The sequence below is a fragment of the Haliotis asinina genome, chromosome 6 (genome assembly GCF_037392515.1).
Source record: "Haliotis asinina isolate JCU_RB_2024 chromosome 6, JCU_Hal_asi_v2, whole genome shotgun sequence".
Taxonomy (NCBI): Eukaryota; Metazoa; Mollusca; class Gastropoda; order Lepetellida; family Haliotidae; genus Haliotis; species Haliotis asinina.
The window spans coordinates 1,660,431-1,732,519 of NC_090285.1; the positions used below are offsets into that span (position 1 = coordinate 1,660,431).

General features: G+C 42.2%; 6 protein-coding genes across 7 annotated transcripts; 2 read left to right on the top strand and 4 right to left on the bottom strand.

Annotated features, from left to right (window-relative positions):
* Positions 1–3,103: 3,103 nt before the first annotated feature.
* Positions 3,104–5,119, top strand: LOC137286599 (uncharacterized). The gene is made up of 2 exons (XM_067818547.1): positions 3,104–3,203; positions 4,111–5,119. Exon 2 carries the CDS (start codon positions 4,119–4,121, stop codon positions 4,890–4,892), a length of 774 nt encoding a protein of 257 aa, XP_067674648.1. The 5' UTR covers positions 3,104–3,203; positions 4,111–4,118; the 3' UTR covers positions 4,893–5,119.
* Positions 5,120–6,233: 1,114 nt separating this feature from the next.
* On the bottom strand, positions 6,234–14,074 carry LOC137286413 (uncharacterized). Its single transcript, XM_067818266.1, has 5 exons — positions 13,896–14,074; positions 8,319–8,558; positions 7,321–7,460; positions 6,909–6,980; positions 6,234–6,358 (listed from the first exon to the last, which is right to left on the bottom strand). Exons 2-5 carry the CDS (start codon positions 8,549–8,551, stop codon positions 6,351–6,353), a joined length of 453 nt encoding a protein of 150 aa, XP_067674367.1. The 5' UTR covers positions 8,552–8,558; positions 13,896–14,074; the 3' UTR covers positions 6,234–6,350.
* Positions 14,075–15,936: 1,862 nt separating this feature from the next.
* LOC137287251 (uncharacterized) lies at positions 15,937–19,680 on the top strand. Of its 2 annotated transcripts, none has more exons than XM_067819479.1 (5): positions 15,937–16,110; positions 16,739–16,913; positions 17,664–17,803; positions 18,440–18,508; positions 19,601–19,680. In XM_067819479.1, the coding sequence occupies exons 2-5, from the start codon at positions 16,744–16,746 to the stop codon at positions 19,606–19,608; spliced, it is 387 nt and encodes a 128-aa protein (XP_067675580.1). In that variant the 5' UTR covers positions 15,937–16,110; positions 16,739–16,743; the 3' UTR covers positions 19,609–19,680. The 2 variants fall into 2 exon arrangements, with proteins under 2 accessions (XP_067675580.1, XP_067675582.1); XM_067819481.1 differs by lacking the exon at positions 15,937–16,110 and adding an exon at positions 16,132–16,223.
* A 3,053-nt stretch (positions 19,681–22,733) lies between these two features.
* Positions 22,734–24,895, bottom strand: LOC137286717 (uncharacterized). The gene is made up of 3 exons (XM_067818699.1): positions 24,708–24,895; positions 23,216–23,355; positions 22,734–22,882 (listed from the first exon to the last, which is right to left on the bottom strand). Exons 1-3 carry the CDS (start codon positions 24,890–24,892, stop codon positions 22,734–22,736), a joined length of 474 nt encoding a protein of 157 aa, XP_067674800.1. The 5' UTR covers positions 24,893–24,895.
* Positions 24,896–32,050: 7,155 nt separating this feature from the next.
* LOC137286718 (uncharacterized) lies at positions 32,051–33,367 on the bottom strand. Its single transcript, XM_067818700.1, has one exon. The coding sequence runs from the start codon at positions 33,359–33,361 to the stop codon at positions 32,051–32,053; it is 1,311 nt and encodes a 436-aa protein (XP_067674801.1). The 5' UTR covers positions 33,362–33,367.
* Positions 33,368–69,604: 36,237 nt separating this feature from the next.
* Positions 69,605–71,683, bottom strand: LOC137286213 (uncharacterized). The gene is made up of 4 exons (XM_067817932.1): positions 71,499–71,683; positions 70,660–70,799; positions 70,216–70,287; positions 69,605–69,661 (listed from the first exon to the last, which is right to left on the bottom strand). The coding sequence occupies exons 1-4, from the start codon at positions 71,681–71,683 to the stop codon at positions 69,654–69,656; spliced, it is 405 nt and encodes a 134-aa protein (XP_067674033.1). The 3' UTR covers positions 69,605–69,653.
* Between the last annotated feature and the right edge of the window lie 406 nt (positions 71,684–72,089).

Genomic DNA, 72,089 nt, shown 5'->3' on the forward strand with positions numbered 1-72,089 from the left:
CGTAACTTCCATACTGTAACATAGACGTGCGACAGTCGTAACTCCCATACTGTAACATAGACGTGCGACAGTCGTAACTCCCATACTGTAACATAGACGTACGACAGTCGTAACTCCCATACTGTAACATAGACGTACGACAGTCGTAACTCCCATACTGTAACATAGACGTACGACAGTCGTAACTCCCATACTGTAACATAGACGTACGACAGTCGTAACTCCATACTGTAACATAGACGCACGACAGTCGTAACTCCATACTGTAACATAGACGTACGACAGTCGTAACTCCCATACTGTAACATAGACGTACGACAGTCGTAACTCCCATACTGTAACATAGACGTACGACAGTCGTAACTACAGTCGTAACTCTCATACTGTAACATAGACGTACGACAGTCGTAGCTCCCATACTGTAACATAGACGTACGACAGTCGTAACTCTCATACTGTAACATAGACGTGCGACAGTCGTAACTCCCATACTGTAACATAGACGTACGACAATCGTAACTACAGTCGTAACTCTCATACTGTAACATAGACGTGCGACAGTCGTAACTCCCATACTGTAACATAGACGTACGACAGTCGTAACTTCCATACTGTAACATAGACGTGCGACAGTCGTAACTCCATACTGTAACATAGACGTACGACAGTCGTAACTCCATACTGTAACATAGACGTACGACAGTCGTAACTCCCATAGTGTAACATAGACGTGCGGCAGTCGTAACTCCATACTGTAACATAGACGTACGACAGTCGTAACTCCCATAGTGTAACATAGACGTGCGACAGTCGTAACTCCCATAGTGTAACATAGACGTGCGGCAGTCGTAACTCCCTTACTTTTACATAGACGTACGACAGTCGTAACTCCCATACTGTAACATAGACGTACGACAGTCGTAACTCCCATACTGTAACATAGACGTACGACAGTCGTAACTCCCATACTGTAACATAGACGTGCGGCAGTCGTAACTCCCATACTGTAACATAGACGTACGACAGTCGTAACTCCCATACTGTAACATAGACGTACGACAGTCGTAACTCCCATAGTGTAACATAGACGTACGACAGTCGTAACTCCCATACTGTAACATAGACGTGCGGCAGTCGTAACTCCCATAGTGTAACATAGACGTGCGACAGTCGTAACTCCCATACTGTAACATAGACGTACGACAGTCGTAACTCCCATACTGTAACATAGACGTACGACAGTCGTAACTCCCATACTGTAACATAGACGTACGACAGTCGTAACTCCCATACTGTAACATAGACGTACGACAGTCGTAACTCCCATACTGTAACATAGACGTGCGACAGTCGTAACTCCCATACTGTAACATAGACATACGACAGTCGTAACTCCCATACTGTAACATAGACGTGCGACAGTCGTAACTCCCATACTGTAACATAGACGTACGACCGCTACGATGCCTTTGTGGAACGAGGCGCAGGTCGGCTTAAACGACAAGAGCACGTCGACCCTCCAATCAACTTTTCACAATTCATGTACTCTAAACTATGGGTAAATGTGGCATAGGATCACATTTAACGACCTTCATCTCTGTATCAACAGTCATCACATGACATACATGTTGTCTAAACCACCAGCTCCCAAACTACTGCAGCTGCTGCTGTGACAATATCACGTTTACGGGATCGGTAGTAACACCGAACAATGAACACAGTCCGAACCGACTTTACATGACGAGAATGGAACCGTTGTACCCGCTGTATACTAGTCATAACATCCACTGTAATGTTTACACCATGTCATTTAGGAAGTGGTCAAATGCAAAATATGTCATGCTTGTGATTTCACTTCCTCAGTAAAGTACAAATTCTAGTCCTTTTTTTAAGTCGCAGTGGCTGAGCGGGTTAGGCGGCTGACTTTGTGTGCTGGCGATTAGGTGCCTGACTCTGAGGGTGCGGGTTCTAGAATTTGTACTTTACTCAGGAAGTGAAATCCCAAATATGACATATGTTGCACTTTTATATTCACGGTAGTTGCGGAGAAGTGAGACCTACATGAAAGCACTACTATTTCATACTATACTGAACATTAAAAGACACACTACTGTTTTTTTGTCAAGTTTTTAAATACAAGATATAAACATTAACCTTACTTTTATGAGATTGTATTTTTTCGAGACTTGCGTTTCTTTTGCCGTTCAGTACACTTCGGAATACGTTGTCAGTGACATAGAAGTCTTACTGTGTACCGTGACACCTTACATTGTACTGCAGTAATATTGTAATAATACACAACGGAATATGTATCGCAATATGGAGAATCTGCTATAATCAGGGTCTGGTGTATATAAGTACAGCAACTGCACTACCAGCGATCGTCTTCCCGACTCGCCCAAGGACCTTGTTTGTCTACACCTTATCTACACCCGCATGCTTCATCACAATATTGACATCTACAACAAGAGTCACTTTAGATTGATCTCAGTGACCACAATATTTCTAACTCAACTCATTAAGCGTGTGTCACCATTCATAACACGACACATACGGACTTATATCCCGCATTGCAATGTATGGATCAAACCCATTCACGCGAATCAAGCATATTGACGGCTTGAGTCGCTACAGCGTACAAAGCACACGTGTGTAGTGAATGTGTACTTTTCACTTGAACAATAAGCATATTACACATGTGTAGAACCGTTACGTAAATAAACATAAGTGTGAGTTTATTCAACTGTCTTACTGCACGGCCCATGTAACGCATGTGGGACGTGTTCCCGATAGTCACAGCGAGCTGTTATCGATTGTATTGGTTCACCTGAACGTGTGGCGACGCGTTGTAGGTATTGCTGGACAGTGATGTGGAGGCATTACCGTTGATGATGTCATAAGTCTTATAACGCACTTTATTTCAACCAACCACGTTTTGACACGCTACGATCATAACGTGTGGTTATTAATAAAAACGTGAATCCCCACGTGAGGTGAGGAATTACCCGCTTAAAATAAATTTGTCGAATATTCCAGGGCTGACATGGATTTATGTTTAAATTCTGAACATGGTATAAAGAGGGATATATTTCAGGAAATTATCAGTTCGTAGACTGAGCTTCACACGGTATTTGTCGGATTTCCAGCAATCACAGAGTACTGCTAGTTGGACTTCACTCCAGATAGGGCAACAAAGTTCTCTCGTGAGTATCACCTTCTTCTTTAGTGTGATATTTCGAAACGTAATTTAATTTTGAACTTGTTAAATTGTATGTCGACTACAGGTGATAATGATACCATGATATTTTTAATTACAAAGAATTTTCGAGGAATCATAAGCAGTGAAAGGTATTTCACAATTAATTAACAGGAAACCTGAAACATAGAGTTAACAGAGGAAGTATCAACCAGAAATATCAGGTCTAACTTATAACTATATGAATAGAGTTTCCCTTGTAATATTGTGTAAGCATGCGTGAAATGTTTCGTATATCGTGTAAGTCACTTGTTAAGAATCAAGTGAATACTTAGCTCCAATTGAATGAGTGTATTGAACTTATACTGTAGTAAATGTGCCGAGGTAAAACATGTAGGAAGTGTTAGCGATACCACGATGAGGTACTCATCCCGCGACCACGATGAGGTACTCATCCCGCGACCACGATGAGGTACTCATTCCCGCGACCACGAGGTACTTTGTATCAATAGGACTACATTGTCAGCTCGCTCATTGTCTGTGTTACCTGCATGTGTTACCTGCATGTGTTACCTGCATGTGTTACCTGTATGTGCTTACAGGTGTATATGGTTTGAATGAGGAAGTTACGAGAATTCATTCATAAGTTACTCAAGTAATAATGGATAATGATCTTGATGCTTGTGTATATGTGGTGAGTGTGTATATGTGGTGAGTGTGTATATGTGATGCGTGTGTATATGTGATGCGTGTGTATATGTGGTGCGTGTGTACATGTGGTGCGTGTGTATATGTGATGCGTGTGTATATGTGGTGCGTGTGTATGTGATGCGTGTGTGTGTGTGTGTGTGTGCCTGCATTCATGACAAGTACAGTGTTTGTGACTTTATTTATTTTGACCCTTTTCTTTTCAGAAATCAATATGGGAGTGATCGATTTGGATGGAGTTGTCAGGAAGTGGGTGGAGCACCGAGTGGGGGTCGGAAACGACAGCAACAAGGCGATGGATATCGACTGGCACAGAGTCCACTTCTCTACCGTCAGTTCCAGCTGTTACGAAAGTCCCCAATATCAGCAGCAACGCCAAGGGGCACGATGGTCCCAGAACACGCCGTCGGGCCGGTCTCAGGTTGTATTCACATCAAACTACGAGAACAACACAGGGCAGGTACAGAACCACACCTTTCAGATGGAGAGGTCCACCGACGCTGTGGTCAGGACAAGCCTCAGTAACGGCTTCTCCAAAGGCGGCGACGTCGGCATCAACGTTGACGTACCCGACACCATCTCAAAGGCGACTGCAAGCTTCGGCAACGACGTCCATATACAACGGCAAGACGACAACACGGTCAAACACGCTGTCAAGTGGTCTCTGAACTCCACGGTGAAGGCCCAGCCGTACTCCCGGACAACTGCCAAGCTTTGTGTCACCGAGACGGAGAGTGAGTTCAACTTCGACGCAGAGGTGCACATCAGGGGTACAGTTCTTGTCAAGATGACCAATGGCGGGGCTTCCCAAACTGTAACCCAGGGTGACATTGCCACCATTCTACAGGACGAGATTCAAAGGGGCAGATTCAACCCCGACCACATGGTGACCATTCAAGGACGAAAGGTCGCGTGGAAGGTTGCTGGGAAACTCAGATTTAAATACGGCATTTCCCAGGACACATCGGTGTCGAGTGAACCATTATAGCAGACGTGGACACATGGTCAAAGACGAGGGCTAGATGGTCAGAGTCAGACACCGGAAGGCGCTACAAACGTTTCAGATATTCCTCGTTTATGAACTTCTAAGGTTAAGAAACAGCTTTTCACGATAACATCTGAAACTTCTCATTCTCAAAATAGTTCACATTCCCAAGCATTCCTAACTTTGTCATGTCTAGATTACTTGAAATAAAATGCAATCGTTATATGACAGACGTAGTCTTTACATTTTGTGATTATCAGCTTGTTCAGGTAATAGTTAAGTTCAGCTGAAGGAAATAACGGCACACCCAGGACTGGTTGAAACAGCGTCATGCCACCGACAAGAAACGATAAACGGTTTAAAACATGGAATCGTTGATATTGCACACGTTGGCCAGGGAGGCCTCGACCGGAGTCATCAATTTCCAGTGCTCTTGACTCCTTATTGAGTGGGAGAATGAATTTAGTTTTACACCGTATTTAGCAATATTCCAGCAATATCACGGCGGGTCTTATTCAGTGATCCGAATGTTCCGGGTCAGCGTTACCCGTAAAGATACAGGTTACAACTGATGTTCCGTAGCCCATGCTTGTCGTAAAAGGTGACTAACGAATCGTTGGTTCATACAGGCCAGTTGCGCAGATCGATGCTCATGCTAATGATCACTGGATTGTCTGGTCCAGACTTCACTATTTATAGACGGCCGCCATATAACTCGAATATTGCTCAATGCGGCGTAAAACGGAACTCACTCCATTAGTAGCCAGAGGCTGTTCAACTAACCAGGTGAACGTCTCCGAGACTTGACTGTTTCAATGTACCATAACGGTCAGTAGCTGCTCACACTATCAACCACTGGTTTGCCTCACTCCTACCCTGTTATGTACCGACTAAGTTACTATAGCCCATAAACACCAACCAAACAAAATGTATTTTGCTTTTTGTATAACAGGCAAAAGCTAAAAGAGGTCACCTAAAGTGATTTTACGTTCTCCTCTTTTCATGTTTCCTCACCTTCAGCTAAACACCCGTTAAAAGAGCCGTAAATCTGGTTTGAGTAGATTAGTGAAAAAAGTCTTCGTTTCATATCTCTTCAACACATACACGAAACAGGGTCAAGTTACCCAAACGAATCTTTATATTCATATTTGATACTATCTAACACGCCATGACTGTGACAGCCTGCCAAACAGTCTGGCCATGGCAGAACCATGGGTTATCTGCGTGTACCCATTGAATTCAAAACCTTTTCCTTTCCCGTCTCTAGTGTGAATGCATATGCACGTGTGTAAAACTACCATCCAACAGAACCCGAGTTATATCCAACATCACATGCAACAAATATAAATGTTGAGTGAAAGTTTAATCAGTGCACACAACACGCCAATATCAATAAGAGGGAAAGTAGTTCATCGCACAGGTTCGACATTCGGTAGTCTCGTTCTGGATCCCGACATCAGATCACAGGGCTGAAACACACGAACAGTTCTGTGTATGAGGTGCGTATGATGATGTGGTCAGTAGAACATTCACATCAATGGAACTGAGTTACATGTCATTTAATGATCGTCTTTGACACAATGCATTGCTCAACAACACTCGCGCACACACAATCACAAAAACACAAATAGATATACCCTCGCGCACACGTAATCACACACACTTTTAGACGACGATATCGTATGGTATGTAATTACGACACGTTTCCACGTAATATTCCGTGAGAGATCTCTGGTAACATGCGTGTGTGGGTCCCCATCAAACGTTGCTTGTAATGGCTCTCTTGTAACCTATGCAGTCTTCAGTAACGAATGCCTGAAAGAGTTATCCTATAACCTAGGCTGTAAGAGGGGTGGTACTTAGGTTCCTACGCTTTCATGCTTTTGGCTGAGAGCAATGTGGAATATTGAAGAACACCTGTGGACAGACAGAACATTGTGTACTAGTATGTTGGAGGTATGGCTGTTCTCTGAACACTGTGGGGAGTGGGGGAAGCAGCAAAGTGTAAACAATAATTACCAGATTCTGGACCTTCGTCCTCGAACGTCAGCGCCGCATCAAAGAACTCGTCCACATCCACGTTGCCATCACCTTTCAACCATTACAGAAACGACAATCTGAGGACATGCATGAAGTCAATGAATCGGACCACAGTGATTGAGTAAAAGCTTTGGAATCTACCATTAAAATGTTGTATATGGTGATGTAACAAACATAAACCTTTGCTTATAGTCTATTAGTTAAAATGGTTGTCTACATCACAGAGCTACATTTGGCTCAACAATGTGACTTAGACAAGCGCCCTAACACCCAGTGAGACAGTCACACGTACGCACGCACGCACGCGCGCACGCACACCCACTGGGATAACCACTGTAACTTAAAGCAGTGTGCGACAGCTGTTACGAGCTTCATGAAGCCAGCAACTCACGCTTGGCATCGGCCATGTTCATGAAGTGGTCGAGTTGGGCGTCGCTGTGATCGACTCCGAAGTAGCTAGCGGCCTCGGACCTGTCCACCAATCCATCTGTGTTCGTGTCCAAAGCCCGAATCTCACGCCCAGTAAACTTTCTGTAGAAGTGAATATTTGCACTGAATGGACCTGAAAACGTTCACCTCGTTAGCTGGGTTTTGCCCGCTACTACTACACTGTACATTTTGTATACTCTTTTGTTTTGCGCATTTCCACAGGTATAGTGTTCACATGATTTCCTGCGGTAGTCAGCATTTTCGTGTAGAGTCCTGGAAAAGACATCACACACGCAATGGTTGTGTTTGTGACTGTTCGGGTATAAAATCAGAGAAAATCAGAGTAACCTTTTGATTAGCAACAGAAAAAAAGTTCTCGTCATGGCAAACTAGCTGTTAAAGTCAGCGAAACGGAGTTTCCTACTGACAATCAGTAATGACACCAGGTGTTCGGGAGAAGAGTAATATGTTGTCCTACCGGTAGCATCCGCTATTTACAGTATTTGCATGACAAAATTAAGCGTTTCAGTCCTCGTACATCAGTACGAGCTCCAGTCATCCGGTGGTGGCTTGTACACAAAACAAACAAGTGATCAATCGACTAGAAAGTCCACTGACAGTACGGTGAAATTGCTAATGTAAGTGTGGGTAAGTGATTTAAGTTTTAGCAAGATTCTAGCAGTATCACAGCGCGGGACACCAGAAATGGGCTTCACATTGTATCCATGTGGGGAATCGAAAACGAGTTTACGGCGTGACGAGCGAACACTTTTATCATTGTGCTATCTCACTGCGTCTTAATGAAGAGTAGCACATTTAGATAAAAAGAGACTTGAGTGGTGTCTGTTGAAAGTGATAATATTGAATAATGTTGTCAAATCATTATCTTTAACAGTGTACCATAATTAGTAGAACATTGAAACTAAGCGTTATTTCAGTAAATACGTTAACTGTAAATACCTGTACAGACCACACCCGATCTTTATTCCCGTGTGGTAAGGCCTGAAATAGGTTTTAGCTACAGTGCCCAAAACTGGCTTGATGAATGGTTTAATTGTTCGGAAAGGAACCCTGAAACGCCGTAAACTGAAGCGTGGAACTCGGACTCGTATCCCCCAACGTCTTCGCCATAACCCATCCGTTCCCATGACGACCAGGACAGCGGTCAAACATAGAAGAAACGCCAGCTTCATTCTTACTCTGGAAATAATGTCAAATCATGACAAATTCGGTAATGGAGACATGCGAATAATGTAGTTCATGAAGAGATTATTCAAGAGGTTTGAAAATTATGTCAAATAGTGAGAAATTCGGTAATGGGATTCGTCGACGAGGCCCGATTATTCGAGAGATATATTTTAACGAAACCATGTTCTGGTCGTGATTACACATGTTCTGGTCATGATTACACATGTTCTGGTCGTGATTACACATGTTCTGGTCGATGTATACACATGAGCATTGATTAAGCACCACCCATTTTCATGCTATAGGATTGTGTTTAACACAACACACTGGTCATTCATGATATGGAAACCAAACACATGATTTTAATTTTGTTAACTGTAGACTCTTCATTGAGTGCCTTCTGTAAAGATGAACCTGTATTCCATCGGTTATGTAAATGTGAACATGCAAAAAGATCATGGAATCACTTGTAGGATTGTTTGAATTATAATTTCGTTAACTGAACCATATAAAGTGTAAATCCATCAACCACCGGCATTTCTGATACTTTCGGTTGTAATTTATTGACGGTCATATGGGGGTACTAAAAATGTTATCAATAATCATGTCCAAAACTATGGTCAGTCAGATAATGTCTGTGGCCCAAAGTAGACAAAGTTCTCGCAGGCCAAGGTAATCTGTCAACTGCGTTGCTCTGCAAGTATGCGATAACAGCTCTGGAACGATGGCGCCTAAAATTATCGCCCATAAATACTGGCCGACTGGCGAGGGGGTGGTTATCGAAATGCGGCCTCCCGTACTTCCTGTTGGTATCTCTGACCATTGAGTGCCCTTTGAATGGTGGTAAGATTGAGCTTACAGTCATAGGAGATAGACGCCAACACCATTACAGACCCACCGTCAAAGGGTTCAGCTGCATGGATCATCCGCTGATGATAAGCATCATTGCCCCTTCTCCAAACTCGCCAGCGGACATCAGTAACACGAAGAAGAAAACGGCTATCGTAGGACCAGTGGATCCTGCGCCATGTAGTCAGATTGTTATTTTGCCGTTGATTACACCATGACAAACGCTGAGCCTTGTGTCTATCAGTGAGTAAGGTGCGTCTGATTGGACGACGTGCACGGAGTCCAGTGGACCTGAGGCAGCTAGTGATGGTGTTGGTTGAGAGACGAACACCCACTCTCAACTGTTGTCTGAGATCTTTGGCATTGGTCATGGGCCTGCGTCTCACTGGGCGAACTAGTGCACGTTCATCACGGGGAGTGGTCTTTGTCGGCCTTCCTGATCGTGATCGATCCTTGACGTAACAAGTGGTCGCATGTTTCCTTGCAAGGCGACTAATGACAGTGTGACTGATATTCAATCTGGACCCAATGCTGCGACCGGACAAACCATCTATGATCTGTCATCTGGTATTTTCAGAAAGCCTACGCATGTCCAAGTTCAATTTCAACACTGTTCACTTATTGATGCGTCGCTAAGAAAGCAATGAGTATACTTCATTTCATCTTTTATACCCCTCGGTCGCTTGTACCATGACAGAACGTTAGCATGAAAAGCATGCACGTGAATTTCATGCTAACTGCATGTGTATTTAGATATAACTGGTTGACTTGTTGTTCACTCAGTTTTGATCCCTTTTTGTTACAATCGACAATTATTTTTATGGTGCTTAATTAATTCTTAATTAATGTGTATATATTTACTAGAGTGATGCATGATGAACCCCAGTTACGTCTCGGAGAGGGGACCAATGGGTCTATAATACAGCGACATGAGTGCAGTTCTCGAGTCCTGCTGCCACACAACAGTCTCGAACTCAAACAGGTTGAAAGTAGTTATCTGTTGCAGTGACTCTGGTTACCTACATATTTTCAAGCCGTTACTGAGTATAAAAGGCATACTAAACTAAGTGAAGTAATAAAAGAAAAATTGTAAAAGCATTTATCAAATGCTACGGAGAAAACAGCAACAAAATAATCCATTATGTCTCATGGACATAAATGGCCACTGTTTTCTCAGGTGGATTCAGCTACAACGACACTAAGGTAACTCCTACTCTATGGCGATTCAGGAATCATAGCTTGTTTCGTAATTCAGCTGATCAGAGATAGACGACTATCAACCTAGGTCTAAGGAAGAGAGAGAGACGGTTCCGTGGCTGGAAGTAAGTCACGGGAGATATCTTATAGGGACCCCTACAAGAATTCTACCCGTCACATGTTCAGACTCGCTGCTGTGAATGTAGCCACTACTGTTCTAAACTACACTAAACACCAAAGAAACGTCACCAAGATATGTTAGGATGTATTAGCTTGCAAGAAAACATTACAACACAGCTTAATCCATATCACGAAAACAGATTCTCAAATGCATGCATATCAAGGTGAAAGGCGTCTTTTTCAGAGGAATTGTAGAGGAATTTCAAACATACCGAAATAAACCAATAACAGTGATTTGGAGCCCAACCGAAAGGTTGAAATAAAGTGTTGTTTTGAGCCAAAGATAAGTTTCAACAATTAACACAAGAAACAACTCTTGTAGAGTGTGTAAAATTAGGGTCATCCCTATTGAAAAAAAGTGTTTTTTGATGTTGTGCAAAAGTGTTCAGGAACATCTAAAACTATCTTTGTTAACATTTTGACTTGCAAAGTAACATTTTTCAAATTTCTGTTTACACATAGCAACAGCAATCGCCAAAACGAAGCAATGTCCTGGTAGTATTTGCATCCATTTCTCGTGTAGAATGTTTCTATAGAGCTCAGAGAATAAAGCTGTGTATCTTTATGGCGAGACCATGTAAACCAGCGGCCAAAAGAAACGTCACCAAAATAGAAACGACTATAGATTGTCAAAATAATTTGAAAATAGCTAAAACACATATCTCGATCACTGCATGTCTATTCCCTGTGAACATTTGCACTTTTGTGAGAAAAAAACCGAATTTGGACGAATACAAGAAACTGTGCACAAAGTTACCCGTATCAAATTAGGCTATAAAAACTAACCAGGTTTATTCTCCTACACCGATTAACAACCAAGACCATACCTCGTTTAACACCAGAGCGGAGGTAGCGAGCAATCTGTATGTTACAGATGGAACAGACACAAGAGCATGTGGCTGGGACCATGGGATGCTGCAAAATCACCATCGGAAGACACGTCATACGTCTACCGCAGACTGACAGTACTGAAGGTCTCTACCCAACATGAAGACCGGTAAGTACAAGTGTTGCGCTTGAGGAACCGATACATCACTGTGACGTCATTATGGACACTATTGGACATCCAGGCAACAGACAGAGTGTGACCAGACGACTCCGAATTCGTGGTCTCTGTGTCGATCGACCTTTCAAGGGAATGACGTTGACGTGCCAACACCGACATGCCAGATTGAGATGAACCAAGACTGTGCCACACTGGCAGCAGCGAAACTGACGAAGATTGAATCTTGGTGACAAAAGCAAGTTTTAGCTCTACAAGATCAGTGCTCCACTGAGCACCTTTGGGAATAATTGGGACGTCGTATTCGGAAATGCCAAAATCAACCGTTGACGAGGAACGTTTTGGCAGCTGTTTTGCCAAAGGAGTGGAATCGTATCCCTAATCAAAACGTCAGAAGAATCAGCTACTCACTTCGACCCCAGATTCGGGCCTGTATCACTGTTAGGGGAGGCCATACCCGGTACTAAGCAATATGTGCTGCTCAGAAAGTTGTAAAAGCTCCAAGTCGATTCTGCATTGGTGATCAAATACTGGATAATGCACCCCAGTGTCATTCACTTGATAACAGATAACGAGCTGCGTTGTTTTTCTGTTTGTTATCCATTATATACTGCCGCTGAACGATTGCTTTTTGCAATAAAACATTCACCGTGACCATATTTTGCTTAAGTTATGTTTTAGGCCAGAAAAAATATTTGGTGGCGTTTCTTTGGGACCCTAGTTGACATAGATCAGCGACCCTTTGAGCGGTGACATGGACTCCATATGACCCCGTAGAATTGCGTCGCTAACCATCATACACGATATGGGCTATACATGTGAGTCCTTTTCTTAATGGCATCGTCCATATATCGACCTTATGTAGATACCACAGTAATGTCAGTCTGTTTGGCTACAAGCGAAATGCTGAATTGCAATTTAACTCTAAATCCGCAATAGCTGACGATCTTAAAGCCAATCAAAACCACAACATCAGATGGAACACCATGAGGCTTATCGAAAGGAACAAGAGTGACTTCTCAGCTCGTAAACTACTTGAAGCTGTCCGTAACAGAATATTAGTCCACCCATCAAGGAGATGAATGATATGCTACTACGACTACTATAAATCTGAAACTGAAGTTTCCCGTGGGAAGTCGTTTTCTTATGCACCAATGTTTTTACAAACAATTCGATGTATTTTATTGGCAGAATCTCTTTAAGAAAAACTCTTAAATATGCATTCTAATTTTCATCCTCTCTCTGTTCTCTTTCTCAGCAACGATACGACATCGTTCATAGTTGTTAATAAATGGTGTTATTTGCCAAACAACTGAAACTGTTACATATTTCAGTTACTTGAAGACAAGCATTTAATTGTCCGCAGAGTGGTTTACATTCTGTCACTTCTACACTGACTCCTTTTATCAGGTAACAAAGACAGTAGACACAAGCACATTCCTAATTCTTTTTCAAATTCAGATGAATCTGAATGAGACTGTCTTCCTATTCTTAATGCAATACTCCTTGCAACGTCAAGTAGTATTTCCACTTCTTGTGGTGATATCGATGTATCATGGACCCTCGAGACATAAATAATCCTGATATTTTGCCTAAATGTGTTTTGTATCGATGCACTAGTATCTCGTAGTTGACGATGAATCGTTACACCCCTAACAAAAACAGACTAGAATGCATGATACAGCACACAAGTACGAGAATTATGCCACGATTAACAGCTGAAGAGACAGAAAAGGCCGTTTGGGATGGTGCAGATGTAACCAACGCCCTCGGATGGCATCGTATCGGGATTGGAAGACTTATTCAGACATACTGGGGTACGTTGACAGGCCAATAAGTGGACGTACACGCATCACAACGCCAGTTGGAGATAGATACCTCCGTTATTGAGGACGGAGGGAGACGTCGTCTTTTGTCGTTAGTATACTACTGGCAGCTGTGTTATCTCATAACACACTATCAAGATTAACAGGAAAGAAAGAAACGAAACAACAAGAAACACGACACTTTGTTTAGTGTAAAGACAGTTAAAGCACATGTTCACTGTAATGTCAAGACAGTTGTGACAGCACACACTCACTGCAGTATTGCACCCTTAGCAGTAAAACCAATACACCTACCTTTATTTGGAAGTCTGGCTCTGCGCATCGACTGGTTGTACTTCGGGATTTTAAACACTAGGGGTGTTAAATTCATGGACGGCGATTCCGGGGAAATGTCATGAAAAGGTTGTCTTTTTTTTCCCACAATGTGTGATGTCCGGGATACAGGTTGATGTGCTGTGGATATCACGCAACATGCTACTGGAACACTATCTAACACCATCATAATCATGTGTGAATGTGTCATTACCTGAACGCAATGTCTAGAGTTTCTACATATTCTGCACCCACACGCACCGAGATCCTGTTCCCTCTCACATACACAGATACCGTATGCCCTGTCACATCTATAGACACCAAGTTCCCTGTCACATACACAGATACACAGTTTCCTTGTCACACACATACACGCTGTTCTCTGTCACCTACACACACACCCTGTTCCTTGTCACATACACTGACACCAAGTTGCCTGTCACATGCATACACATCCTATTTTCTATCATATACACCGACACCGTTTTGCCTGTCACAAACACAGACACATTGTTCCCTGCCACATGCATAGACTCGTGTTCCCTGTCACATACACAGAAACGATATTCCATCTCCCATACACAGACACTGACATAAACTCTCATAAACTGACACACTGTCCCTTGTCACATACACAGACATTCTGGTCCCAGTCACATGTGCAGAACACGCTGTTCTCTGTTAGATACAAACACCCTGTTGCCTGTCACATTCACAGACACCCTGTTCCCTCTGTCTTACCCATACACCCTTTCGCTGCAACGCACACTGACACCCCTTTCCCTGTCACAGACACCATATTTCCTGTCATACACAGAAACACCCTGTTCCCTGTCATACATACAGACACCCTGTTCCGTATCACATGTACACTGTTCTCTGTCACATGTACAGACACACTGTTCCCTGTCTCAAACACAGACACCCTGTTCCCTGTTACATACACAGTCGCCGTTCCCTGATACACACAGAGAACCCTATTCACTGTCCCATACACACACACCATGTTCCCTGTCACATGTACAGACACCATGTTCCCTGAAACATATAGTGACACCCTGTCCATTGTCACATGCACAGACATCCTCTTCCCTGTCACATACAAGGGCAAAATGGTCCCCGTCACATACACATTCACCCCGTTTCCTGTTCAATGTCCAGCGCACACACACCCTGTTCCATATCAGATACACAGACACCCTGTTCTCTGAAAGATACACTGACAGATGTTGCTAGTCACATACATAAACACCCTGTTCCCTCTCACATACACAGACACCCAGATCCTATTTACATACAGAGATACCCCTTTTGCAGTTACATACACGGACACCCTCTTGCTTGTTATATACACAGACACCCTGTTCCCTCTCACATACACAGACACTCTGATCCTTGTTACATACAGTGATACCTTTATCCCTGTTACATACACGGACACCCTCGTGCTCGTTGCATACACAGACACCATGTTCCCTGCATGCATAGATAGCGTGTTCCCTTTCACAGATACATACACCATGTTCCCTGTCACATACACAGACACTCTGCCCCCTGTAACATGCATAGATACCCTGTTACCTTTCACAGATACAGACACTCTATTCCCCTTGTAACACATTCACGATCATAGTTAGGCAATATAGAAACTATTTGTCACCTTCATACTTAAGTAATATAGAAACTATTTGTCACCTTCATACTTAAGTAATATAGAAACTATTTGTCACCTTGAAGTCATTTCAAATTGACAGCTATCTGCAACAAAACATACACAGTAGAACAAAATCGCATCTTATTTTATATTCTGTGGCTAACATTAAAGTAGCAAACACGCAGAGTATGTTCCAGTGCTGTTATACAGATTAGCTGCAGATCAACGCAGGGACATCATGAGATGTGTCGATAGCTGTTGTATCCCACCTGTTGTCGGTAACAACAGTTTCCTACAAAGGGCCGAGGTGTTACAATCAATACAACCACCAAAGATACCTAACACCTCGTTACCTGACACAAAATCAGCATTTGTTACGGTTGGCTCACATCCGGGTAGACCAGAGTGTTAACTGCACCATGACGCACGGAAATCAGAAGCCGGTGTGACACCTCCAACCAGTCCCTGCCCCAGTCCCTCCGCTATATAGGCGCCTAATACCCCTGGACAGATGACTGGTTGACGGTACGTCCACACTAGTTAGTGAGTATGCTTTTCAATATATCATTCATGCCTGCCTCGTTTGAAACACTTATGTTACAAACCATCATACGTGTGGGAGTATCGTGTCCTTAAAGTCCTGGATGCAGAAGGGGGTTTGCGTTATTGTTGAATTTGGTTGTTGTTTTGGGCTTTTGTTGCTGTTCGGGTGTTTTTCTTTGATTATTTTTGTTGTTGTTTGTTTGGGTGCGAGAGGTGTTTTCTGTTTCTTGCGCACATTTTCGTGAGGTTTGGAAAGTGAACGTTGTGCGAGAAATGTCCTGGATCTCCCAACGGACCTAACATTACACAAACATATTTTACCCTATTACACAGTTTGCAGTACAATATACTTCGCCGATTTTTTTAAAACAGAAATAGGCACAATTTTGATTTGCGTTAAAAACAGTAAATTTCTCCGTTTCCTATTGTCCACCAATATAAGCACTGTGCAACAACTTTTTCAGTTTGGTATTTGCTATCAAGAGGATATCAAATGACTATTATGAATTTCTGATGCTAGAGCTTTGAGCATGCACCAACACATGGTGCATATCATTATCATTAAGCACGTCCGTATATGAAACTGGTGGCAAGTTCATCTCATGGACCCTTGGTTGATATATTGCAGGTACAATGAATCTGCTCCCGGTGCTGCTGCTGTTTTCGATGTTGATGTTGCTGCCGCAAGTCGACTCATTCAGATGGCGGCGTTGGAGACGATTCCTGAAACCGGCAATACAATTGGGTCGCACGTACTTGCCCAAAATACACCGTGGGATAAAGACCGGGTGTAATTTGTACAGGTAACGTATTTGTATGGTAGTCTGTGTTACCTCGAGAATAGCTGTATTTGGAGAGTGTTCCAAAGCAAGGACATCGACATTACACAAGGGTGTCTATTGCACGGGGGCGACAGGTTCCGTCCTATACCAGGAATGGTGTTGTGCATGACGGTAAAAGAAACTCACAGAGGGCAAACTCTGTCAGCAGCTTGTGTAGGCGGCGGATGCGATCACCAGGTTGAGCAGGAAACCCGTCGCTAACACCAGTCCTGATGTCATCACGGAATGCCAGGGATCCGCTCACATGACTTTCACCCCTAATTTTAGGGGGATATCGCTTTATTGATTTCATTTACGTCTGCGACAGATGGTCTCCGAGTTTCGTTATAAATTCAGAAGCACTTGTCAGTTTGGTTTTCGCCTCACTCACCTTATACAATTACAAGATACCCACGTTTAGCAGGAAAATGCCCACCTCGTCAAGCATGCAGTTAACCCCCGTGCGATGTTGCCGAAAATGACACTGAATATTTTGGATGGTATGAGCCATGTGTATTTTGCAGTACTAAACCAATACGCAGTTGTCTTTATTTGTCAGTCGGTCTGACGAGGTAGTCTTAAAGATAAAGAATTTAGTCTTGGCAACGAAGATGTGGGTTCGGATCCCCACAGTGGTACAATGTATGAATCCCATTTCCGACGTACTGGAATATTGTTAATGCCAAACTCACCCACTGACTCATCTCTGAACTGAATGGTTCTGCGCTACAGGACGTACGTCGGTCGCCAAGCAGAACTCCTGGACACCAACAAAGATGGGCGCGTAGACAGGTCCGAGGCTGCCAACTATCTTGGGGTGGATCACGAGGACGAAGAACTTCACGATTTCATGGACAAGGCTGATTTCAAACGTGAGTACCTCCGCTTGACGTTCACCATACATTGATCCAGTGGTAGGTAGGGAGGTAGGTAAGGTTTTAGGACCTTGGGCCTTAAAAGGCCTATATGCACCCAACACTTAACAAACAGTTAAATTCTTTCCCAGCCAAATTACGTCGTACGTATCCGTTTAAACGAGGACGTCTAATACAGCACTTTGTATGCAACCATACATTAAATTATCATACATTAGATAAGTATTGCGTTCAGTGTAAAATTGGTTTTGGTTTTATTAAGCACAATGTCTTTATGAGCATTACGTGGGTTTTCATGAGCTGGACATTCAACGAGGTAGTGCTGAGCTGTTTCTGGGCAGTGTAAGTTACAGCTTTGTCGATCCAGTCTACTAAAGGGCGACGGATTACCTTGTGGAATAATTATCATTTAGCATTGCTTTGGAAAGAATGAAAAGGTCATTACGCCATTGCTGCTCTCTTTAAACAGATTAACGTTCTGAATAGATAAAAGATTCAAATCTTAGAAAAGGCATTTAGATGCAAGACTCGTTTGTATTTCGGTTTAGAATCGGAGTATCTGGGTTACGTTATATTGTGGCTTGTGTCTAAAACTCAGCTCACTATCTCAGTTGACTCCCGTGTGCATTGCAGGCGACGGTATAGTGGACTTGGACGAGTTCCTGGATGCCGCCATCATGGCACAAGCCCAGAAGGAACATCGTAAGTTGTTTCTATAGGCCCAGTTCTGATCAAAAGCTATATGTAACTACAATGGTTACGAGTTATCCTACACGGGCTACGGATTAGGGTCAGAATTAGTTTTGGAACGAACATATTCTTTAGGGTTTACGCATAGGTTTTCGTATTGTTTATAGTTTGGGTTGGAGTTAGGTTAATGGCGGACATATTTTATAGGGTATACGGTTAGGGTTAGAATTAGGTTAGGGCGGACATATTTTATAGGGTTTATGGATAGGGTTACAATTAACTTAGGGGCGGACATATTCTTTAGGGTTTACGGTTAGGGTTAGAGTTAGGCTACGGGGAGGACATATTTTGTAGGGTTTACCGTTAGGGATTGAATTAAGTTAGGTGTGGACATATTTACAGGCATTTCGGGTTAGGGTTGAAAGTGATATTATACAAAGCTCCTGATAAACTATGTTTGGGTATATCCTGAGGCACAAAACATGTTATGTATCGTTCCTGGGATGGAGATCAGGTGGAAAGAGTGGCTTCCGGGTACACACACTGGACACTTGACACCTTATTGTGGAGGCCTGGCTGAACCACCGTGTCATGTCACCTATGTAGGATGGACTGACTGTCCCGGACTTCCCCAGGGATGTAGTATCGGTTATTACGGGTACTTGAAATACACCGGAACTATTGCAAAAACATGGCTGCCCTGTTGTTTCGGTGTAGCTGAACTATTGCCGAAATGTGGCTGTACTATTGCTTGAATCTGGCAGCCCTGTTGTTTAGGTGTGGCTGGAATATTGCTGATTGCTGACGCCACTTAATCCCTTGCCTGGCACGTGCAGATGCAGGCTAGGATTGTCCTCCTTGTCCTGTGTACCATTTCAGGGGATCTGTCTCGTTGACTTGGTGGATGTTTGCCAACGTATTCCAGTGGCGCTCCTGGTGCTCATGACTACAGTTACTGTGTAACTGTGTATCCACAGACTGGCGTCAGGTAGCTGGGATAGTGCGTATTGTGTCGTGAAACACGAAACCAATCAAAACCCTCCAAATCTGGAAGTGATCCATCTGCTGGTGGATATGTAATGTTACTTCTTCTGTCTGTTTCAGTTGACTGAGTATATGAACACATTTACATCCATGTGTATCAACACACACGCCAATATTCAATAAAGTTACATTTTGTTTCATGTCAACTCTTGTGTTTTATACACTATGGTTGATGTACAGGGCTTCTGTTTCATGTCAACTCTCCTTGTTGTGTTTCATACAGTGTGGTTGATGTACAGGGCTTCTGTTTCATGTCAACTCTTCTTGTTGTGTTTTATACAGTGTGATTGATGTACAGGGCTTCTGCCAATACTGTAGATGCAGGCGCCGTGTAGGTTCTCATAACAATCTGGCCTAACATCCAAACAGGATTGTCAACTTGCTGGTCAAGTTTACCGAATTTCTTTGAGTGGCATTATTTAGAAGTTGGGGAGTAATATAAGGACAAGCTTTATGGATTTACAGTTTCTTTATTCTTTATTCAGATGATGCGACGTTTCCATACAGATTCTATATCTTTGTCAGATACCAGCTTGACAACGATACAAAAATCTGAATAAAGAACTTGTTCATCCATAAAGCTTGCCCTTATAAGTTTAGGGAAATGGCGCCATGAGACGTATAGAAGTATTACCTAGCTTTTCTGGACGCCTTACGGCCCTAGTAATTATGTGGATGTCAGTGGGAAATTATAACTCGGTGTAGAGGATGGCTACTCACACCAACACTACACAACATACAACACAAGACCTGAAGCAGAGTTTAGATGCGTTTATTACTAGTCCTAGATATTCTCTGACATAATACATGATACATAATACATACAACTTGATTTTACATTACTGCCTTGTTCATTCACGTCCTCATGTTGACTTCATAATTTTAAACAGCTTGATTCCATATCACACTGCCGACTTCATAACTTAAATATCAATCTGCCGACTTCATAGTGAAGCAGTTTTAAATCACATATGCTTTGTATATAATATTGTAATATATTTTGGAAGTGAAAGATATGCATTATAGAATATGTGTAAAGACAAATTACATTAACGTTATCAAAAGTGCTGTTCAGTTCGGCACTGAATGAAAATAGTTTTGCAACTCTGTACACTAACACAGCAACACTAAACTGACTACAGAACATTTCACAGGTGAGTTTAGCCTACACTATGCTGTGCAACATTGCTAAAATATACATTTATATGGTTATACCAATTACAGTGTACCAGAATGTATCAGGACTTCTACATGTACGTGAAGTTACATTTAGCCAGAATATGGAGTGAAATAGGTACATAAATAGACAGAACTTCAGTGTTAAAAATAACTTAGATGTCTTACAAGGATACAATTCAAATACAAGTTACAAAGAAATAGAAATATTGGCCAACATACCTGAAGCGAGTTTAGATGCGTTTATTACCAGTCACAGATATTCTTTGGTTTGGGTCTGGGACTGGGCTGCTTATAAAAGCAGGTATGTTACCAATTCAACGTGTCAATGTCGGTAAATTATATAATATAGATACATGTGTCCACTTTTAATATATAATGAATACAGATAGTGGCTTTATCTAGCCGAGTTTGAAGTAATGTTGAATTACAAGACTGGCTGTAGTTTGGGGTAACCTGTACGCATAGCCCTAGACTGTGTATCATATGGCGTGACACCGCGGTCGGTAGATTGTAAAGTGAAATACGATAATAGGTTATAAATTTGACCGGGAGATGAATTTAGTTTTACTACATTAAACTTCGTTAAACTTGGTTAATCTAAATATTGTGAATGTTTAGTTTCGAAACTGGATTTTGACAATAACTTTAAAGGGAAAAATTTGATAAATTGTGGCATGCTAGCAGAAGGAAATTCACACAAAATACCGAGTGGAGATTAGAGCGAGGCGCACACACGAACACACAGTCTCAACCTATGTTCGAGCGGTGTTTGGTTAACGCATGTTTTCTAATGTTCTATTTATGACCAGGCAGCATATATTTTAACACATAAAGCAAAACTAACAGACATGGGGTCAACACAGTTAGTTAGTCCTACTGCAGCCACATTACAGACCTGAATATATTCCAGTCCGGAGTGAACAATTAAACCGGTGATTGCTATCTTAATATTACGTTGGGACACGTTATCATATCAGGGTTGACGCCATATAACTCGAACATTGCTCAGTGCGGCGTAAACCTAAACTCACACCAATTAGTAGCCAGAGGCTGTTCAACTAACCAGGTGGACGATCTCAGAGACTTGACTGTTTCAATGTACCATGACGGGTCAGTAGCTGCTCACAGTATCAACCAGTGGTTTGCCTCACCAATAATCGATTATGTACCAACTAAGTTACCATAGCCTATATACATCAACAAAACAAAATGTATTTGCTCTTTTGTATAACAAAATGCTAAATGACGTCACCTAAAGTGATTTTACGTTCCCTTCCTCCCTTCCGCGAAAAAAAAACCCCAACAACGTTAATTATAATAAGAGCCGTAAATCTGCACGTGTGTAAAAACTACCATCCAACTGAACCCGAGTTAGATCCAACATCACCTGCAACAAATATAAATGTTTGAGTGAAAGTTTAATCAATGCACACAACACGCCAATATCAATAAGAGGTAAAATAAAATTTAGTTCACGGCAAAGGTTCGACATTCGGTAGCCTCGTTCTGGATTCCGACGTCAGATCGTGGGACTGAAACATACGGACAGTTCTGTGTATCAGGTGTGTATGATGATGTAGGTTGTGTAGATGATGTGGTCAGTAGATGATTCACATCAATGGAACTGAGTTACATGTCATTTAAGATCGTCTTTGACACAAGGCATTGCTCAACAACACTCGCGCTCACACAATCACCAAAGCACAAATGGATATACCCTCGCACATACACACTTTTAGACGACGATATCGTATGGTATGTAATTGGGAAATGTTTCCACGTAATATTCCGTGAGAGATCTCTGGTAACATGCGTGAGTAGGTCCCCATCAAACGTTGCTTGTAATAGCTCTCTTGTAACCTATGCAGTCTTCAGTAACGAATGCTTGAAAGAGTTATCTTATAACCGAGGCTGTAAGAGGGGTGGTACGTAAGTTCCTACGCTTTCATGCTTTTGGAGCTGAGAGTAATGTGGAATATTGAAGAACATCTGTAGACAGACAGAACACTGTGTACTAGTATCTTGGAGGTATGGCTGTTCTCTGAACACTGTGGGGAGTGGGGGAAGCAGCAAAGTGTAAACAATAATTACCAGATTCTGGACCTTCGTCCTCGAACGTCAGCGCCGCATCAAAGAACTCGTCCACATCCACGTTGCCATCACCTTTCAACCATTACAGAAACGACAATCTGAGGACATGCGTGAAGCCAATGAATCGGACCACAGTGATCGAGTAAAAGCTTTGGTATCTACCATTAAAATGTTGTATATAGTGATGTAACAAACATAAACCTTTGCTTATCGTCTATTAGTTAAAATGGTTGTCTACATCACAGAGCTGCATTTGACTCAACAATGTAACTAAGTACAATCACCCTTCAGACCCAGTGAGACAGTCACACGTACGCACGCACGCGCGCACACCCATTACAAATTGTCAGTGTTAAATGCGTTATGCTTCCAGCTGTTACGAGCTTCACGTAGCCAGCAACTCACGTTTGGCATCGGCCATGTTCATGAAGTGGTCGAGTTGGGTGTCGCTTTGGTCGACTCCGAAGTAGCTAGCGGCCTCGGACCTGTCCACCAATCCATCTGTGTTCGCGTCCACAGCCCGGATCTCACGCTCTGTAAACTTTCTGTTGAAGTGAATATTTGCATTGAATGAACATGAAAACGTTCACATCGTTAGGAGCATTCAAAATAATTGAATTTCTAATCATCAGTCGACATGAGTCACCATCAGTCGGTATGCTCAGCATATCGGAGTCAGGTAACTGAGCGTATGATTGTTTGCCGACCTAGTGCATGCACCGCCGATGACGTCAATGTAATGCTACACTGTGCATTTGTGTACCCTTGTGGGTCGCGCATTTGCACAGGTATAGAGTTCACGTGATTTCCTGTTGTTCAGCATTTTCTCAGAAACACTTGTGTAGTCCTGGAAAAGACATCACGCACGCAGTGATTGTGTTGTATGTGTGACTATTCGGGTATGAATCTGTACAGCTACCTTTTATGAACACACGTCATTTAGAAAGTGGTCAAATGTAACACATCTTAAATTTGGTATTACACTTTCTCAGTAAAGTACAGATTCCCATTCGGGTTTCGAACCCACACTCTCAGAGTCGAACACCTAATCACCAGCACGCAAGCCATGTAACCCATTCAGCTACCACGCCTTCCACAAAAACTCATAATTTCACATATGTGCTATACTGTTTAGTTTATCAAAAATACACGTTTTCATTCAATGAGTTGAGTTTTCCGATGAAACAGTAGTTGACATTAAAACCATACTGAACAAAATACCGATAATCAAATCTGCAAAGAAATCATTTTTAAGGGGCACAGATGAATCATATCATTTGACCATTTGTCACCTAAGCGATAAAAATCAGAGTAACTTTGATTAGCAACAGAAACAAAGTTCAGTTCTCGTTAAGGCAAACTACCTGTGAAAGTCAGCGAAACGGACTTTTCTACTGACAATCATTAATGACACCGGGTGTTCGTGAGAAGAGTAATATGTTGCATGACAAAATTAAGCGTTACAGTCCTCGTACAGCAGTACGTACTCCAGCCATCCGGTGGTGGCTTGTACACAAAACAAACAAGTGATCAATCGACTAGAAAGTCCACTGACAGTACGGTGAAATTGCTAATGCAAGTGTGGGTAAGTGATTTAAGTTTTAGCAAGATTCTAGCAGTATCACAGCGCGGGACAACAGAAATGGGCTTCACATTGTATCCGTGTGGGGAATTGAACCCGAGTTTACGACGTGACGAGCGAACACGTTTACCATTGGGCTATCCCACTGCGTCTTTCTGAAGAGTAGCACTTTTACATAAAAACAGGCTTGATTGGTGTCTGTTAAAAGTGATAATACTGAATAATGTTGTCGAAACATAATCTTTTACAGTGTACCATAATTAGTAGAACATTGAAACTAAGAGTTATTTCAATAAATACGTTAACTGTAAATACCTGTACAGACCACACCCGATCTTTATTCCCGTGTGGTCAGGCCTGAAATAGGTTTTAGCCACAGTACCCAAAACTGGCTTGATGAAGGGTTTACTTGTTCGTCTCCCCCAACGTTTTCGCCAAAACCCATCCTTTCCCATGACGACCAGGACAGTGGTCAAACATAGAAGAAACGCCAGCTTCATTCTTACTCTGAAAATAATGTCAAATCATGAGAAATTCGGTAATGGAGACATGCGCATAATGTAGTTCATGAAGAGAAGTTGGCAAGGCCCGATTATTCAAGAGATTTGAAAATTATGTCAAATCGTGAGAATTCGGTAATGGAGACATGTTCTGGTCATGATTACACATGTTCTGGTCGATGTATATTTACTACACTTCTGCAACAATAATTATGAGCGCAGTTCTCCAGTCTTGCTGCCCCCAGAGCAGCCTCCAACTAACAGACAGGTTGACAGTACACGTAGTTCTCTCTTTCTGCTATGTTGCAGTGATTCTGGTTGCCAACATATTTTCAAGCCGTTACTGAGAATAAAAACCAAACAGAAATAAATGAAATAATAAAAGAAAAATTGTAAAAGCATTTATCAAATGCTATGGAGAAAACAACAACAAAAAAATCCATTCTCATGAAGATAAATGAACACTTTTATCTCAGGTGGATTCAGCTATAACGACACTAACGTAACTGCTACACTATAGCAGCCTACAATGACACTAACGTAACTCCTACACTATAGCAGCCTACAATGACACTAAGGTAACTCCTACACTATAGCAGCTACAATGACACTAACGTAACTCATACACTATAGGAGCCTACAATGACACTAAGGTAACTCCTACACTATAGCAGCCTACAATGACACTAACGTAACTCCTACACTATAGCAGCTACAATGACACTAAGGTATCTCCTACACTATAGGAGCCTACAACGACACTAAGGTATCTCCTACACTATAGCAGCTACAACGACACTAAGGTAACTCATACACTATAGCAGCCTACAATGACACTAACGTAACTCCTACACTATAGGAGCCTACAATGACACTAAGGTAACTCCTACACTATAGCAGCCTACAATGACACTAAGGTAACTCCTACACTATAGCAGCTACAACGACACTAACGTAACTCCTACACTATAGCAGCTACAACGACACTAACGTAACTCCTACACTATAGCAGCCTACAATGACACTAAGGTAACTCCTACACTATAGCAGCCTACAACGACCCTAATGTAACTCCTACACTATAGCAGCTACAACGACACTAACGTAACTCCTACACTATAGCAGCCTACAACGACACTAAGGTATCTCCTACACTATAGCAGCCTACAATGACACTAACGTAACTCCTACACTATAGCAGCCTACAATGACACTAACGTAACTCCTACACTATAGCAGCCTACAGTGACACTAACGTAACTCCTACACTATAGCAGGCTACAATGACACTAAGGTAACTCCTACACTATAGCAGCTACAATGACACTAAGGTAACTCCTACACTATAGCAGCCTACAATGACACTAACGTAACTCCTACACTATAGCAGCCTACAATGACACTAACGTTACTCCTACACTATAGCAGCCTACAATGACACTAAGGTATCTCCTACACTATAGCAGCCTACAATGACACTAAGGTATCTCCTACACTATAGCAGCTACAACGACACTAAGGTATCTCCTACACTATAGCAGCCTACAATGACACTAACGTAACTCCTACACTATAGCAGCTACAATGACACTACCGTAACTCCTACACTATAGCAGCCTACAATGACACTAAGGTAACTCCTACACTATAGGAGCCTACAATGACACTAAGGTAACTCCTACACTATAGCAGCCTACAATGACACTAAGGTAACTCCTACACTATAGCAGCCTACAATGACACTAACGTAACTCCTACACTATAGCAGCTACAACGACACTAAGGTATCTCCTACACTATAGCAGCTACAACGACACTAAGGTAACTCCTACACTATAGCAGCCTACAACGACACTAAGGTATCTCCTACACTATAGGAGCCTACAACGACACTAACGTAACTCCTACACTATAGCAGCTACAACGACACTAAGGTATCTCCTACACTATAGGAGCTACAACGACACTAACGTAACTCCTACACTATAGCAGCTACAACGACACTAAGGTATCTCCTACACTATAGGAGCTACAACGACACTAACGTAACTCCTACACTATAGCAGCTACAACGACACTAAGGTATCTCCTACACTAAAGGAGCTACAATTATAGCTTGTTTCATAATTCAGCTGATCAGAGATACACGACTATCAATCTCGGTCTAATGAAAATGTGAGAGAGACGGTTCCGTGCCTGGAAGTAAGTCACGGGAGATATCTTATAGGGACCCCTACAAGAATACTACCATCACAAGTTTAGACTCGCTGGTGTAAATGTAGCCACTCACTTCAGACAACTGTTCTAAACTACACTAAATACCAAAGAAACGTCACCCTTGTACTTCTAAGAATTACTGAAAAACCATTAAAGATATGTTAGGATGTATTAGTTTGCAAGAAAACATTGCAACACAGCTTAATCCAAATCACGAAAAAAGATTCTCAAATGTATGCATTGTACGTGAAAGGCATCTTTTTAGAGGAACTACAATTGTCCTATTAATGTACATACCGACATAAACCGGTACGTTAACCGGTATGTTAATCTTTGTTGACATTTTGACATGCAAAGTAACATTTTTCTTATAGAGAATGTAGAATGTTCTTATAGAGCTCAGAGAATAAAGCTGTGTATCTTTATGGTGAGACCATGTAAACCAGCGGCCAAAAGAAACGCCACCAAAATAGAAACGAATGTAAATTGTCAAAATAATTTGAAAATAGCTAAAAGCACATATCTCAAACACAGCATGTCTATTCCCAGTGAAAATTTGCACTTTTATGAAAAAAATAACGCCGAATGTGCACAAAGTTACCCGTATCAAACTAGGCTATAAAAACTAAAGAGGTGTATTCTCTTACGCCGACTGACAACAGGACCATAACTCGTTTAACACCAGAGCGGAGGTAGCGAGCAATCTGTATGTTACAGATGGAACAGACACAAGAGCATGTGGCTGGGACCATGGGATGCTGCAAATTCATCATCGGAAGACACGTCACACGTCTACGGCAGAAGACAGCACTGTAGACAGCAGATAGAGTGTGATCAGACGACTCCGAATTAGTAGTCTCTGTGCCGATCGACCTTTCAAGGGAATGACGTTGACGTGCCAACCCCAATATGCCAGATTGAAATGAACCAGGACTGTGCCACACTGGCAGCAGCGAAACTGGCGAAGAGTGAAGTTTGGTGACGAAAGCAAGTTTTAGCTCTACAACATCAGCCGCTCACTGAGCACCTTTGGGAATAATTGGGACGTCGCATTCGGAACATTCGTCGCATTCACATATCCCTCAACAAAACGTCAGAAGAATCAGCTACTCACTTCGACCTCACTTCTGCTGCTCAGAAAGTTATAAAAACTCCAAGTCCATTCTGCATTGGTGATCAAATACTGGATAATGCACCCCCGTGTCAATCTTGTGATAACAGATAACGAGCTGCGTTGTTTTTCTTCTCGTTATCCATTACATACTGCTGCTGAATGATTGCTTTTTGCAATAAAACATTCACCGTGACCATATTTTGCTTAAGTTTTGTTTTGTTTTGGCCAGAAAATCCATAGGAATCCCGTAGAATTGCGAACCATCATACACCATATGGGCTACACTGTTGAGTCACTGCCGTGACAGATGACTAACCTTTTTCTTAATGTTATGTAGATATACCTATGTAGATAACACACCAATACCAGTCTTTTTGGCTACAAGCGGAATGTTGAATTACAATCTAACTCTAAATCCGCAAAAGCTGACCATCTTAAAGCCAAACCAAACCACAACACCAGAACACCACCAAGCTTATTGTAAGGAACAAGATTGACTTCTCAGCCCGAAAACTACTTGAAGCTGTCCGTAACAGAATATTAGCTCACCCATCAACAGAGATGAAGGATATGCTACAACGACTACTATAAATCTGAAACTAAAGTTTAAATTGGGAAGTAGTGTTTTTTATGCACCAGTGCATTTACAAATATTTCAGTGTGTTTTATTGGCAGAATCAGTTTATAAAAGCCTATTAAGTACGACATCGTTCATGGTTGCTAGCAAATGGTGTTATTTGTCAAACAGCTGCAACGTCAAGGAGTATTTAATTTCTTGTGGTGATATCGATGTATCATGGACCCTCGAGAAATACATAATCTTCCTATTTTGCCTAAATGAGTTCTGTATCGATGCACTAGTATCTCGTAGTTGACGATGAATCGTTACACCACTAGCAAAGACAGACTAGAAAGCATGATATAACACAAGAGTACGAGAATCATGCCACGATTAACAGCTGAAGAGGGCGAAAAGGCCCTTGGGTTCTCGTGGATGGTGTCACATACAATGATGTTACCAACGCCCTCGGATGCCATCGTGTCAGGATTGTAAGACATATTCAGCGCTACAGACAGACTGGGGTCACCGTTGACAGGCCAATAAGTGGACGTACACGCATCACAACGCCAGCTGGAGACAAACAAGAAACACGTCACTTTATTTGGCGCGAAGACAGGCACATGGTCACTGTAATGTCAAGACAGTTGTGACAGCACTGTCACTGCAGTGTTGCAACCTTAGCAGTAAAGCCACTATACCTACCTTTGTCTGGATGTCTGGCTCTGCGCATCGACTGATTGTACCTCGGGATTTTAAACACTCATCGTGTTAAATTCATGGGCGGTGATCCTTGGGCAAAGTCATGAAAAGGTCCTTCAGTTTTCCCACAATGTGTGATGTCCGGGGTGCCAGCTGGTGTGCTTTGGATATCTACGCAACATGCTACTGAAACACTATCTAACATCATCATAATCATGTGTGAATGTGTCAGTACCTGAACGTTTACACAATGTCTAGAGTTTCTACAGTTCCTCTCACATACACAGACACCCTGTTCCTTGTTACTTTCACTTACACCCTGTTCCCTGTCAAATTCACTGACACCCAGTTGCCTGTCACATACACACACTGTCCCCTGTCACATACACACCGCTCGGTTCCCTGCCACATACCCAAACACTCTGTTCCCTGTCACAAACACAGACACCCGGTTCTTAATCACATACACATATTCTGTTTCCTCTTACATGCACAGACACCCTGTTCCCTGTTACATGGACTGGCACCCAGTCGTGTTTCACATACACAGACACCTTGTTCCCTGTGGCACATACACAGACACCTTGTTACCTGCCGCACACACACACACACCGCATTCCCAGTCAGATACACAGACACCCTGTACGCCCTGTCATGCACAGACACCCTGTTCAATGTGTCACACACAGAAACCCTGTAACGTATGTCATACCCAGACACCCTGTTCACTGGCACATACACTGAACCCCTTTTTTCCTGTCACAAACGCAGACACACTGTTTCCTGTCACATACATAGACACCCTGTTATCCTTCATATGCATAGAAAGCGTGTCACACAAACACACACAGATCCCACCCACAACAACACTCTATTTCTTGTTACATAAAACGACACCGGTTCCCTGTCACAAACACTGAAACCATGTCCTCTGACACCTACACAGACACCCAGTTGCCTATCACATACAGACACACGCACGTGTTCCCTGTCACATACACAGAAACCCTATTCACTCTCTCATATACAGACACCGTGTTCCCTGTCTCACATACACAGACACACTGTCTTTTGCCACATACACACATAACCCGTTCACTGATACAAACAGAGAAATCCCGTTCCCTCTCACAAAAACAGACACCATGTTGAATGTCATATACAGAAGCATCCTATCACACACACACAAACACACACACACTCAAACAAACACACTTAAAACACACACACACACATGTAACCGGGTTTGTGCGTGGATTATAATGACTCCAGGACACTGGTTACGGGTGTGAGAATATTTATTCCGTTCTAATAACGTCACCCTGAAACAACACATGATTCAAGAAATACATAAGTCATAATATATACAGGAGTTGTAAAAGGAGTTGTTTAGGTGAAATACTATCGTTACATATAAACTACAAGGGCGATCGTAATTGCCATGAATATTAAGTTAGGGAGACATATAAATACAGTAAACATGCCCCGATAAAGTATATACAGTACGCAAAACAACATAAATATACATTCCTACCCGGTGTATGGCACTAGGGTACACAGTGCAGCCCTGTCAAGCCGCCAAGTCAGTCAATCGCACGTATAATCTGTATAAACAATGATCAACGTTAAAGTTAGGATAACGTAAACTAAACATATACACTCTACCATTTCAACGCCTAGGACATAATATAACTAGTTCAAATTTCTATCACATTCATACATACATACGCACACACACACACCATACTTTCTCTCGTATATAAAATCAATCAATCAACCATCCAAAAGTGCAACCTTTACTCACGGAAGACTGAAAACCCTTCAATGAAATGGATAACTTATTTGAATTCATATTAAATATTACACACTAAAATATTATTGAATTACTAGCAAGCTTTGTAACCCTAACACGCCGAGACTAACTTGTACAAATACATACAAGTTGCAGTTTATATTTACACATAAATTACAGCTTTTATTAACACATAAACATCAACAATATAGCATTTAAAGGTATACACACTAATTAATTGATATAAAGATTAAACTGACCTTTGGTGGTGTTCTAAGATGGTATTATCCAGCACGCTATAAATGTCTTGTCAGTGCAGGCAAAGAGAGTGGAGTGAACACTTGGGTTAGTGAAAGAGGACAAGAGTTTGAATGATCCAATCAGATTGGATCAATTAAGGGCACATAATAATGTAATGACCCTACCTAACCACCCTTAATGAAACTAGAATAGCACTGACCTCATGGCTATTAATAGATATGTTTCTGACTGACAATACTGAGTATAGTCTGTTTCAAAATGTTATACCTGTTGATAGTAAAGCATTCATTACTATAAATACAGAACGTTATACCTGGAATGCAAAGTGATTGTTATACAATTGTGAATAACTATACAAATGTGAAGTAATATCTCTGCAATTGCAATAAACTGTTAATATACAAACATTCATAAAATTGCTAAATGAGTTAAAACTAATATGTACATAATTGTAAAAATATAATATCAAATATCGGCCACACACTTCCCCCCCACAAAGAAATGACGTCCTCGTCATTTGTCTTTACTGGTGATGAGATCCAAAATAGCATCTGATGCTCTGTGCTGTTGGCTGCCAAATACACCCTGGGCTAGGAGTGAACTAAGATAATTAGCTCGCACAAGCCATTCGGGTTGAGCTACTGCCGAGAGAGCAAATTCTCCTCCTGACATCCACTTTGGCTGTGTCCTAGCCCGTGTAGATCGCCGCGGTAGGGGAGCAGGAGTCTGCCTCTGGGGTGCTGCAGCTTGCTGTCCCTCCTCTGTATCTGCAGCAGTCATAGGATGATCTTGAAATTGTGTCTGTCCATGGGCATCATGATCAGCATCAGCAGCTTCTTCTTGAGATGGATTCTGTCTACGTGAGACATGATCAATATCATCAACTTCTTCTGTGACAACGATATTGTCTCCCGATTCTAGTTCCCGTTCTACTTCATCTTCAGTTGGCCTGTCTGCTGTATTGCCAGCAAACACTGACGTATCCACAGTATGTTCACAGATCCTGACTAACTCCTCATCTCCATCTCTATCTTCTCCATCATCAGATGCAACGGGAGCTGGCTGAGGTTTAAGTGAAGGTTTACTCTGTTTCCGTGGCTTTGGGACTGGTTTGGACTTCGCCATTAGTGGATCTGTTTTAGATGCAGGCGAAGCTTTACCGCACTTCCTCAGCTTTTGAACTGGTACTTCCTGTCCTGGAAGCGACCCAACTGGCAACAACAGATTCCGATGTAGAGTCTTCTTCTTCCCATCTCCGTTTTCCTTACCAACAACAAACACTGGGATGGAAGGAGTAGGTTGATCCAAAACGACATAAACATCTGATTCCCATCTATCCGCCAACTTATGTCTCCCGTCATAAGCAACAATCTTCACCAGTACACGGTCTCCTATCTCTAATATGGCAGCTCTGGCTGTATGATCATAATAGGTCTTCTGTTTTGACTGGGCCTTCTTAGCCGATGCGGAAGCTACATCATAGGCATGTTTGAGACGCTCTCGAAGAGATCTGGTATAATCCAACCTTGACATAGACTTTGATGGCTCGATATCAAGTCCGAAAGCGAGATCGACTGGCAAGCGAGGATGTCTCCCAAACATCAAAAAGAATGGAGATAGTGATGTTGTCTCATGGCGAGTACAGTTGTAAGCATGGACTAACGGTCCAACATGTGCCTTCCAATTCTTCTTGCTGTCTGGATCCAAGGTACCGAGCATGTTACAAAGAGTGCGGTTAAATCGTTCACACATCCCATTCCCCATAGGATGATAAGGGGTGGTACGTGACTTGTCAATTCTCAACAAATGGCATAGTTCGGTCATCAGTTTCCCAACGAAATTGGCACCTTGGTCTGAGTGAATCCTCTTTGGCAGCCCATAGTGGACTACAAAGTTATTGAAGAATATCTCAGCTGTGGTCTTTGCTGTCATGTTCTTGGTTGGGTATGCTTGAGCATAGCGTGTGAAATGGTCCGTAATTACAAGAACATGTTCTTGTCCACCTCTGGAAGGCTCCAAACTGAGATAATCCATACACACTAGCTCTAAAGGCTGTGAGGTTTGAATGTTTACGAGTGGAGCACGACTTGTAGTAACTGTCTTTCGACGCAGGCACCTTGGACAGTTCTGCAGATGGAGTTCAACGTCCCTTGTCATCCCTGGCCAGTAAAACCTGTCTCTCAGGAGGGAAATTGTCCTGTCTCTGCCTGGGTGACCAATGTTGTCATGTAGACTAAGCAGAGCTGCTTGTCGACATTTAGATGGGAGGACCAGTTGCTCCTGATAAGCTCCATCAATACAGATTACTCTGTATAACACGCCTCTCTTCAGCCTGAAGTGATGGTAATTCTTCAGCAATGTAGTCATCTCCTTGTCCCCAATGTAGCGAGATCGATCTGGTTTCGTCCTTTTTGTGAGATATTGAATGATCTCAACTAAGGCAGGGTCCTTCGCCTGCAATCTTCTCCAGTCCCTTGCATTCAGGTCACATCTGTCTTCTGTCACTTCATCATCTCCAACTATGAAAGCTGATAGAGACAAACTCTCCACCAGGTTGGTTGTGTGAATAGTTCCACAGATGGCGCTAACCGAGTCCGTAGGAATGGTTTCCGTTGATTCTGATCTGTTCCAGTGTGGTAAACGAAACAGTGTGTCTGCATCAGTATTAGCTATTCCTGGTCTGTATCTTATGCTGAAGTTGTAACTTGCAAGGGCTGCAAGCCATCGATGTCCTGTGGCATCCAGACGAGCTGTGGTCAAGACATATGTAAGTGGGTTGTTGTCAGTTACAACTTCAAAGTGATGGCCACATAAGTAATCATGGAATTTTGCAGTGACAGACCATTTGAGACACAGAAATTCCAGTTTATGAGCTGAATAATTCCTTTCAGATGGACTCAAACTCCGGCTGGCATACGCAATGACACGAAGCTTGTCATCTTGTCGTTGATACAAAACAGCACCTAAACCATGTGTTGACGCATCAGTATGCAATTCAAAAGGCTGTGAATAGTCAGCGTACCCAAGTACAGGGGGTGAAGTAAGTCTGGTCTTCAGTGTCTGGAAAGCCTCACTTTGAACTAGACCCCAATTCCAATCAACACCCTTGGCTTGTTTACCTGACTTCTTGGATCCAGTCTTGGGCATAAGCTCTGACAAAGGTCGGGCAATCTTTGAGAAGTCCTTTACAAATTTTCTGTAGTACCCAGCAAACCCTAGGAACCGTCGAACATCCTCTGGTGTTGTTGGTGTTGGCCAGTCTTTGATTTTGTCCACCTTTTCTGGGTCAGCTTCAATTCCCCCCTCTGAGACAATATACCCCACATATCGGACTTTGCGTTTGAAGAATTTGCACTTCTTAGGTGCAAGCTTCAATCCACACTGCTCAAGTCTCCGGAAGACCAATTCCAACCGTTCAACATGCTCTTCATAAGTCTTTGAAAATATAATGAGGTCATCCAGGTAGATCAGACATATCTTGAGATGTAGACCTTCTAGACATTGCTCCATCAACCTTTGGTATGTGGCTGGTGCATTTGACAATCCAAAAGGCATCCTATTGAACTCAAAAAATCCGAGGGGGCCAACCGTGAATGCTGTCCTCTGTTTATGTGCCTCCTCTAATTCAACTTGGTGATATCCACTTTTCATATCCAAAACCGAGAAATATTTCATTCCACCCAAACAGTCCAATAATTCCTCAATGCGTGGCAGAGCATAAGAGTCCTTAATTGTCCGATTATTTAGCTGGCGAAAATCTATACACATCCTTAAACGTCCGTCCTTCCTCCTTGCTAAGACAACGTTAGAAGCCCAAGGGCTATGTGATGGCCATATGACTCCTGATGATAGAAGCTCTTGTAGATGTGTCCGAACTTCATCATACATGGCTGGAGGGATACGCCTATGTCTCTGCTTGAAAGGAATGGGATTATCAAGGTCTATCCGATGACGAACTATATCAGAGTGTCCAAGATCTTCAGCGTGCTTAGAGAAAATGTCCTTAAACTTCATTATGACATCCAGTCCTGCCTGTAATTCATCTGATGTAAGTCCCTCTTTATCAATCTCCACTTGGTCGAGAAGTGTGGTAGAGTCTACTGGCAAACCAGGTGGTGGACCTTGAAGCGTGACTGGCTGTATCTCACAAAGTAGAGATCTGGGTGGTACTACAACTGTCCTGTTTGTAATATTGGAGACATGAACCTCTATTGTATCTGTTTGTAATCCATCATATGAAATTAGAGTAGGGGCTATGTCTACGTCATCTGGCAAATATGAGTGTAGAGTTGGCTGTAAAAGGGCACAAACGGTTGGTGACCTGATTCCTCTTGCAATGTATCCTCTAATGACGACATTACTGTTTGCGGGAATGACGACATTCCTTGCCTCTGCACTCTTAACTAGTCCCAGCTTGCCGCCATTACGTGAGAGATTCCTGTCATGCAAAACCATACTCCGATAGGCTAAATACCATGGGCTGTATAAATCCGCTTTCTGTAAAAAACCTTTGTCCGTGAGACTTCCTACAGTCATCAAGTAGATATCTCAAAATGTTTGTTCCAAGCAAAGCCGGTACACGAGCATTGTATCTTGTATCCGGTACAATCAGGAATAAGCAGTGTACTTCCTCCTTTGTGGCGACTCCTCTACCTTCAGCTGTAACACCAACTTCTATAAATCCTCTATACGGGAGAGATTCTCCTTCTGCACATTCGATATCTAAGACATCATCCAGTGGCTCTATGGGAATATGTTGCAAATGTTGAAGATAGAATGATTCTGAAAGTACTGATACTGTGGCTCCTGTGTCCAATAAAGCGCTAACTGGTACACTGTCAATCGCAATTTCCACTTCATTGGCTGTCCCCACCAATCTGCCGGGTATCTGCTTATCCTTAGGGCTCCCAAGTAAACCTATAGGTGGCCCTTCCCCATAGGCTTGGGAAAGTTCAAGGGGTGCCTAAGATGATCCAGTCTGACTCGACATCCCCGCGCAATATGGCCAAGATATCCACATCTGTAACATCTAGGTGGTCCATGTCTTTGTGGGTAACTGTTTGAAGATAGGCCGGATGACGACCCAGGTACGTCAGTGACATCTTGTCTCGGCTGTTGTTGATCCCCTGTAAATGATCTAGAAGATCCAAATGCAGATGGAGGGGTGAAGTATTTGTCCTTTGCTGACAGAGGGTGTGTGGGATAAGCATCTTCAACGTTAGACTTTGACGCATTTCCCAGGTATTTGTGGTATTTATTGGAAACTCTTTGGGCACTGGGTGGATTGTGTATTTGCTGTTGATTTACTTGTGCCTGAACCTGACTCTGTTCCTTCAATTCAGATACCTCCCTCCGGATCTCCTCCATCATGGCTTTAAGATCTGTAACTTCCTCCTTTGTTGCAGCAACACCAGATGGATTCAAGGTATTGACCATCTTAGCTGAGGCTGACTGCTTCTTCACAGGTACTGCCGACTTGTCTCTCCTCAAGTCAAATTCTGTTTCCCTCAAACAAAGTCGTAGATCATCAAAGTTGGTGATGGCATCAAACTTGTGAGCAGCTACACTCTTCAGTCCTGGCTTGAGTCCATCCCACATGCGAGTCCTCAGCATCTCGTCCAGTTCATCCTCTGGGATAGACCGGTGCTCTGTTATCTGGTATAACATATTCTCAAGCCTACAACCCCACGCAGTGACGTCTTCATCATCCCTTTGAGAACAACTGTAGAACTCAGACAGAAGAGTAGCTCTCCTTCTTAAGGTCCCAAAGGCACTCTTCATCTTGGTTAACAGGGTTTCAACCGTAGCATTTCGTCCGAGTTTCATGGCTATGAGAGCAGCTTCTCCTTTCAAAGATTTCCTAATAGCCTGCAGAATGACATCATGTGGATAGGTCTTTGACTGGAGTAGGCAATCAACTTCAAAGCGCCATAAGTCATAGGGAGTGTCTTTACCTACTTCTCCACTGAAGAAGGGTATCTTCGGGAAATAGTGAAAAGAAGCAGTTGGAGTCTGTTCTGCCTTGGCCGATGCTGATGGAGGGGGTGGTTTGACATCCGGCCCCTGCAATGGACCTTCTTGTTTGGACATGTCACCGAGCCAAGTCTTGAAGTCTTCCGTACTATCAGTCTTTGGTGACATTCCCATCTTCTCAAATATGGTGAGCATATTCTTGAGTTCTTCTTGAGTGAACTCCATAGTTATGATAGGCAGAGTAGCGATATTATTGGTGAATAATGCCTTCAGAAAGAGGGAAAGAGGTAACTACCCAAAGTAACCCACAGTTACTAAACCAAAAGCCAAATGTTAATCCAAATGAGTGCCTTCAGAGAAATATAACATCCACAGAGTAGAATTGCCTGTGGTAATAATGTACTGGATGTAAGCAACGCACCAATGTTACTGATGGAATTCAATAACAACTACTACTGGTAACCAACTAACTAAACACTAACACTAAAGCGACACTAAAGCGAACACTAAAGCGTTCTAAAGAAGGGAGTCATGTGTAAACGCCCATCAGCAAGTCAAGAAGCTGAAAGAAAAAACAAGTTAGTAATGTTCTGCATCATGCCTGGAATGAAATAAGTTGTCTTCAAACATCAACTTGAGAACAGCAGACTGGAAGCGGCGATTTCCAAACCCAAAAGTTGACTCCTGCAAACTAAGTCACTACTGGACAAAATAACTATATGTGACTTCAATTAGAAACTAAGTTAGACTGACCTAAATATCACTGAATATACTGATCCGAGTACAAACCCAACATATCAACCACTAACACATACTGTCCAGTTAGATATGAGAGATATACGAAGACAGTAAGTATTAATGTGCAAAGGACAGGGCAAGTGCAGTGGTGCAGCAGTCAATTGGTCAACTATTGTTTTTGGCTATATGATTATATGAATGGTTTACCAGTTATGTACTATAACTTAACTTTAATACTGGTTGGCAATACAGTTGTATGTATGTAGATTATTTTATTTTAATATTTATTTAGGCAATTGTAACCAGTATAAAGAATACCTTTATGGTGCAAACAAGAGTCAAACTACATCACTTACCCACACACAACCACACCAAGAAATCAATGACTATGGTAGATGCAAACAAGTATAAATGAAACACAAACACCGTATGGTGTCAAGTGAACAACTAAGAACAGAATTAATCATATCTTTATTGCTTGGCTTTGGTAGGATGCAAGAAATATACTATAAAGTATCTAATAACTATGTGTTGGTATCAACGGAAGTGTTACATGATGAGCCGGCAATGTGACTGTAAACAAAAAAAACCAAAACAACCTAGCTGCAGCAATGGGGGACCAAGACAATGGTATACAACTGTACAATATGCAAGTATCGATGATACGAGCGTCTCTAGAAAGTCCACATAATTCAGATGCACCACACAGTCCAGGTATGCTAAAACAGTCTTCACAACGATCTGTATAGAGCTATGATCACCTGGATCGGAATCTGCTGACTGGCTAACTCTGTTGACTGTCCTCTCTGGCTGTACTATCTCAAGGAATGATAGTCCTCACTGGGGGCTCCAATTTGTAACCGGGTTTGTGCGTGAATTATAATGACTCCAGGACACTGGTTACGGGTGTGAGAATATTTATTCCGTTCTAATAACGTCACCCTGAAACAACACATGATTCAAGAAATACATAAGTCATAATATATACAGGAGTTGTAAAAGGAGTTGTTTAGGTGAAATACTATCGTTACATATAAACTACAAGGGCGATCGTAATTGCCATGAATATTAAGTTAGGGAGACATATAAATACAGTAAACATGCCCCGATAAAGTATATACAGTACGCAAAACAACATAAATATACATTCCTACCCGGTGTATGGCACTAGGGTACACAGTGCAGCCCTGTCAAGCCGCCAAGTCAGTCAATCGCACGTATAATCTGTATAAACAATGATCAACGTTAAAGTTAGGATAACGTAAACTAAACATATACACTCTACCATTTCAACGCCTAGGACATAATATAACTAGTTCAAATTTCTATCACATTCATACATACATACGCACACACACACACCATACTTTCTCTCGTATATAAAATCAATCAATCAACCATCCAAAAGTGCAACCTTTACTCACGGAAGACTGAAAACCCTTCAATGAAATGGATAACTTATTTGAATTCATATTAAATATTACACACTAAAATATTATTGAATTACTAGCAAGCTTTGTAACCCTAACACGCCGAGACTAACTTGTACAAATACATACAAGTTGCAGTTTATATTTACACATAAATTACAGCTTTTATTAACACATAAACATCAACAATATAGCATTTAAAGGTATACACACTAATTAATTGATATAAAGATTAAACTGACCTTTGGTGGTGTTCTAAGATGGTATTATCCAGCACGCTATAAATGTCTTGTCAGTGCAGGCAAAGAGAGTGGAGTGAACACTTGGGTTAGTGAAAGAGGACAAGAGTTTGAATGATCCAATCAGATTGGATCAATTAAGGGCACATAATAATGTAATGACCCTACCTAACCACCCTTAATGAAACTAGAATAGCACTGACCTCATGGCTATTAATAGATATGTTTCTGACTGACAATACTGAGTATAGTCTGTTTCAAAATGTTATACCTGTTGATAGTAAAGCATTCATTACTATAAATACAGAACGTTATACCTGGAATGCAAAGTGATTGTTATACAATTGTGAATAACTATACAAATGTGAAGTAATATCTCTGCAATTGCAATAAACTGTTAATATACAAACATTCATAAAATTGCTAAATGAGTTAAAACTAATATGTACATAATTGTAAAAATACAATATCAAATATCGGCCACACACACACACACCTGTCACTTGCACAGACACGATGTTCTTTGATACATAAAGTGACACCCTGTCCCCTGTCACATGCACGGACACCATATATCCCGTCACATACACCGTCATCTTGTTTCCGGACAGATACACTGACATCCTGTTCCCTGTAATGCACACAGACACTATGTTTCCTCTCAAGCACACGGACACCCTGTTTCGTGTCACGCACAAAAACAACCTGCTCCCTGTCACATACACTAACAAACAGGTGCCCGTCACATGCACAGACACCCTCTTCATTGCTTCATACACAACCGCCCTGATTACTGTCACATACACACACACGCACACACTGTATTCCCAGTCAGATACACATATATCATGTTCACTGTCACATGCAGAACCCGTGTTCCTTATCACGTATACAGACACACACTTCCCTGTCACGTACACAGACATTGTCTTTAGTGTCACAGATTCGGTTCCCTGTCACCTACACAGACATTCTGTTTCTGCCACGTACACAGACACACCACTGCCAGTCACATGCATACACACACTATTCCCTATTATATAAACATATTTTGGTTGTCACAAACACGGACACATTGTTGCTCGTAACATATACACTCTGTTCCCTCAGAAATACACTGACACTCTGTTCTCCGTCTCATACACAAACACCCTGTTAGGTGTGTCATACACAGACACCCTGTAACTTATGCCATACCCATGCATATTGTTCCCTGCCTTATACACTGACACACTGTCCTGGTCACCTACACAGATGCCCTACTCCCTGTCACATACTCTGACACCCTGTGTTATACACAGCCATCATTTTTCCTTTCACAAACACAGACACCATAATCCCCGTCACACACACACACACGCACACATGCACACACACGCACGCTCGCGCACACACACACAGACACAGACTCACGGCACTCTGTCACATACACGGACACAATGTGGCCTGATACTTACACAGACATCCAGTCTCCTAATAGATACGCTGACACCCTATTAACTGTCATAAGCACGGGAATCCTGTTCCATGTTTCATACACATACACCCTCTCCCCTAAAAGACACACTGACACCTTGTTCCCTGCCACATACACAGGCACTATGTTCACTGTTTCTGGATCTACAACAGCCCTAGCATTACACAGAAATGTCTAGCCTAATGTACAGATTGAAGTACAAAATACTAAGGCGATATTGATATGCGTACAAAACATTCAGTTTCTCCGCTTCTTATTGTCCACCAATAGGTATCAAAAGGAAATATGAAATGGCTACTATCGTATTGTTCTATATACGACAAAAAAGGGAATGTAGCTTCTGAGTTTATTCCACGGCCAGAGACCAACTGCCGCACTTCATTCGGACCTCCCGGGATATCCCTCGCCTCTGATCCTCACGGGTCATCAGCTGATCATCCTGCCCGGGATCCAGCTCAGTCTCCCTTACAACTACATATAGTAATATAATCTGTCTAGTCTACACATGCAATAAGTTCTTAATTCTACGTTGCCTACTAGTACTGTCTTCCACTTTGTTTCATTTATATTTATACCAAGTACACTAACATGTATGTATAGCCAATAATAATTCATATATCTATAACATACCTACGACATTTATATATCTATAACATCTATAACATCACTGCGACATTTATATATCTGTAACATCTATTACATCACTACGATACTACTATGTATTTTTCATGATAGAGCTCTGAGCATGCACCAACAGATGGCGCATATTACACTCTACAAACAAAGAAACGCATATATGAAATTCAAATATGATACTTACAATATGTACACATATCTAAACTCAAACACTTTTTAGGTTTGCACATTGTTTCTGGAAGAACTTTTAGAAGATCATGCTTGACCAAACGCATCCGAAACTGATTTTGAATGGTTTTGTCAATCAAGATTGTTATGATGTGCTTGGATGTCATGCAGCACGAAGATCAGGCACAATAATTACAGTATGTGACTACAAAAGAACCAAATGACTCTCACAATTTCAGCAAAGGGCTTTGCAAATACTGTACACGACAATGGGACGTCTCAACGCTGCCGATCGAAATTAGGCAATTGAACGACTGCAAGCTGGCGAGTCAAAGAGTGATTTGGCAAGGATCTTCGATTTGGTCAAAGAAATTCGACAAATGAGCACGATCATCCACGATCTCTGTCATCTGTACAGGTAACGTATTTGTCCTGATGTCACTGAAACCAGGGATCCACTCAAATGACTTTCACCCCTAATTTTAGGGGGATATCGCTTTATTGATTTCATTTACGACTGCGACAGATGGTCTCCGAAGTTCGTTATAAGTTCAGAAGCATTTGTCAGTATGATTTTCATCTTACTCACCTTACACAATTACAAGCTACCCACGTTTAGCAGGAAAATGCCCACCTCATCAAGCATGCAGTTAACCCCAGTGTGATTTTGGCACTAAATATTTTTGGTGGTATGAGTCATGTGTATTTTGCAGTACTAAACCAATACGCAGTTGTCTTTATTTGTCAGTCGGACTGACAAGGTAGTCTAAAAGATGAAGCCTTTAGTCTTGGCAACGAAGGTGTGGGTTCGGATTCCCATAGTGGTATGAATCCCATTTCCGACGTACTGGAATATTGGCAAATCCAAGCTCACCCACTGACTCATCTCTGAACTGTATGGTTCTGCGCTACAGGACGTACGTCGGCCGCCAAGCAGAGTTCCTGGACACCAACAAAGATGGCCGCGTAGACAGGTCCGAGGCTACCAACTATCTTGGGGTGGATCACGAGGACGAAGAACTTCACGATTTCACGAACAAGGCTGATTTCAAACGTGACTACCTCCGCTTGACGTTCACCATACGTTGACCCAGTGTACTTTAGCAGGAGTGCCGGGCACGTGTGGTATAATTATCATTAAGCATTGCTTTGGAAAGAATGAAAAGGTCATTACGCCATTGCTGCTCTCTATAAACAGATTAACATTTTGAACAGATAAAAGATTCAAATCTTAGAAAAGGCATTTAGATGTAAGACTCGTTTGTATTTCGGTTTAGAATCGGAGTATCTGGGTTACGTTATGCTGTGGCTTGTGTCCAAAACTCAGCTCACTATCTCAGTTGCCTCCCTTGTGTACTGCAGGCGACGGTATAGTGGACTTGGACGAGTTCCTTCATGGCACAAGCCCAGAAGGAACATCGTAAGTTGTTTCTATAGGCCCAGTTCTGATCATAAGCTATTAGGTTAGAATTAGTTTATTGGCGAACGTATTCCATAGGGTTTACGGTTAGTGTTAGAATTAGGTAAAGCGCGGACATATTTTATAGGGTTTACGGTTAGGGTCAGAATTAGGTTAGGGGCGGACATATTCTATAGGGTTCACGTTTAGGGTTAGAATTAGGTTAGGGGTGGACATATTTTATAAGGGATATGGGTTAGGGTTGAATGTGATATTGTACAAAGCTCCTGGTAAACTATGTTTGGGTATATCCTGAGGCACAAAACATCTTGTGTATCGTTCCTGGGATGGAGATCAGGTGGACACAGTGACTTCTCGGTAGACACACTGGACACTTGACACCTTATTGAGGAGACCTGGCTGAGCTACTGTGTCATGTCACCTATGTAGGGTGGACTGACTGTCTCGGACTTCCTCGGGGATGTAGTATCGGTTATTACGGGTACTTGAAATACACCGGAACTATTGCAAAAACATGGCTGCCCTGTTGTTTCGGTGTAACTGAACTATTGCCGAAATGTGGCTGCACTATTGCTTGAATCTGGCAGCCCTGTTGTTTGGGTGTGGCTGGAATATTGCTGATCGCTGACACAACTTAAACCCTTGCCTTGCACGTGCAGATGCAGGTTAGGATTGGTCCTCCTTGTCCTGTGTACCATTTCAGGGGATCTGTCTCGTTGACTTGGTGGATGTTTGCCAACGTATTCCAGTGGCGCTCCTGGTGCTCAATTACTGAGTTGTCTTCCCGATTTGAATATTAACAGACTGGCGTCAGGTAGCTGGGATAGTGCGTATTGTGTCGTGAAACACGAAACCAATCAAAACCCTCCAAATCTGGAATTGATCCATTTGTTGATGGATAATATGTAATATTACTTCTTTTGTCTGTTTCAGTTGACTGAGATTAGCAACACATTTCACATCCTCATGTTTCAACACATGCGCCAATATTCAATAAAGTTACATTTTGTTTCATGTCAACTCTCGTCGTTGTGTTTTATACAGTATGGTTGATGTACAGGGCTTGTGTTTCATGTCAACTCTCCCTGTTCTGTGTTATAAAGTATGGTTGATGTACATGGCTTCTGCCAATACTGTAGATGCAGGCGCCGTGTAGGTTTTCATAACAATCTGACCTAACTTCCCTACATGGTTGTCTACTTGCTGGTCAAGTTTACCGAATTTCTAGAGTGGCATTATTTAGAAGTTGGGGAGTAATATAACGACAAGCTTTATGGATTAACAGTTTCTTTATTCAGATGATGCGACGTTTCCATACAGATCCTTTATCTTTGTCAGATACCAGCTTGACAACGATACAAAAATCTGAATAAAGAACTTGTTCATTCATAAAGCTTGCCCTTATAAGTTTAGGGAAATGGCGCCATGAGACGTAAAGAAGGAAATTCACACAAAATACCGAGTGCACACGAGCACACAGTCTCAACCTGTGTCTCAGCGGTGTTTGGGTAACGCATGTTTTCTAATGTTCTATTCATGACCAGGCAGCATATATTTTATCACATAAAGCAAAACTAACAGACATGGGGTCAACACAGTTAGTTAGTCCTACTGCAGCCACACTACAGGCCTGAAAATATTCCAATCCGGAGTGAACAATTAAACCGGTGATTGCTATCTTAATATTACATTGGGACACGCTATCATATCAGGGTTGCCGCCATATAACTCGAATATTGCTCAGTGCGGCGTAAACCTAAACTCACACCAATTAGTAGCCAGAGGCTGTTCAACTTACCAGGTGGACGATCTCAGAGACTTGACTGTTTCAATGTACCATGACGGGTCAGTAGCTGCTCACAGTATCAACCAGTGGTTTGCCTCACCCATAATCGATTATGTACCGATTAAGAATATAAACACCAACCAAACAAAATGTATTTGCTCTCTTGTATACCAGATAAATGCTAAATGACGTCACCTAAAGTGATTTTACGTTCTCTTCTTTTAACGTTTCAGCAAAAAACGATATAATGTTGTATAATCTGTTTTGAACAGAAAAAAGCTCCAGTTACCAAACAGAAATATTCATATTTGATACTATCTAACCGTCCCCTGATATGTGATTTACCACAGAATACACGCCATGATTGCACCGTCTTGTGGCAGCATACCAAATGGGTAATCTTCGTGTACCCATTGAATTCAAAACGTTTTCCTTTCCCGTCTCCAGCTGTGTGAACGCATATACACGTGTGTAAAACTACCATCCAACCGAACCCGAGTTATATTGGACATCACATGGAACAAACACAAATGTCTGAGTGAAACTTTAATCAATGCACACAGCACGCCAATGTCAATGAGAGAAAATAGTTCATCGCACAGGTTCGACATTCGGCAGCCTCGTTCTGGATTCCGACATCAGATCACGGGGCTGAAACACACGAACAGTTCTGTGTATGAGGTGCGTATGATGATTTGGTCAGTAGAACATTCACATCAGTGAAACTGAGTTACATTTCATTTAATGATCGTCTTTGACACAATGCATTGCTTTACAACACTCGCGCGCACACAATCACGAAAACACAATACATGTATACCCTCGCACACACACAGTCACACACACTTTTAGACGACGATATCGTATGGTATGTAATTACGAAACGTTTCCACGTAATATTCCGTGAGAGATCTCTGGTAACATGTGTGTGTGGGTCCCCATCAAACGTTGCTTGTAATGGCTCTCTTGTAACCTATGCAACCTTCAGTAACGAATGCCTGAAAGAGTTATCCTATAACCTAGGCTGTAAGAGGGGTGGTACGTAATTTCCTACGCTTTCATGCTTTTGGAGCTGAAGAGTAATGTGGAATATTGAAGAACATCTGTAGACAGACAGAACATTGTGTACTAGTATGTTGGAGGTATGGCTGTTCTCTGAACACTGTGGGGAGTGGGGGAAGCAGCAAAGTGTAAACAATAATTACCAGATTCTGGACCTTCGTCCTCGAACGTCCACGCCGCATCAAAGAACTCGTCCACATCCACGTTGCCATCACCTTTCAACCATTACAGAAACGACAATCTGAGGACGTGCGTGAAGTCAATGAATCGGACCACAGTGATCGAGTAAAAGCTTTGGAATCTACCATTAAAATGTTGTATATAGTGGTGTAACAAACATAAACCTTTGCTTATAGTCTATTAGGTAGAATGGGTGTCTAAATCACAGAGCTACATTTGGCTCAACAATATGACTTAGACAAGCGCCCTCACACCCAGTGAGACAGTCACACGCACGCAAGCACGCAAGCACGCAAGCACGCACACACGCACACCCACTGGGATAACCACCGTAACTTAAAGCTGTATGCGACATTACAAGTTGTCAGTGTTAAATGCATTATGCTTCAAGCTGTTACGAGCTTCACGTAGCCAGCAACTCACGTTTGGCATCGGCCATGTTCATGAAGTGGTCGAGTTGGGTGTCGCTTTGGTCGACTCCGAAGTAGCTAGCGGCCTCGGACCTGTCCACCAATCCATCTGTGTTCGCGTCCACAGCCCGAATCTCACGCTCTGTAAACTTTCTGTTGAAGTGAATATTTGCACAGTGAATTAACAAGTTCACCTCGTTAGGAGCATTCAAAATAATTGAATTTCTAATCATCAGTCGACATCAGTCACCATCAGTCGGTATGCTCAGCTTATCGGAGTCAGGTAACAGAGCGCATTCATTCAATGAGCTGAGTTTCCGGATGAAATAGTAAATGACATTAAAACCATACTGAACAAAATACCGATAAGCAATTTGCGAAGAAATCGTTTTTAAGGAGCACAGATGAATCATAACATTTGACCTTTTGTAACCTAAGCGATGGAAATCAGAGTAATCGTGATTAGCAACAGAAACAGAAGTTCAGTTCTCCTTAAGGCAAACTACCTGTGAAAGTCAGCAAAAGGGACTTTTCTACTGATAATCATTAGTGACACCATGTGTTCGGGAGAAGAGTAATATGTTGTCCTACCGTTAGCACCCGCTGTTTACAGTATTTGCATGACAACATTAAGCGTTACAGTCCTCGTACAGCATCCATGTGGAGAATCGAACCCGAGTTTACACTTTTACCACTGGGCTATCCCACTGCGTCTTAATGAAGAGTAGCTCTTTTCGATAAAAAGAGATTTGAGTGGTGTCTGTTGAAAGTGATAATACTGAATAATGTTGTCGAAACATTATCTTTTACAGTGTACCATAATTAGTAGAACATTGAAACTAAGAGTTATTTCAATAAATACGTTAACTGTAAATACCTGTACAGACCACACCCGATCTTTATTCCCGTGTGGTCAGGCCTGAAATAGGTTTTAGCCACAGTACCCAAAACTGGCTTGATGAAGGGTTTACTTGTTCGTCTCCCCCAACGTTTTCGCCAAAACCCATCCGTTCCCATGACGACCAGGACAGTGGTCAAACATAGAAGAAACGCCAGCCTCATTCTTACTCTGAAAATAATGTCAAATCATGTGAAATTCGGTAATGGAGACATGCGAATAATGTAGTTCATGAAGAGAAGTTGGCAAGGCCCGATTATTCAAGAAATTTGAAAATTATGTCAAATATTGAGAAATTCGGTAATGAGACATGAGAATTCTGTAATTCCTAATCGCGATCCAAACCGCGATTACATGTATTCCATAGAGCATAGAGAGTAGAGCTGTGTATCTTCGCCTAAGTAGCGAGACCATATAAACCAGCGGCCAAACGAAACGCCAACAGAATAGAAACGTCTGTAAATTGCCAAAATATTTGAAAATAGCTAAAACACATATCTCGAACACAGCATGTCTATTCCCACTGGACATTGGCACTTTTACGAAAAAAAACCAGAATATGCACGAATACAGGAAACTGTACACAAAGTTACCCGTTTCATACTAGGCTATAAAAACTAACCAGCTTTATTCTCTTACACCGACTGACAACAGGACCATACCTCGTTTAACACCAGAGCGGAGGTAGTGAGCAATCTGTATGTTACAGATGGAACAGACACAAGAGCATGTGGCTAGGACCATGGGGTGCTGTAAAAAAAAGTTCATCATCGGAAGGCACGTCACACGTCTACGGCAGACTGCCAGTACTGTAGACAGGCCAAAGACCGATATACTGAAGGTCTCTACCCAACTGGCAACAGCGACACTGGCAAAAAGTGTGAAATTTGCTGACGGAAGCAAGTTTTAGCTCTACAAGATCAGTCCTCCACTGAGCACCTTTGGGAATAATTGGGACGTCGTATTCGGAAACGCCCAAAGCAACCATTGACGAAGAACGTGTTGGCAGTTGCTCTGCTAAAGGAGTGGAACGCATCCCTAATCAAAACGTCAGAAGAATCAGCTACTCACTTCGACCCCAGATTCAGGCCTGTATCACTGTTAGGAGAGGCCATACCCGGCACTGAGCAATATGTGCTGCTCAGAAAGTTGTAAAAGCTCCAAGTCCATTCTGCATTGGTGATCAAATACTGGATAATGCACCCCAGTGTCAATCTTGTGATAACAGATAACGATCTGCGTTGTTTTTCTTCTTGTTATCCATTACATACTGCTGCTGAATGATTGCTTTTTGTCATAACACATTCAACGTGACCATATTTTGCCTAAGTTTTGTTTTAGGCCAGAAAATCTATATGAATCCCGTAGAATTGCGTCGCTAACCATCATACACCATATGGGCTACACATTTGAGTCACTGCCGTGATAGATGACTAACCCTCTTCTTAATGGTATTGTCCATATTTGGACCCTATGTAGATACCACACCAATGCCAGTCTGTTTGGCTAAAAACGGAATGCTGAATTACAATGTAGCTCAGTGAAGACTCTAAATCCGCAAAAATCGACCATCTTAAAGCCAATCCAAACCTCAACATCAGATGGAACACCAATAGGTTTATCCAAAGGAACAAGACTGACTTCTCAGCTCGCAAACTACTTGAAGCTGTCCGTAAAAGAACATTAGTCCACCCATCAACAGAGATGAAGGATCTACCACTACGACCACCATTAATCTGTTTCCCCTGGGAAGTCGAGTTTTAGGCAGCAATGCTTTTACAAACAATTCAGTGTATTGTATTGGCAGAATCACTTAACTATGCATTCTAGCTAGTTTATATCCTCTCTCTGTTACGACATCGTTCATAGTTGTTAATAAATGGTGTTATTTGTCTACCAACTGATACATATTTCAGTAACTTGAAGACGAGTATTTAACAGTCCACAGAGTTGTTTACATTCTGTCACTTCTACACTGACTCCTTTTTTTTCAGGTAACAAAGACAGTAGACAAAAGCACATTCCTAATTGTTTTTCAAATTCAGATGAATTTGAATGAGACTCTCTTCCTATTCCTAATGCAATACGCCTTGCAACGTCAAGTAGTATTTAATTTCTTGTCTATCGAAGCACGAGTATACCGTATCTGACGATGAATCGTTACACCACTAACAAAGACAGACTAGAAAGCATGATCTAACACACAAGTACGAGAATCATGCCACGATTAACAGCTGAAGAGGGCGAAAGGGCCCTTGGGTTCTCGTGGATGGTGTCACATACAACGATGTTACCAACGCCCTCGGATGCCATCGTGTCAGGATTGTAAGACGTATTCAGCGCAACAGACAGACTGGGGTCACCGTTGACAGACCAATAAGTGGACGTACACGCATCACAACGCCAGCTGGAGATGGGTACCTCCGTTATTAACAAAGAAGGATAACGATTCTTTTGTCGTTACTATACTACTGGCACCTGTCGTATCTCATAACAAGATTAACAGGAAAGAAAGAAACGAAACAACAAGAAACACGACACTTTGTTTGGTGGAAAGACAGGCACATGGTCACTGTAATGTCAAGACAGTTGTGACAGCACACTGTCACTGGAGTGTTGCAACCATAGCAGTAAAACCACTATACCTACCTTTGTCTGGATGTCTGGCTCTGCGCATCGACTGGTTGTACTTCGGGATTTTAAACACTCATGGTGTTAAGTTCATGGGCGGCGATCCTTGGGCAAAGTCATGAAAAGGTCCTTCAGTTTTCCCACAATGTGTGATGTCCGGGGTGCCAGCTGGTGTGCTGTGGATATCTACGCAACATGCTACTGAAACACTATCTAACATCATCATAATCATGTGTGAATGTGTCATTACCTGAACGTTTACACAATGTCTAAAGTTTCTGCAGTTCCCTCTCACATACACAGACACACTGTTCCTTGTTACATTCACTTACACCCTGTTCCCTGACAAATTCACTGCCACTCTGTTCGCTGTCAAAATCACTGACACATTGTTCCCTGTCACATCAAAATCACTGACACATTGCTCCCTGTCACACACACACACTGTTCCCTGTCACATGGGCACCGCTCGGTTCCCTGCCACATACCCAAACGCTCTGTTCCCTGTCACAAAAACGGACAGCCAGTTCTTAATCACATGCACATACTCTGTTTCCTCTCACATGCACAGACACCCTGTTCGCTGTCACATGGACTGACACCAAGTCGTGTTTCACATACACAGACACCCTGTTCCCTGTGGCACATAAACAGACGCCTTGCTACCTGTCGCATACACACACACCGCATTCCCAGTCAGATACACAGATACCCTGTACGCCCTGTCATACACAGACACCCTGTTCAATGTGTCACACACAGAAACCCTGTAACGTATGTCATACCCAGAAACCCGATTCACTGGCACATACATTGAACACCTTTTTCCTGTCACAAACGCAGTCACACTGTTTCCTGTCACATACACAGTCACACTGTTTCCTGTCACGTACACAGACGCCCTGTTAAGCTTCACATGGATAGACAGCGTGTCACATATACACACAGATCCCACCCACAACGACACTCTATTTCTTGTTGCATAAAACGACACCGGTTGCCTGTCACAAACACAGAAACCATGTCCTCTGTCACCTACACAGACATCCAGCTGCCTATCACATACAGACACACGCACGTGTTCCCTGTCACATACACAAAAACCCTATTCACTCTCTCATACGCAGACACCCTGTTCTCTCTCACATACACTGACACACTGTCTCTTCTCACAAACACAGACACCCTGTTGCCAGTCACAAGCGTACACACACTACTCCCTTCCATATACACAGGCACCCTGTTGCCTGTCGCAGACACATACATATAGTTTCCTTCAAACATACGCACACACGGACACACGCACGCACACACACACACACACACACATACATACAGACAGACACCGTGTTCCCTGTCTCACATTCAGACCCCTGGTTCCATCTCACATACACACACATCCTGTTACTTGTCACATACACAGATAAGCTGTTCACTGATACAGAGAAATCCCGTTCCCTCTCACAAACACAGACACCATATTGAAAATCAAATACAAAAGCATCATATCACATACACACAAACACACACACACTCAAACAAACACACTTAACACACACTCACACTCACACACACACGCACACACACCTGTCACTGACACAGACACAATGTTCTTTGATACATAAAGTGACACCCTGTTCCCTGTCACATGCACGGACACCATATTTCCCGTCACATACACCGTCATCTTGTTTCCGGATAGATACACTGACAGCCTGTTCCCTGTAATGCACACAGACACCCTGTTTCGTGTCACGTACAGAAACAACCTGTTCCCTGTCACATACACTAACAAACAGGTGCCCGTCACATGCACAGACACCCTCTTCATTGCTTCATACACAGCCGCCCTGATTACTATCACATACACACACACGCACACACTGTATTCCCAGTCAGATACACATACATCATGTTCACTGTCACATGAAGAACCCATGTTCCTTGTCACGTATACAGACACACTGTTTCCTGTCACGCACACAGACATAGTCGTTAGTGTCACAGATTCGGTTCCCTGTCATCTACACTGACACTCTGTTTCTGCCACGTACACAGACACACCATTGCCAGTCACATGCATACACACACTATTCCCTATTATACACACACATTTTGGCTGTCACAAACACGGACACATTGTTGCTCGTAACAAACACAGACACTCTGTTCCCTCAGAAATACACTGACACTCTGTTCTCCGTCTCATACACAAACACACTGTAACTTATGTCATACCCATGCACATTGTTCCCTGCCTTATACACTGACATCCTGTCCCCGGTCACCTACACAGATGCCCTACTCCCTGTCACACCCTCTGACACCCTCTGTTATACACAGCCATCATTTTTCCTTTCACAAACACAGACACCGTAATCCCCGTCACACACACACGCACACACTCACATACACAGACACAATGTTGCCTGATACATACACTGACATCCTCTTCCTTGTCACATACACAGACATCCAGTCTCCTGATAGATACGCTGACACCTTATTAACTGTCATAAGCACGGAAATCCTGTTCCATGTTACATACACATACACCCTCTTCCCTAAAAGATACACTGACACCTCGTTCCCTGCCACATACACAGACACTGTTCACTGTTACACACACAGGCACCCTGTTCCCTTTCACAGATACAGACACCCTGGGACAATCACGGTTATACTTAAGTAATACAGAAACTGTTTGTGATCTTAAAGTCATTTCAAATTGACAACCATCTGTAACAAAACATTCAGGAGTAGAACAAAATTCCATCTTATGTTGAATCCTATAGCTAACCTCAAGGAAGCAAACACGCACAATATATTCCAGTGCTGTTATACAGATTAGCTACAGATAGAAGCAGGAACATCATGAGATGTGATGGTAGCTCTTGTATCCCATCTGTTGTCGGTAACAACAGTTTCCTACAAGGGGTCGAGGTGTTACAGTCAATACAACCACCAAAGATACCTAACACCTCGTTACCTGACACAAAATCAGCATTTGTTACGGATGGCTCACATCCGGGTACACCAGAGTGTGAACTGCAGTATGATGCACGGACATCAGAAGCCCGTGTGACACCTCCGACCAGTCCCTGCCCCAGTCCCTCCTCTATATAGGCGCCTGATACCCTTGGACAGATGGCTGGTTGACGGTTCGTCCACTCTATTTAGTGAGACTTGTCCTGGCGTTGTCCTGGATCTACAACAGCCCTAGCATTACACAGAAATTTCTATCCTATTGTACAGATTAAAGTACAAAATACTGAGGCGATTTTGATATGCCTACAAAACAGTCAGTTTCTCCGTTTCTCATTGTCCACCAATAAAAGCACTGTGCAACGACTTTTTCAACTTGATATTCGGTATCAAAAGGAAATATGAAATGGCTACTATCGTATTTTTCTATATACGACAACAAAGGGGATGTAGCTTCTGAGTTTATTCCACGGCCAGAGTCCAACTGCCGAACTTCATTCGGACCTCCCGGAATATCCCTTGCCGCTGAAACTCACGGGTCATCAGCTGATCATCCCTGGGTCCTCAGAGCTCAGCCCAGCTCAGCCTCCCTTACAAGTACATACAGTAATATATTCTGTCTAGTCTACACATGCAATAAGTTCTTATTTCTACGGTACCTACTTTCTTCCACGTTTCATTTATATTTATACCAAGTACACTAACATGCATGTATAGCCATTAATAATTCATATATCTATAACATACCTACGACATTTATATATTTATAATATCTATAACATACCTACGACATTTATATATTTATAATATCTATAACATCACTGCGACATTTATATATCCATAACATCTATAACATACCTACGGCATTTATATATCTATAACATCTATAACATCACTATACCACATTTACATATCTGTAACATCTATAACATAACTACGACATTTATATATCTATAACATCTACAACATCACTATACCACATTTACGTATCTATAACATCTATAACATAACTACGACATTTATATATCTATAACATCTACAACATCACTATACCACATTTACGTATCTATAACATCTATGACATAACTACGAGATTTATATATCTATAACATCTACAACATCACTACGACATTTATATATCTATAACATGTATAACATCACTACGATACTACTATGAATTTCTGATGATAGAGCTCTGAGCATGCACCAACAGATGGTGCATATTACACTCTACAAACAAAGAAACGCATATATGAAATTCAAATATGATACTTACAATATGTACACATATCTAAACTCAAACACGTTTTGGGTTTGCACATTGTTTCTGGAATGTTTTAGAAGATCATGCTTGACCAAACGCATCCGAAACTGATTTTGAATGGTTTTGTCAATCAGGATTGTCATCATGTGCTTGGATGTCATGCAGCACGAAGATCAGGCACAATGATTACAGTATGTGACTATAAAAGAACCAAATGACTCTCACAATTTCAGCCAAGATCTTTGCAAATACTGTACACGAAACTGGGACGTCTCAACGCTGCCGATCGAAATTAGGCAATTGAACGACTGCAAGCTGACGAATCAAAGAGTGAGGTGGCAAGGATCTTCGATTTCGTCAAAGAAATTCGACAAATGAGCACGATCATCCACGACCTTTGCAAATTGAATACGACGATTCCTGAAACCGACAATACAATTGGGACGATTCCTGAAACCGGCAATACAATTGGGTCGATTCTTGAAACCGGCAATACAACTGGGTCGCAAGTACTTGCCCAAAATACACCACGGGATAAATACTGTCATCTGTACAGGTAACGTATTTGTATGGTAGCCTGCAACACCAGTCGCAAACACCAGTCCTGATGTCACTGAAACCAGGGATCCACTCAAATGACTTTCACCCCTAATTTTAGGGGGATATCGCTTTATTGATTTCATTTACGACTGCGACAGATGGTCTCCGAATTTCGTTATAAGTTCAGAAGCATCTGTCAGTATGATTTTCATCTTACTCACCTTACACAATTACAAGATACCCACGTTTAGCAGGAAAATGCCCACCTCATCAAGCTTGCAGTTAACCCCCGTGCGATGTTAGCACTAAATATTTTTGGTGGCATGAGCCATGTGTATTTTGCAGTACTAAACCAATACGCAGCTGTCTTTATTTGTCAGTCGTACTGACAAGGTAGTCTAAAAGATGAAGCCTTTAGTTTTGGCAACGAAGATGCGGTTCGGATTCCCATAGTGGTACAATGTATGAATCCCATTTCCGACGTACTGGAATATTGGTAAATCCAAGCTCACCCACTAACTCATTTCTGAACTGAATGGTTCTACGCTACAGGAAGTACGTCAAGCAGAGTTCCTGGACACCAACAAAGATGGCCGCGTAGACAGGTCCGAGGCTACCAACTCTCTTAGGGTGGATCACGAGGACGAAGAACTTCACGGTTTCATGGACAAGGCTCATTTCAAACGTGAGTACCTCCGTTTAACGTTCACCATACGTTGATCCAGTGTACTTTAGCAGGAGTACCGGGTACTTGTGGTATAATTATCATTTAGCATTGCTTTGGAAAGAATGAAAAGGTCATTACACCATTGCTGCTCTCTATAAACATATTAACATTTTGAACAGATAAAACAGAGATCAGGTGGACACAGTGACTTCTCGGTAGACACACTGGACACTTGACACCTTATTGGGGAGACCTGGCTGAGCTACCGTGTCATGTCACCTATGTAGGGTGGACTGACTGTCCTGTGTACCATTTCAGGGGATCTGTCTCGTTGACTTGGTGGATGTTTGCCAACGTATTCCAGTGGCGCTCCTGGTGCTCATGACTACAGTTACTGAGTTGTCTTCCCGATTCGAATATGGTGTCAGATAGCTGGGATAGTGTGTATTGTGTTGTGAAACACGAAACCAATCAAAACCCTCCAAATCTGGAATTGATTCATCTGTTGATGGATAATATGTAATGTTACTTCTTTTTTCTCTTTCAATTGACTGAGGATATGAACACATTTTACATCCTTATGTTTCAACACGTACGCCAGTATTCAATAAAGTTACATTTTGTTTCATGTCAACTCTCCTTGTTGTGTGTTATACAGTATGGTTGATATGGCTTCTGTTTGACGTCAACTCTCCTTGTTGTGTTTTATACAGTGTGGTTGATGTACAGAGTTTCGGTTTCATGTGAACTCTCCCTGTTCTGTTTTTTTTTTTCAGTATGGCTGATGTACAGGGCTTCTGCCAAAACTGTACATGCAGGCGCCGTGTGGGTTCTCATAACAATCTGTCCTATCATCCCTACAGGGTTGTCTACTTGCTGGTCAAGTTTACCGAATTTCTAGAGTGGCATTATTTAGAAGTTGGGGAGTAATATAAGGACAAGCTTTATGGATTAACAGTTTCTTTATTCAGATGATGCGACGTTTCCATACAGATTCTTTATCTTTGTCAGATACCAGCTTGACAACGAAACAAAAATCTGTATCGAAACGTCGCATCATCTGACTAAAGAACTTGTTCATTCATAAAGCTTGCCCTTATAAGTTTAGCGAAATGGCGACATGAGACGTAAAGAAGGAAATTCACACAAAATACCGAGTGGACATTAAAGCGAGGCGCACACACGAGTACACAGTCTCAACCTGTGGCACAGCGATGTTTGGTTAACGCATGTTTTCTAATGTTCTATTTATGACCAGGCAGCATATATTTTATCACATAAAATAAAACTAACAGACATGGAGTCAACACAGGGAGATAGTGTTGTTTTAGTTCGTCCTACTGCAGCCACACTACAGGCCTGAAAATATTCCAATCCGGAGTGAACAATTAAACCGGTGATTGCTATCTTAATATTACGTTGGGACACGTTATAATATCAAGGTTGCCGCCATATAGCTCGAATATTGCTCAGTGCGGCATAAACCTAAACTCACACCAATTAGTAGCCACGGGGCCGTTCCACTAACCAGGTGGACGATCTCCGAGACTTGACTGTTTCAATGTACCATGACGGGTCAGTAGCTGCTCACAGTATCAACCAGTGATTTGCCTCACCCATAATCGATTATGTACCGACTATAAACACCAACCAAACAAAATGTATTTGCTCTTTTGTATACCAGATAAATGTGAAATGACGTCACCTAAAGTGATTTTACGTTCTCTTCTTTTAACGTTTCCTCCCCTTCAGCAAAAAAACGATATAATGTGAGGCGTAGATCTGGTTTGAGCAGATTAGTGAAATAAGTTTTCGTTTGATATCTATTCAACACATACATGAAAAAGGTCCAGTTATCAAAAAGAAACCTTATATTCATATTGGATACTATCTAACCGTCCCCTGATATGTGATTTACCACTGAATACACGCTATGACTGCACCATCTTGTGGCAGCATGCCAAATGGGTAATCTTCGTGTACCCATTGAATTCAAAACCTTTTCCTTTCCCGTCTCCAGCTGTGTGAACGCATATACACGTGTGTAAAACTACCATCCAACTGAACCCGAGTTATATTGGACATCACATGGAGCAAAAGTGTAAACAATAATTACCAGATTCTGGACCTTCGTCCTCGAACGTCAGCGCCGCATCAAAGAACTCGTCCACATCCACGTTGCCATCACCTTTCAACCATTACAGAAACGACAATCTGAGGACGTGCGTGAAGTCAATGAATCGGACCACAGTGATCGACTAAAACCTTTGGAATCTACCATTACAATGTTGTATATAGTGATGTAACATACATAAACCTTTGCTTATAGTCTATTAGGTAGAATGGGTGTCTAAATCACAGAGCTACATTTAGCTCACCAATATGACTTAGACAAACGCCCTCACACCCAGTGAGACAGTCACACGCACGCAAGCACGCACACACGCACACCCACTGGGATAACCACCGTAACTTAAAGCTGTATGCGACATTAGAAGCTGTCAGTGTTAAATGCTTTATGCCTCCAGCTGTTACGAGTTTCACGTAGCCAGCAACTCACGTTTGGCATCGGCCATGTTCATGAAGTGATCGAGTTGGGCGTCGCTTTGGTCGACTCCGAAGTAGCTAGCGGCCTCGGACCAGTCCACCAAACCATCTGTGTTCGCGTCCACAGCCCGGATCTCACGCTCTGTAAACTTTCTGTTGAAGTTCGTTAGGAGCATTCAGAATAATTGAATTTCTAATCATCAGTCGACATGAGTCACCATCAATCGGTAAGCTCTGACATCAGCTTATCGGAGTCAGGTAACAGAGCGCATTCATTCAATGAGCTGAGTTTCCGGATGAAATAGTAAATGACATTAAAACCATACTGAACAAAATACCGATAAGCAATTTGCGAAGAAATCGTTTTTAAGGAGCACAGATGAATCATAACATTTGACCTTTTGTAACCTAAGCGATGGAAATCAGAGTAATCGTGATTAGCAACAGAAACAGAAGTTCAGTTCTCCTTAAGGCAAACTACCTGTGAAAGTCAGCAAAAGGGACTTTTCTACTGATAATCATTAATGACACCATGTGTTCGGGAGAAGAGTAATATGTTGTCCTACCGTTAGCACCCGCTGTTTACAGTATTTGCATGACAAAATTAAGCGTTACAGTCCTCGTACAGCATCCATGTGGAGAATCGAACCCGAGTTTACACTTTTACCACTGGGCTATCCCACTGCGTCTTAATGAAGAGTAGCTCTTTTCGATAAAAAGAGACTTGAGTGGTGTCTGTTGAAAGTGATAATACTGAATAATGTTGTCGAAACATTATCTTTTACAGTGTACCATAATTAGTAGAACATTGAAACTAAGAGTTATTTCAATAAATACGTTAACTGTAAATACCTGTACAGACCACACCCGATCTTTATTCCCGTGTGGTCAGGCCTGAAATAGGTTTTAGCCACAGTACCCAAAACTGGCTTGATGAAGGGTTTACTTGTTCGTCTCCCCCAACGTTTTCGCCAAAACCCATCCGTTCCCATGACGACCAGGACAGTGGTCAAACATAGAAGAAACGCCAGCCTCATTCTTACTCTGAAAATAATGTCAAATCATGTGAAATTCGGTAATGGAGACATGCGAATAATGTAGTTCATGAAGAGAAGTTGGCAAGGCCCGATTATTCCAGAGATTTGAAAATTATGTCAAATATTGAGAAATTCGGTAATGAGACATGAGAATTCTGTAATTCCTAATCGCGATCCAAACCGCGATTACATGTATTCCATAGAGCATAGAGAGTAGAGCTGTGTATCTTCGCCTAAGTAGCGAGACCATATAAACCAGCGGCCAAACGAAACGCCAACAGAATAGAAACGTCTGTAAATTGCCAAAATATTTGAAAATAGCTAAAACACATATCTCGAACACAGCATGTCTATTCCCACTGGACATTGGCACTTTTACGAAAAAAAACCAGAATATGCACGAATACAGGAAACTGTACACAAAGTTACCCGTTTCATACTAGGCTATAAAAACTAACCAGGTTTATTCTCTTACACCGACTGACAACAGGACCATACCTCGTTTAACACCAGAGCGGAGGTAGTGAGCAATCTGTATGTTACAGATGGAACAGACACAAGAGCATGTGGCTAGGACCATGGGGTGCTGTAAAAAAAAATTCATCATCGGAAGGCACGTCACACGTCTACGGCAGACTGCCAGTACTGTAGACAGGCCAAAGACCGATATACTGAAGGTCTCTACCCAACTGGCAACAGCGACACTGGCAAAAAGTGTGAAATTTGCTGACGGAAGCAAGTTTTAGCTCTACAAGATCAGTCCTCCACTGAGCACCTTTGGGAATAATTGGGACGTCGTATTCGGAAACGCCCAAAGCAACCATTGACGAAGAACGTGTTGGCAGTTGCTCTGCTAAAGGAGTGGAATCGCATCCCTAATCAAAACGTCAGAAGAATCAGCTACTCACTTCGACCCCAGATTCAAGCCTGTATCACTGTTAGGGGAGGCCATACCCGGCACTGAGCAATATGTGCTGCTCAGAAAGTTGTAAAAGCTCCAAGTCCATTCTGCATTGGTGATCAAATACTGGATAATGCACCCCAGTGTCAATCTTGTGATAACAGATAACAATCTGCGTTGTTTTTCTTCTTGTTATCCATTACATACTGCTGCTGAATGATTGCTTTTTGTCATAACACATTCAACGTGACCATATTTTGCCTAAGTTTTGTTTTAGGCCAGAAAATCTATATGAATCCCGTAGAATTGCGTCGCTAACCATCATACACCATATGGGCTACACATTTGAGTCACTGCCGTGATAGATGACTAACCCTCTTCTTAATGGTATTGTCCGTATTTGGACCCTATGTAGATACCACACCAATGCCAGTCTGTTTGGCTAAAAACGGAATGCTGAATTACAATGTAGCTCAGTGAAGACTCTAAATCCGCAAAATTCGACCATCTTAAAGCCAATCCAAACCTCAACATCAGATGGAACACCATTAGGTTTATCCAAAGGAACAAGACTGACTTCTCAGCTCGCAAACTACTTGAAGCTGTCCGTAAAAGAACATTAGTCCACCCATCAACAGAGATGAAGGATCTACCACTACGACCACCATTAATCTGTTTCCCCTGGGAAGTCGAGTTTTAGGCAGCAATGCTTTTACAAACAATTCAGTGTATTGTATTGGCAGAATCACTTAACTATGCATTCTAGCTAGTTTATATCCTCTCTCTGTTACTACATCGTTCATAGTTGTTAATAAATGGTGTTATTTGTCTACCAACTGATACATATTTCAGTAATTTGAAGACGAGTATTTAACAGTCCACAGAGTTGTTTACATTCTGTCACTTCTACACTGACTCCTTTTTCTTCAGGTAACAAAGACAGTAGACACAAGCACATTCCTAATTGTTTTTCAAATTCAGATGAATTTGAATGAGACTCTCTTCCTATTCCTAATGCAATACGCCTTGCAACGTCAAGTAGTATTTAATTTCTTGTGGTGATATCGATGTATCATGGACCCTCGAGACATAAATAATCCTGATATTTTGCCTAAATGTGTTTTGTATCGAAGCACTAGTATACCGTATCTGGCGATGAATCGTTACACCACTAACAAAGACAGACTAGAAAGCATGATCTAACACACAAGTACGAGAATCATGCCACGATTAACAGCTGAAGAGGGCGAAAGGGCCCTTGGGTTCTCGTGGATGGTGTCACATACAACGATGTTACCAACGCCCTCGGATGCCATCGTGTCAGGATTGTAAGACGTATTCAGCGCAACAGACAGACTGGGGTCACCGTTGACAGACCAATAAGTGGACGTACACGCATCACAACGCCAGCTGGAGATGGGTACCTCCGTTATTAACAAAGAAGGATAACGATTCTTTTGTCGTTACTATACTACTGGCACCTGTCTTATCTCATAACAAGATTAACAGGAAAGAAAGAAACGAAACAACAAGAAACACGACACTTTGTTTGGTGGAAAGACAGGCACATAGTCACTGTAATGTCAAGACAGTTGTGACAGCACACTGTCACTGGAGTGTTGCAACCATAGCAGTAAAACCACTATACCTACCTTTGTCTGGATGTCTGGCTCTGCGCATCGACTGGTTGTACTTCGGGATTTTAAACACTCATGGTGTTAAGTTCATGGGCGGCGATCCTTGGGCAAAGTCATGAAAAGGTCCTTCAGTTTTCCCACAATGTGTGATGTCCGGGGTGCCAGCTGGTGTGCTGTGGATATCTACGCAACATGCTACTGAAACACTATCTAACATCATCATAATCATGTGTGAATGTGTCATTACCTGAACGTTTACACAATGTCTAAAGTTTCTGCAGTTCCCTCTCACATACACAGACACACTGTTCCTTGTTACATTCACTTACACCCTGTTCCCTGACAAATTCACTGTCACTCTGTTCGCTGTCAAAATCACTGACACATTGTTCCCTGTCACATCAAAATCACTGACACATTGCTCCCTGTCACACACACACACTGTTCCCTGTCACATGGGCACCGCTCGGTTCCCTGCCACATACCCAAACGCTCTGTTCCCTGTCACAAAAACGGACAGCCAGCTCTTAATCACATGCACATACTCTGTTTCCTCTCACATGCACAGACACCCTGTTCGCTGTCACATGGACTGACACCAAGTCGTGTTTCACATACACAGACACCCTGTTCCCTGTGGCACATAAACAGACGCCTTGCTACCTGTCGCATACACACACACCGCATTCCCAGTCAGATACACAGATACCCTGTACGCCCTGTCATACACAGACACCCTGTTCAATGTGTCACACACAGAAACCCTGCAACGTATGTCATACCCAGACACCCGATTCACTGGCACATACATTGAACACCTTTTTCCTGTCACAAACGCAGTCACAGTGTTTCCTGTCACATACACAGTCACACTGTTTCCTGTCACGTACACAGACGCCCTGTTAAGCTTCACATGGATAGACAGCGTGTCACATATACACACAGATCCCACCCACAACGACACTCTATTTCTTGTTGCATAAAACGACACCGGTTGCCTGTCACAAACACAGAAACCATGTCCTCTGTCACCTACACAGACATCCAGCTGCCTATCACATACAGACACACGCACGTGTTCCCTGTCACATACACAAAAACCCTATTCACTCTCTCATACGCAGACACCCTGTTCTCTCTCACATACACTGACACACTGTCTCTTCTCACAAACACAGACACCCTGTTGCCAGTCACAAGCGTACACACACTACTCCCTTCCATATACACAGGCACCCTGTTGCCTGTCGCAGACACATACATATAGTTTCCTTCAAACATACGCACACACGGACACACGCACGCACACACACACACACACACATACATACAGACAGACACCGTGTTCCCTGTCTCACATTCAGACCCCTGGTTCCATCTCACATACACACACATCCTGTTACTTGTCACATACACAGATAAGCTGTTCACTGATACAGAGAAATCCCGTTCCCTCTCACAAACACAGACACCATATTGAAAATCAAATACAAAAGCATCATATCACATACACACAAACACACACACACTCAAACAAACACACTTAACACACACTCACACTCACACACACACGCACATACACCTGTCACTGACACAGACACAATGTTCTTTGATACATAAAGTGACACCCTGTTCCCTGTCACATGCACGGACACCATATTTCCCGTCACATACACCGTCATCTTGTTTCCGGATAGATACACTGACAGCCTGTTCCCTGTAATGCACACAGACACCCTGTTTCGTGTCACGTACAGAAACAACCTGTTCCCTGTCACATACACTAACAAACAGGTGCCCGTCACATGCACAGACACCCTCTTCATTGCTTCATACACAACCGCCCTGATTACTATCACATACACACGCACGCACACACTGTATTCCCAGTCAGATACACATACATCATGTTCACTGTCACATGAAGAACCCATGTTCCTTGTCACGTATACAGACACACTGTTTCCTGTCACGCACACAGACATAGTCGTTAGTGTCACAGATTCGGTTCCCTGTCATCTACACAGACACTCTGTTTCTGCCACGTACACAGACACACCATTGCCAGTCACATGCATACACACACTATTCCCTATTATACACACACATTTTGGCTGTCACAAACACGGACACATTGTTGCTCGTAACAAACACAGACACTCTGTTCCCTCAGAAATACACGGACACTCTGTTCTCCGTCTCATACACAAACACACTGTAACTTATGTCATACCCATGCACATTGTTCCCTGCCTTATACACTGACATCCTGTCCCCGGTCACCTACACAGATGCCCTACTCCCTGTCACACCCTCTGACACCCTCTGTTATACACAGCCATCATTTTTCCTTTCACAAACACAGACACCGTAATCCCCGTCACACACACACGCACACACTCACATACACAGACACAATGTTGCCTGATACATACACTGACATCCTCTTCCTTGTCACATACACAGACATCCAGTCTCCTGATAGATACGCTGACACCTTATTAACTGTCATAAGCACGGAAATCCTGTTCCATGTTACATACACATACACCCTCTTCCCTAAAAGATACACTGACACCTCGTTCCCTGCCACATACACAGACACTGTTCACTGTTACACACACAGGCACCCTGTTCCCTTTCACAGATACAGACACCCTGGGACAATCACGGTCATACTTAAGTAATACAGAAACTGTTTGTGATCTTAAAGTCATTTCAAATTGACAACCATCTGTAACAAAACATTCAGGAGTAGAACAAAATTCCATCTTATGTTGAATCCTATAGCTAACCTCAAGGAAGCAAACACGCACAATATATTCCAGTGCTGTTATACAGATTAGCTACAGATAGAAGCAGGAACATCATGAGATGTGATGGTAGCTCTTGTATCCCACCTGTTGTCGGTAACAACAGTTTCCTACAAGGGGTCGAGGTGTTACAGTCAATACAACCACCAAAGATACCTCACACCTCCTTACCTGACACAAAATCAGCATTTGTTACGGATGGCTCACATCCGGGTACACCAGAGTGTGAACTGCAGTATGATGCACGGACATCAGAAGCCCGTGTGACACCTCCGACCAGTCCCTGCCCCAGTCCCTCCTCTATATAGGCGCCTGATACCCTTGGACAGATGGCTGGTTGACGGTTCGTCCACTCTATTTAGTGAGACTTGTCCTGGCGTTGTCCTGGATCTACAACAGCCCTAGCATTACACAGAAATTTCTATCCTATTGTACAGATTAAAGTACAAAATACTGAGGCGATTTTGATATGCCTACAAAACAGTCAGTTTCTCCGTTTCTCATTGTCCACCAATAAAAGCACTGTGCAACGACTTTTTCAACTTGATATTCGGTATCAAAAGGAAATATGAAATGGCTACTATCGTATTTTTCTATATACGACAACAAAGGGGATGTAGCTTCTGAGTTTATTCCACGGCCAGAGTCCAACTGTCGAACTTCATTCGGACCTCCCGGAATATCCCTTGCCGCTGAAACTCACGGGTCATCAGCTGATCATCCCTGGGTCCTCAGAGCTCAGCCCAGCTCAGCCTCCCTTACAAGTACATACAGTAATATATTCTGTCTAGTCTACACATGCAATAAGTTCTTAATTCTACGGTACCTACTTTCTTCCACGTTTCATTTATATTTATACCAAGTACACTAACATGCATGTATAGCCATTAATAATTCATATATCTATAACATACCTACGACATTTATATATTTATAATATCTATAACATACCTACGGCATTTATATATCTATAACATCTATAACATCACTATACCACATTTACATATCTGTAACATCTATAACATAACTACGACATTTATATATCTATAACATCTACAACATCACTATACCACATTTACGTATCTATAACATCTATAACATAACTACGACATTTATATATCTATAACATCTACAACATCACTATACCACATTTACGTATCTATAACATCTATAACATACCTACGACATTTATATATCTATAACATCTACAACATCACTATACCACATTTACGTATCTATAACATCTATAACATAACTAAGACATTTATATATCTATAACATCTACAACATCACTATACCACATTTACGTATCTATAACATCTATAACATACCTACGACATTTATATATCTATAACATCTACAACATCACTATACCACATTTACGTATCTATAACATCTATAACATAACTACGACATTTATATATCTATGACATCTACAACATCACTACGACATTTATATATCTATAACATGTATAACATCACTACGATACTACTATGAATTTCTGATGATAGAGCTCTGAGCATGCACCAACAGATGGTGCATATTACACTCTACAAACAAAGAAACGCATATATGAAATTCAAATATGATACTTACAATATGTACACATATCTAAACTCAAACACTTTTTGGGTTTGCACATTGTTTCTGGAATGTTTTAGAAGATCAAGCTTGACCAAACGCATCCGAAACTGATTTTGAATGGTTTTGTCAATCAGGATTGTCATCATGTGCTTGGATGTCATGCAGCACGAAGATCAGGCACAATGATTACAGTATGTGACTATAAAAGAACCAAATGACTCTCACAATTTCAGCCAAGATCTTTGCAAATACTGTACACGACAATGGGACGTCTCAACTCTGCCGATCGAAATTAGGCAATTGAACGACTGCAAGCTGACGAATCAAAGAGTGAGGTGGCAAGGATCTTCGATTTCGTCAAAGAAATTCGACAAATGAGCACGATCATCCACGACCTTTACAAATTGAATACGACGATTCCTGAAACCGGCAATACAATTGGGTCGATTCTTGAAACCGGCAATACAACTGGGTCGCAAGTACTTGAAAAAAATACACCACGGGATAAATACTGTCATCTGTACAGGTAACGTATTTGTATGGTAGCCTGCAACACCAGTCGCAAACACCAGTCCTGATGTCACTGAAACCAGGGATCCACTCAAATGACTTTCACCCCTAATTTTAGGGGGATATCGCTTTATTGATCTCATTTACGACTGCGACAGATGGTATGAATCCCATTTCCGACGTACTGGAATATTGGTAAATCCAAGCTCACCCACTAACTCATTTCTGAACTGAATGGTTCTACGCTACAGGAAGTACGTCAAGCAGAGTTCCTGGACACCAACAAAGATGGCCGCGTAGACAGGTCCGAGGCTGCCAACTCTCTTGGGGTGGATCACGAGGACGAAGAACTTCACGGTTTAATGGACAAGGCTCATTTCAAACGTGAGTACCTCCGTTTAACGTTCACCATACGTTGATCCAGTGTACTTTAGCAGGAGTACCGGGTACTTGTGGTATAATTATCATTTAGCATTGCTTTGGAAAGAATGAAAAGGTCATTACGCCATTGCTGCTCTCTATAAACATATTAACATTTTGAACAGATAAAACAGAGATCAGGTGGACACAGTGACTTCTCGGTAGACACACTGGACACTTGACACCTTATTGAGGAGACCTGGCTGAGCTACCGTGTCATGTCACCTATGTAGGGTGGACTGACTGTCCTGTGTACCATTTCAGGGGATCTGTCTCGTTGACTTGGTGGATGTTTGCCAACGTATTCCAGTGGCGCTCCTGGTGCTCATGACTACAGTTACTGAGTTGTCTTCCCGATTCGAATATGGTGTCAGATAGCTGGGATAGTGTGTATTGTGTTGTGAAACACGAAACCAATCAAAACCCTCCAAATCTGGAATTGATTCATCTGTTGATGGATAATATGTAATGTTACTTCTTTTTTCTCTTTCAGTTGACTGAGGATATGAACACATTTTACATCCTTATGTTTCAACACGTACGCCAGTATTCAATAAAGTTACATTTTGTTTCATGTCAACTCTCCTTGTTGTGTGTTATACAGTATGGTTGATATGGCTTCTGTTTGACGTCAACTCTCCTTGTTGTGTTTTATACAGTGTGGTTGATGTACAGAGTTTCTGTTTCATGTGAACTCTCCCTGTTCTGTTTTTTTTTCAGTATGGCCGATGTACAGGGCTTCTGCCAAAACTGTACATGCAGGCGCCGTGTGGGTTCTCATAACAATCTCTCCTATCATCCCTACAGGGTTGTCTACTTGCTGGTCAAGTTTACCGAATTTCTAGAGTGGCATTATTTAGAAGTTGGGGAGTAATATAAGGACAAGCTTTATGGATTAACAGTTTCTTTATTCAGATGATGCGACGTTTCCATACAGATTCTTTATCTTTGTCAGATACCAGCTTGACAACGAAACAAAAATCTGTATCGAAACGTCGCATCATCTGACTAAAGAACTTGTTCATTCATAAAGCTTGCCCTTATAAGTTTAGCGAAATGGCGACATGAGACGTAAAGAAGGAAATTCACACAAAATACCGAGTGGACATTAAAGCGAGGCGCACACACGAGTACACAGTCTCAACCTGTGGCACAGCGATGTTTGGTTAACGCATGTTTTCTAATGTTCTATTTATGACCAGGCAGCATATATTTTATCACATAAAACAAAACTAACAGACATGGAGTCAACACAGGGAGATAGTGTTGTTTTAGTTCGTCCTACTGCAGCCACACTACAGGCCTGAAAATATTCCAATCCAGAGTGAACAATTAAACCGGTGATTGCTATCTTAACATTACTTTGGGGCACGTTATAATATCAAGGTTGCCGCCATATAGCTCGAATATTGCTCAGTGCGGCATAAACCTAAACTCACACCAATTAGTAGCCACGGGGCCGTTCAACTAACCAGGTGGACGATCTCCGAGACTTGACTGGTTCAATGTACCATGACGGGTCAGTAGCTGCTCACAGTATCAACCAGTGATTTGCCTCACCCATAATCGATTATGTACCGACTATAAACACCAACCAAACAAAATGTATTTGCTCTTTTGTATACCAGATAAATGTGAAATGACGTCACCTAAAGTGATTTTACGTTCTCTTCTTTTAACGTTTCCTCCCCTTCAGCAAAAAAACGATATAATGTGAGGCGTAGATCTGGTTTGAGCAGATTAGTGAAATAAGTTTTCGTTTGATATCTATTCAACAAATACATGAAAAAGCTCCAGTTACCAAAAAGAAACCTTATATTCATATTTGATACTATCTAACCGTCCCCTGATATGTGATTTACCACTGAATACACGCTATGACTGCACCATCTTGTGGCAGCACGCCAAATGGGTAATCTTCGTGTACCCATTGAATTCAAAACGTTTTCCTTTCCCGTCTCCAGCTGTGTGAACGCATATACACGTGTGTAAAACTACCATCCAACTGAACCCGAGTTATATTGGACATCACATGGAACAAACACAAATGTCTGAGTGAAACTTTAATCAATGCACACAGCACGCCAATGTCAATAAGAGAGAAAATAGTTCATCGCACAGGTTCGACATTCGGCAGACGTGTTCTGGATTCCGACATCAGATCACGGGGCTGAAACACACGAACAGTTCTGTGCATCAGGTGTGTTTGATGATGTGGTCAGTAGAACATTCACATCAGTGGAACTGAGTTACATTTCATTTAATGATCGTCTTTGACACAATCCATTGCTCAACAAGACTCGCGCACACACAATCACCAAAACACAATACATGTATACCCTCGCACACACACAGTCACACACATTTTTAGACGCCGATATCGTATGGTATGTAATTACGAAACGTTTCCATGTAATATTCCGTGAGAGATCTCTGGTAACATGCCTGAGTGGGTCCCCATCAAACGTTGCTTGTAATAGCTCTCGATGCAGTCTTCAGTAACGAATGCCTGAAAGAGTTATCCTATAAGCTAGGCTGTAAGAGGGGTGGTACGTAAGTTCCTACGCTTTCATGCTTTTGGAGCTGAGAGTAATGTGGAATATTGAAGAACATCTGTAGACAGATAGAACATTGTGTACTAGTATGTTGGAGGTATGGTTGTTCTCTGAACACTGGGGGTGGGGGTGGGGGTGGGGGAAGCAGCAAAGTGTAAACAATAATTACCAGATTCTGGACCTTCGTCCTCGAACGTCAGCGCCGCATCAAAGAACTCGTCCACATCCACGTTGCCATCACCTTTCAACCATTACAGAAACGACAATCTGAGGACGTGCGTGAAGTCAATGACTCGAACCACAGTGATCGACTAAAACCTTTGGAATCTACCATTACAATGTTGTATATAGTGATGTAACATACATAAACCTTTGCTTATAGTCTATTAGGTAGAATGGGTGTCTAAATCACAGAGCTACATTTAGCTCACCAATATAACTTAGACAAACGCCCTCACACCCAGTGAGACAGTCACACGCACGCAAGCACGCACACACGCACACCCACTGGGATAACCACCGTAACTTAAAGCTGTATGCGACATTAGAAGCTGTCAGTGTTAAATGCTTTATGCCTCCAGCTGTTACGAGTTTCACGTAGCCAGCAACTCACGTTTGGCATCGGCCATGTTCATGAAGTGGTCGAGTTGGGCGTCGCTTTGGTCGACTCCGAAGTAGCTAGCGGCCTCGGACCAGTCCACCAAACCATCTGTGTTCGCGTCCAGAGCCCGGATCTCACGCTCTGTAAACTTTCTGTTGAAGTTCGTTAGGAGCATTCAGAATAATTGAATTTCTAATCATCAGTCGACATGAGTCACCATCAATCGGTAAGCTCTGACATCAGCTTATCGGAGTCAGGTAACAGAGCGCATTCATTCAATGAGCTGAGTTTCCGGATGAAATAGTAAATGACATTAAAACCATACTGAACAAAATACCGATAAGCAATTTGCGAAGAAATCGTTTTTAAGGAGCACAGATGAATCATAACATTTGACCTTTTGTAACCTAAGCGATGGAAATCAGAGTAATCGTGATTAGCAACAGAAACAGAAGTTCAGTTCTCCTTAAGGCAAACTACCTGTGAAAGTCAGCAAAAGGGACTTTTCTACTGATAATCATTAATGACACCATGTGTTCGGGAGAAGAGTAATATGTTGTCCTACCGTTAGCACCCGCTGTTTACAGTATTTGCATGACAAAATTAAGCGTTACAGTCCTCGTACAGCATCCATGTGGAGAATCGAACCCGAGTTTACACTTTTACCACTGGGCTATCCCACTGCGTCTTAATGAAGAGTAGCTCTTTTCGATAAAAAGAGACTTGAGTGGTGTCTGTTGAAAGTGATAATACTGAATAATGTTGTCGAAACATTATCTTTTACAGTGTACCATAATTAGTAGAACATTGAAACCAAGAGTTATTTCAATAAATACGTTAACTGTAAATACCTGTACAGACCACACCCGATCTTTATTCCCGTGTGGTCAGGCCTGAAATAGGTTTTAGCCACAGTACTCAAAACTGGCTTGATGAAGGGTTTACTTGTTCGTCTCCCCCAACGTTTTCGCCAAAACCCATCCGTTCCCATGACGACCAGGACAGTGGTCAAACATACAAGAAACGCCAGCTTCATTCTTACTCTGAAAATAATGTCAAATCATGTGAAATTCGGTAATGGAGACATGCGCATAATGTAGTTCATGAAGAGAAGTTGGCTAGGCCCGAGTATTCAAGAGATTTGAGACATGAGAATTCTGTAATTCCTAATCGCGATCCAAATCGCGATTACATGTATTCCATAGAGCATAGAGAGTAGAGCTTTGTATCTTCGCCTAAGTAGCGAGACCATATAAACCAGCGGCCAAAAGAAACGCCACCAAATAGAAACGACTGTAAATTGCCAAAATATCTGAAAATAGCTAAAACACATATCTCGAACACAGCATGTCTATTCCCACTGGACATTGGCACTTTTACGGGAAAAAAACGAAAATGCACAAATACAGAAAACTGTGCACAAAGTTACCCGTTTCATACTA

Bases quoted from the DNA above. Each gene is read 5' to 3' on its own strand.
- LOC137286718 (XM_067818700.1), bottom strand. From the start codon at position 33,361: ATGACCGAACTATGCCATTTGTTGAGAATTGACAAGTCACGTACCACC.
- LOC137286717 (XM_067818699.1), bottom strand. From the start codon at position 24,892: ATGAAGCTGGCGTTTCTTCTATGTTTGACCACTGTCCTGGTCGTCATG. The intron at 23,356-24,707 runs GTATTTACAGTT...TCACTTCAACAG, and splicing joins ATCGGGTGTGGTCTGTACAG to AAAGTTTACAGAGCGTGAGA. The intron at 22,883-23,215 runs GTGAGTTGCTGG...AATGGTTGAAAG, and splicing joins GAACATGGCCGATGCCAAAC to GTGATGGCAACGTGGATGTG.
- LOC137286599 (XM_067818547.1), top strand. From the start codon at position 4,119: ATGGGAGTGATCGATTTGGATGGAGTTGTCAGGAAGTGGGTGGAGCAC.
- LOC137287251 (XM_067819479.1), top strand. From the start codon at position 16,744: ATGAATCTGCTCCCGGTGCTGCTGCTGTTTTCGATGTTGATGTTGCTG. The intron at 16,914-17,663 runs GTAACGTATTTG...TCTGCGCTACAG, and splicing joins ACCGGGTGTAATTTGTACAG to GACGTACGTCGGTCGCCAAG. The intron at 17,804-18,439 runs GTGAGTACCTCC...TGTGCATTGCAG, and splicing joins GGACAAGGCTGATTTCAAAC to GCGACGGTATAGTGGACTTG.
- LOC137286213 (XM_067817932.1), bottom strand. From the start codon at position 71,683: ATGAAGCTGGCGTTTCTTGTATGTTTGACCACTGTCCTGGTCGTCATG. The intron at 70,800-71,498 runs GTATTTACAGTT...GAACTTCAACAG, and splicing joins ATCGGGTGTGGTCTGTACAG to AAAGTTTACAGAGCGTGAGA. The intron at 70,288-70,659 runs GTGAGTTGCTGG...AATGGTTGAAAG, and splicing joins GAACATGGCCGATGCCAAAC to GTGATGGCAACGTGGATGTG.
- LOC137286413 (XM_067818266.1), bottom strand. From the start codon at position 8,551: ATGAAGCTGGCGTTTCTTCTATGTTTGACCGCTGTCCTGGTCGTCATG. The intron at 7,461-8,318 runs GTATTTACAGTT...TCACTTCTACAG, and splicing joins ATCGGGTGTGGTCTGTACAG to AAAGTTTACTGGGCGTGAGA. The intron at 6,981-7,320 runs GTGAGTTGCTGG...AATGGTTGAAAG, and splicing joins GAACATGGCCGATGCCAAGC to GTGATGGCAACGTGGATGTG.